Genomic DNA, 57,276 nt, shown 5'->3' with positions numbered 1-57,276 from the left:
GTCGGTTCTAGGGGCTCTGGCTCACAACCTCGACGAAAGCATTGGTGATATTTCCCCCTGCTTAGGTACGAAGTTGTTAAGCCGACGGTAAGGTTGGTGCAGGCAGCACGGCTATACGGTATTTCGGCATTCACAGCCGTTGTTTGTGCCACTCACGTTGGGTAACTTGAAAATCTGGAGAAGCTTACCGTGGCTGCTTATCTTACGCCTAGTAGGGATAGGCTGCCGGTGATGATCAACGAGATGTCATGCACGTAATAAGTCATACTCCAAAGCTTCTTCATATCTCGATGAGTCGTGTACTATGTATGATGCTATGGGGTAGGTAGTCCCCCATCGAGATATCTCATCCATGGTCTTCTATCCATTATAGGGGTAGTGTCGTACATGTACCTATCTAAGTGTATATTTCCAGCCCTGTTACTAAGGCCATCTCCTCATTGTCCTAACTGTCTTAGGAGTATCGGTCCCTGGGTGCCTCTGGATCTAAGCGCCTATCTCCTATCATGTCCCCAGCGATTAAGAACGCAATGGGCTCCGCCTCCCGTCCGAGCTGTTGCTACGGGAGCGGAGCGTAGCTTCATAATCTAACCGGACATGTGGAACCTAGTGTTAAGGGAGCCCTGTGCAAGCTTGGTACATAAGTCGGTGTAGTAGCGCAAGGTCAGTCAGTCTGTAGCTTACCATCGACAGATGGAGCCTGCTTACCACACGGGCATCTGTACCACGTTTACCTTCTAACGGAAAAGGTGGGGAGTTGTCGAGCGGATTATGGACGTGCAGCTTACGAATAAGTACCTCACCTTTTATATCGAATCATGTTAGCCGTGCTTCCTTCGTAAGCCCTTATATTATTAGTCCTGCCTAGAACATTGTTATAAGCCTACTAGCTATATGGACATCGTTTTACCTCACCATCCCTTACTTTCTTCTCCGAAAGTGTCCACCAACATACAGGCTTGATTACGTTAAAAATACAACTCAGCTTGATAAAGGGATGGGATTATGGCGATTCGGCTTGTATATCGGCGGTCGCTGCGGAGTGAGATTGGCGAAGATGATGGCTTACATGCCGGTGCTATATCTGGTCACAGCTACGGAGGGTTTCTATATAAAGGACCTATATAGGTAGGTTATCGACCAGATCTACTATCCCCATGTTTAGATAGCGGCGATTGGGTGGTAGCGGGCTTATTTCCCTGGCAAAGGCGCAATCAGGGGGTATATTTGCGATCTATTATACCGCAGTCACACGCCATATTCGTCGACTTTGCCATATCTGGATGATCATTAAAATCATGTGAGCCAACTCCTATAACTTCACTCCACCCTCGCTTTGATAGTAAGTAGGCACTAGCTGCGGGTTTATACTCTCATGGACCTAGTGTCGAATATAATGGGTGTATATCTCGAATAATATAACCGACCCAAGAATTTAAAATTTTTCGATGATGGGCCAGTGAGTTACAAATGTGAATATTTACGCTAACATGCACCTTTTGGAAAACCCTCTATTGTTGATGTAATGTCTCGCTAGCAGTTGTTGATGCTATGGATATAATGTCTTAAAGAAGGGGCATATATACATATATTAGCATTGATACCTATGACATCGAGCCCTCCATTACCGAAGAGTTAAGAAGTTGCGACCGAATAAAGAATCCTTTCCAAGTACCCTTGGTACGAGTGTGGATCATATATCCATGGGATGGATGCGGTCCCGCAGGAATCTGTATGCCACTACCTGTGATGCTCCAAGGGCCATCACATCTGTCTCGAAGTGCCACCCAACTATAGTAGAGTCTCTTGATAACCCTTGCGCCGCACAGCAACCCCCGCCAAGACAATGATGCGAGCCCATCCAATCATCTTCTTTATCTCTCATCTGTAGAGTGGCTCGTAGAGCTCTTTCGTCCGGGAACGCCTCTAGGCCTTGTCGTTCTCTGCGGTCCGGTCCCGCGCCCTGTTCTAAGCTGGACCCATTTACTAACACCATAATGCGGTAGCCGACCTCAACGTTGTACAGAAAGTACGTTTCCTCTCGTAACAGTAACCCAAACCCGCCCAATCAATCCCATCGGATGGTTGAAATTCGGGGTGGCCATCCGGTTTGTTGATCCCTTCCCACAACTCTATCAAGCTAAAAGGGCCGAGGGAATGAATCTTAGATATCGAAGTGTGACAAGAGAGAAATTTACACATTATGGTGTCCAAGATTGCTGATAGAATATGCACCTGATCTAAATACGGCTATTGGCGACAACTAGCCGGATCCTAACATCGCGATCGTCCAATCGGTGAATGAATATAGCGTTCGAGTCCTTATCCGCATAATGGACATTGGCCGGGTTGGACAATGTAGCGCTCATGCGGGCCTTTCGGGCAGGCATGCTTCCGGCTGCCATCTATGGTCGTGCGGAAAAAGTGTGCGCCTGGGTCAAGACACGATGTGTAGACGTAGTAGTTCTTTGTGAAGTCACACATGATGACGATTAGAGGTGATATATAGTGGGTTTATGAGTATGTATGTCTCTGTGTAATGTCACCTAAATAAGCATCCATCATCAGTAAGAGTTATCTCATAATGAGATTTGATGGGTTGTACACACCTTTCACCGTTGCCTATCTCTTATGGATAGGATAGTAGCTATATAGCGACTTAGGAAGGTTTTTAGATGTGAGAGTAGGTTCTGGTTATAACGTGGTTTAAGCTTTGTGGGTAAGAATTGTAGTGGTAGAGTTCTATGACGGCCTCGGAAAGAGATCGTGACAGCATGTCAAGCTTATATATTTCTATATATGGAGTGTGGAGATATGCGAGGCCGAGTTGCTTTCCAGAAGCAATTAGTCGTACAAGCTACCTTGTAAGATGTGTTTAGACATTAATAAATGACAGTTACTATTATTATTAAGGTGTGGCCAGCCTGGTCCCTGTGTATGCGTAGTACACACGTGCGGGAGTGATATTATATGTACGACGAGTGTAAGAGAGAGTACGAGAGGGTGTGAGTGTAAGTCCGTATACAAATTAGGCATAACTCGAGGCGAACTCAACACCACTCTCAGTGGGACAGGCTGATAGGACGATAATGAACACGGTACCAGCAGTACCAGAGAAAGGAATATAAAATCTGGAGCCCGGGAGAGGGACCCATGAGAGAGAAGATGACATGGGTCAAGAAGAAAAAAAGAGATTATCCATGTCTGAGAGCACTGACAGAGAGGGCACTTGCACAACACGTCTCAAAACCCAGGTCAACTATCGACAGTCACGGCGAGTAGAGTGAAGTATGTGTGACGACGAACGGGGCCTAAGCAAATCTAGCTCCATCAGACGATCGATGAAGCATGGTCGGACTTCGACTAGGGCTAAGGAGAAAAGCTTGGAGAGAGATATCATCCCTGAACGGAGGGAAAAAATAGTGGTCCAGGACCCAGGACTCAGGAGGGGCAGGGAGAGTAGAGCGGGGGGAGCTTCAGGAATATGTACTGTAAGAGGTACATAATGGGTAGGTAGGTCGGTTAATCCCAAGAAGGTTGACCGTGGCACATATTACTTTTTGTATAGGCCTGGTTGTGACGGGATAGGAAAAGATGAAGACAAATAGAGAAGAAGGTTGCAAGGAAAAAGGAAAGAAAATCCTCAAGGTTCTCCGATCAAGAAGATGAGCAAGGGGCTCGTACTAGTGTACGTAGCTACATTGGTACGGTACTCTTGATTTTTCTTTTATTGCTTAATGATGCAGCCCTGCGAGAAGATGGCGTTCGTTCAAAGTGCTAGCAAGGTTCCACTTCATGATGAGGCGGTTGTCTACTAATATGATATGTCGATTGAACAAACGAAAAAAGAATTATGGGGGAAGATAAGATGCCTTAGCAGCTTAGGTACTTGCAGCATTCAAATTTGATAACCGGTTTAAAATATATTGCGCGCATGTACATATGTGGTACATTGACACGTTTCGGCCGTCTTTTAGGTCGGGCTAGTTTAAGTTACGTGTGGTCCGGTACGCCTCTATGTACATAATAGAGCTAGATGCATGCATGTATCCCGTCCATTAGCGTACTTATATGTATGTAGGTGCTTAGTCAACTCGGGTCAATTATAATACTATAACATCGTATTGATGACAATAGTATAAGATACATATCGATCTTATACGTATAATCATGTCATAATAAAAGTCATTTTATTCGGTGTTCGTTGTTAATGAACAATTATAAAAATAAAGTACGTACACGCATCGATGTAAGTAATTAAAAACGTTCAAGTTGCAAAACGCTGGGTTAGCTGCATGGCTTAAAGCCCCGGCGTTGTTGGAATAAATAGACCAATTTAAGGAGCCGATCTAGATTCCACGTGCAGCAGCCGTACCACAAGGCTAGGCTAAGTACTTGTATGTATGTATGAAATAAATCTGGAGATTGGCTGGTAATTTTCAAGTCCGTTTCATTACTTTTCATCATATTTGTATCTCCGAGACATCGTATGAAATAGCGACATGAATTTACCGCTTAGCTTCATAAAATTCGTCACCTAAGAACGTTTTGATCCCATAGGTTTATGGTAGCTGCTAGATCAGGACTGAGGTGATTATTTATAGCATCGTAAAAACTTGAATCATAATGAATTAATGAAGGGAATGAAAAAAGCAAACTTCCATCTATTCCGAGTCCATGTGGCAGCTACGTAAGGCGGGGCCCCTGTCTTTGGGCGGGTTTTGGCCGAGAACTGGGGAATATTTCGTGGCTAAGCTGCCTGAGGCTAGGGAGGTATGTACATTAGCTTTGTGCTACCGGGGCGTTCCAAAGCGTAAGCCGCGGCCCGGTAGGTCGGCGAAGCTCGCATCAATGCCGGAAATTATTTCTCTATTATAGAGGGGCAGTCTTTGCTCCTGTTATTTGACTTGCTCAAGTTGTGCAAACGTAATATTTAATATTCAAACGAAATACTGATTTGAGTTAGGATCACTTTTACAAGGAAGCTAATGTGTGATGCCAATTCGAATAATAAGCATTTTCATACCCTCGTCTTGCACTCACTGAGTCGCTTTGGTAATAACGGTAATGGGTAAATCAATTTGAGTAGGTAGTGTGTAATAATGGTAACGCAATACCTACCTACCTCATATGGTTCAACTCGTGTGATAGCGACCCCCACGAGATAGTTTCTTTACATAGATAGATCCCTGTGAAATCACATTAAGACCAAGGCTGACAGGAAGAACGAAGCATAGCATAATAGGCTCCAACTCCTTATCACCGCGATTGGCCGGAACCGATTGTGACTGCAAGGCTGCGAATACAGACTCTCGGCTTAGAACAGTGAGGCGCCAAAGTTCTTTCGCCCGGCATCCGAACTGATCTACCGAACAGGGTCGGGGCTGCATTTGTGGCCGCCGATCTCTTGCTAGGGGTCGCAGTTGACACCAGGAGTCTGGCGCCTTTGTATCAAGGGCTCGAAACGATCCGGGAGCTCTTATTACCTCCAACATGGCTTTCCTGGTACCTACGAGATCTTAGAAATCTACATAGTATGAGCTGAAGCCTAGCGAGAACATACGTACCTATGTATCTAAGCCGCGCATACCGGAGCTTTGGAAACGCCAAGGCACCCTGTCAGCTCGAATACGTTCAAGATGTAACGCGTGCACGTTTGACTCGCATTAAAAAGCATGTTATCTGGGAAATTGATCGGGTAAGGACATGACGGATACAACTGCTACAGCAAGGACACTGACGAAAGGTAACATTGAGATGTCAAAGGAACCTAGTAAAATGGTAAGTGATGGGTGATTCCGAAGCGGTCCTTGAAGATTTACTTACCATTCTGCAAAGACCCGATCTATGCAAAGTCTAGAGCTCCTCGAAATCGGTTCGCCAAAAGTGTTGTAGGTAATAATATCAATGCTAAGCAGACTGCTCGGCTAAGGAGCCAGAACATATAGGATATACTCGGCTAAGAATATACATAGAAGTCAAAGAGTTCGCATATTATTACCGACCTGTCAGCGTGCATAAGCCGCCGTCGAAGTGGGTTTGTCGAACGGGCGAACTACTGCAACATTGTGGATGTGTGCCCGCCCAGTCGGTGCCGGAGAGTTTCCCGCTTTACATATGTACATCCAATGTATTCCGTACATCCAATGTTAGGTACCTAGGTATCTCCCGACTTACATACGATCGGAACCGCCGTCCCTAGTAAGAAGGCATGAGGACCTAATTAACAAGAAAACTGTTCTTGAGACGATGAACTATGTGGGGAGGAATTCTTCTCGAAGCACTTCGCCAAGGTACCTAATCAAAACAGGCTTCTCTTTTGGAATCGTACCATGAGGCGAACGTACGTTCCTTTCTTTGACAGATGGGCGCCCGTTGGAAACCTTGTTGTACTCGTGTAGCTCCATAAAGTTTGAAACGACCATGCGGGGCAAGAGAGAAACTAATAGTGGATGACTATATATACACTAGGAGGTACTTAAAGTGGTCCCGGAATACACGGGGAAAACACATGGAAAGGGAGGGTACCTCTATATCCGCTGTGAAAACTCATGTATTAAATACTTCTATTACATAAGCATACCACGCAATATGCACCAACCGAGATCTCAAATCCGTAGGTACATCTACTATCTTGTTGGATTCAATGTTCCGACGCGCGCTTAGACATTTTATCGATCTCAAAAAGTGGAACCGCTAAAAAAGGCCGAGGGCAAGGCGTCAAAGCGTAAATTTGAAGTTTCGACCAAAGTCAAAGCGCTCGTCTGATCTCTCTTCATATTATTATTTTTTTAGTATATTCTACATACCTCTTTTAGTATCCTTATCATTAGCCACCCCTAGAGCAAATCGTTACGCACTGTCAAGAAAGCGGTGATGCCTCTCTCTCTTTCTCTCAGTCTCTTTAATAGTACCTAGGTATTTCTTTTTTGCTCGATGCCCGACGTCAGCGTTATTAGGCTATGATATAGCAGCATCCACATTAGCTCCGCAGGGCACACAAGAGGGCGTGTGCGATGCCCTTCAATAAAAAGAGCCTATGTAATAAAAGTCCGACGGATGCTTCAATGCAGTGCAACGCTTGCGGCCTGGTTCCGATTCCCCTATGTAGCTTACGCAATTCTGACAGGTCGCACAGCCAAGCCAGCAGTTCTTCGAGACCCGTTCCGATGAGCATCATATCATCACTTACATATATCACTTATATCATCACTTATATCATCACTTCCCGATCAGTAAACCTTCATGCTCGAGCTTCTCCGCGGCATTGAGTACCTACCTATGTAGGTAGCCTGCATATATCTTTCTAAATAAGATCGCAGCTAGTTCGGAGTTCGGAGAACTAATACTGATTGGCGTTTCCGTCAACACCGCCAGTCAACTCATCTACAATTCTCTGAATATCTGTGTATCCCTATCTAAATAAAGAAAAGTCCGTCGATTCGAGTGAACCTAGGGAGCCATAAGGCTTGGCTGCGGATGGGAAAATTACGCTCTGTCCTCATCTACATGTGGCATACACTATGTGCGCAACATTAGAGATCTAACAAACACTCCCAGATCACTTTATCGAACCATGTCAACGACTAATCCTTATTACACTAGTGCGCAGCAATGGAAGCACGACCGCGTCCGTGACAATTGCTCCTTATGGGGCTAAATGTACTTCTCGGCTCTTGCCGACCCATATAAGGAACTACATACTCTTTATACACATACTATGTAACGGCGGACGGCTAGCAGACCGCCATCTACGCCACACGAAACCTAGGGATGATACTTGAGCTCGTTCATGCGCGTACATTAGCCTGGCAGGGCCGAACCGTTATTTCAGCTCACCGCAACTTATATCTCCACCTCTTCCCCACGATGGGGCTAAACCACCCCCCGATATCACCAAGGACTTCTGCATCAATGTTAAGATCGCCCTTGACACCAACCTTACGGTAACTGCTGTTGGATGTTGCTCGTCAAAGCTGTTTCAGACACTGCGGCTTCGCAACTGGCCGAACCACTCGTGAACGAGCAAGCAGCTCCGGGGCGCAGGCAGCTAAACCCACTTTACCACCAACCGGGTACTGGACTCAGGGTATCCGCCAATACCCTTAAGGAATTTTGATTGCCGATATGTGAGTGTAGAGGCAGAGCCCGGAGACCCTGCGGTAAGTAAGAGGCGAAGCTCTGAATGACAGCGCTGATGTGCTGCATTATGCTCTAATACATACATGCTACACTTCCTAGCATCGAGTCTTGATCCTGCAAAACGAAACCCATACCCCCACCTAAAGGAGGAGTAACTTCAGGAGCATTTATGCCTGCCCCGTCGTTCCCTCGTGGTCTCGGTATACTCTTTATCCCTACGGACTATCTTACCCCTATTTTCCTTAGCCTCGCAAGAGTGCTTATGTACCTAGATTAGTATAACGGTTATCATAGATACCAGTTACGCGTAACTAGTTCCTAGTGACTAGAGCTTCTTGCAAGAGACAGCGGCTATGTCTAGTAAGTAATTTAGCAAATATATAAAAAAAGTACCTAGTTTGACTACCATAGAAATACCAACATCCCGAATCCAGGGATACGATGATAGACAAGAGAAGAATACTGCAAGTCTATCGTAATCGGCGTCCAACTATGAAGAACTAGAGTAAATCATGCCATGCTATAGTTGGGTATTTACGCATACGCCAATCTAAAGCTCTCTTTTAAATGCCGAGTTTACGAGGGGTTATTTCACAGTGGTAGTCTATTTCAGACACGGGAAAATAGGAAATAAAAATAACCCCAGCATCGATAAAATCAATTGACGAAGCCAGCGTGCTAAGGATGTCAAGTCTAATATTGTAAATGCTTCGAAGAGTACCTATCCTAGACAAAAAAAAAAAAAAAAAAAAACAGATAGCCTTTAATCCCTCGCCCGGCAATGCATCTGAGATATCACAACCACCCCGCACGATATTCTGTTAGAAACTTCTGACGAATCCCGCAAGCTCCTAGCGCCGATATTCCCTCGATGATACCTTATGACCGTAAATAATACCTCCCAAGATAACAAATCATAGACTCGGTTCTCTTGCTTCGTTCCAAATTGCTACCGTGCGCTTCGCCATATAACCCAGGTCCTATGATGGAAAGAAAGAACAACGAGGGGGTATCGGGGGCGGGAAAAGAAATCGCATCATCACGTGTCGTCCCCTAGAGAGTAGATTCCTTTCAGAATCTCCCAGCACCATAGAGCGGTAGCGTCCGTATCTTTGAGGTCCCGTATCCAATCGATGCATAGTACGGCCGTCTCGTTAGCGTCTTGGTCGAATTTAGTCCCCATCAGCGATGCCCGTATTCGCATTAGGATGGGCACGTGCTGTGTCAGGTGTAGGATCAGGAGAATGCCGAGGAGATTTTGTGACCAGAAGAAGAGGCATGGGACAAGTCTCTTGTGAAAACAAGTTGGCGACATCGCAATAGGCCACTTTAACATCGCCTTAAGACATTCCACGACACCCTCTGCGTCGTCCCGTGTCACCTGCTCAGGATGATGTAGGGCTTTGAAGATGAATGGCCTGTAGATCAGATACTTAACGTAGTAATATCGTGTCCTAAGGCTGGCGGCCTGTATATCCACCGCGTAAGGATATGTCACAGGAGGGCTATCTAGGTCCGCCGAAAACATAAAATTCGTATGAAGGTCAGGGACGGGGGGCGGGTACATCGATTGATCATCGTACATTTCTTCAGCCGGATTTGAGAATGCCCCTGGATTATCTTCCTCCCAACGCAAATATACTGGCAATAAGCCCCTCCATTGATCCAACTGCTCAGCCATTTGCTTCATCATCACGGCTGCTGGGGATATTGGCGTTTCGGGAGGAAGATTCGTAGGGCCGAAAGCTTTACTAAGTTAGCCCCTATCTCTAAGGTAGGGGAAGCGAACATCGAAAGGTCCCGATATCTATCGTAGATCCCCTAACAATATATTTTAAGGATTGAAACTGCACCCACCATTATTTAGCGTAGTATGAAACTCCACGGATAGCCGCCGAAGTACTATTTGCGAAGCGAAGTGTTCTTGAAAGTGGGAAGCTTGGTTCCCGATATAATCCTCTTCGGAGAATGAACCACTGAAGTCAGGCAGTCCTACTAGTGGCTCTAGCTTATCCAACCCAGTCCGAGGAATATTTAGCTCCATATTCAGACACCTATACTCATTCAGTCCAGAACATCGACGTGAATCAAGGTAGGTCAACAACATACGTCTCCATTATGGAGCAATGCCAAAACGTTCTCCGGACCAAATCCCCTCGGTGAGTAGTTAGTACATCCGGATTACTGAGGATCATGTTAATACAACTCTAATGTGCTCGTTTTCCGACACATACCTCGTCAATAACGCCTGGCACGCTAGCGATGCCGAGGTCGTCATACGCCAAAACTCCTGGGCTAGTTAGTGGGAATAAGGATTTACTTGGTATGGTTCTAGTTACCAGATGATGACAACATGTCCCATAATATATGCTAGACATTGAAAATTGTAAGTACCCAGTCGTATAAATGCCAGCCAGGGGTATACTTACGCTGCCAATGCAAATATCTGCACATTTTCTAGACTGCATTCGGTCAGATTGAAACCCATTCTCTTTCTAGCCTCGTTGAAGAATAGTAGTCCCGGCGGCCTTTCCACAGTTCCCCCCCTAATACCACTAGGACGGCCTTTATGTGTCTGGTCCTCAAATTAGCAATTTGTCGACCCGTATACGGAAAGCGTTTCGCTCTCGGATATATCAGAAATTACAGGGCACCCCCGTGCAATGCAGGTAAATAAACGTGGGGGTGATAAAATTCCCAAAACCGAACTTACCCCAAGCGGAGCACCTTGCACGGCGCTGATGGCTACTTCACCAAGCGCGAATACTAGACATGTTAACGTCGAAGAGCTGCTCTCATCGAAACCTTGGCTTGCCATAGCCGGTAAGACTTCGGACATGAAGATTTGCCGGTCCATGATCGGATATATCAAGTTAAATGTGTCGAAATACGATTTAGTAAGTCTTTGCATTGTTTCCCAGTTTATACTTAGCCCACCCGCCTGTAGCCCTTCAACCTGACTGGGGGAAGGTACTTGTAATGATAGAGATGTTCCATCGGCACCAAGATGGGGTGATCCATAAATGTTGGTTGGCAGAGACGCGATTCGGCCTTGTAAACCTAACAACATAGCAGCTCCGTCCTTCTCTAAGCTCGTTAAGTCGAGGCTCGGAACCTTATTCTCAAGGAACTGCTGTACAAAAGGCCAGGATAACATCCTGTGAGTGGCAGAAACATATTGCACATCTCGGAGCGAGGTCGAGGGGATAGCTGAGGGCTGAAGGTGAACGTTTGTATGAGGCCACTGGCTAGGATGACCAGGATCTAGAGACGCGGGGGGAGGATTGGAATGTATTGGGCCATAAATAGATAGGGGGAGGGTACCTCGAGCATTGAGGCTATCGACCTTCCCATCAAGATTCCTCAACCCTCCCTCGAGGCTCTTTAGTCGCTCTAATATCTCAACGAGGGTCTTGTCTTTTCTATAGCTAGGTAGTTAGTGATATCCGACACGCAACCGCGCAACGCAATGCGGTTCAGGATTCCGTCGAATCCGTCCGACGATGGTATAAGTTACACTCGGATATTACGTACTTGGTCGGTTGAGGCTCTCGGTATTTGCATTCCAGCTGGTGAAGTTAGTAGGAGACAGGCACAAGCGAGACGAACCATCCTTACATTCATTCGCTATTCCACATTTCGGGGTTAGTTGGTAAGTCTACGTCGCGGTTTAAGGAGTCACTAGAAGTGTAATCAAGAAAGAAACAAAAACTGTGCGACCTCGATGTCGCTCTCCTAGGATAGCTCCCCGGACAGGACTAAATAGATAAGGAGGGCTCGGGTTACTAACCTGACAGGTAGCGCATTTCGGTCTCTCTTCACTACATCTTTGTTTACGCTGTCTGCAAGACTCGCAAGCCTAGGTAGGTTGTCAATAACTGACTAAGAAGAGAAAGAAGAGATAGATACCTGAGCAGCTATGGCACCCCGCTCCTTTCGACTGTTGGTGGGCGTCGCTGGACCGGCAGAGCTCGAGTTATTCGAGGTACTCTCGGGATTCATCCTCTACGAACAAATAGCGAGCCGGGGGGGTAGGTAGGTGAAATTCGGATGAATGGCCTCTGGTTCGAGGTTGATCGAGAAAGCTTCCTATCGACCGAGCACATGACAGATAATACGATTTCAGTGCTACGGTTGTGCCTAGACACACGACCATTCCTAGAAAGAAGCGCGAATCCGAAAGGATGACTTGATGCAGATCAGGTGTGGTATACTTGCCGCCTGGGGGAATTGAAGGGGCGGTCGCCGGGCCGGACCGCAACGCGTACTCGGCGGGAGTATGCACTCGGATATCTAGGAGCCCCAGATAGACCAGGAATGTGGCGACAGTCCGGTCTAGGTCATAAATCCTGCCCTACCGAAGAATGTTATGCAATAGAGGATCTTCAGGATGGCACGAGAGCAAAAGCTAATTGAGGTTTGTATTTTTTGGAGACTTTTGGGCTAAGGCAAGCAAAAACAGATTATTTTTGAATGACTGTGGAGGGCAGTTCTCACGGAGGAAATGCCCGACTCCGCTGGCCGGCCTCACCAAAGAAGGGGAATACAGGGCTCTTAGTTTTTTTTTTTTTTTTTTTTCTTTTCAAACGGGCGCTCGTGATTGAAAGGATACCCTCTTCCACTTGTCGGGTATAGTACCAATTGATAGCATGGTTAGCCTGGTGAAGTTTATCTTCCTAGACCGCCACATGCTAGATAGCTTGGGTCTTTGGAGTAGTGTGGTGATTTTTATGGTGGTTGATGCCACGATACAAGCTGGAAACAGGGAAACAATTGAGTGTGGCTGGACTCGCGAAGGGAACCCCATGAACATACCCAAAGTAAAGTGGACAAAACTCTAGGGGCTGAAGAAGGCTACAAGCCAGGTATGGATATCAATGCTTCAACCCGCCCAGCCATTGTGAATATGTAACCTACCTCCCTCACTCGTCAACCTACCACGTGTGCACTCTAATATGGGAATAAACGTAGGAACCGCACTTTGCGCTCGCAACTCGCAACTCGCTAGAATCGCCAGTAGCGGTTCAGCACCGCTCCCATCAAGTTCATGGCATCGTATGAGCCCGGCTTTGGGTATAAAGCCTCTTGTGGTTGCTTCAAATATGACAGCTATAACAGCTAATATTCAAGCTCATAGGCGCCCCAGTCAGAGGCCATCTTGAAAGGACGTCAAAAAGGGTTAAGTGTTGACGGGAGATGCCAGGGCTTGGCTACCCGTAAAAAAGGAGCTAAGCTCGACGTCATGCCGCATCTTGCCGGTGATTTATAAGATATCAGATGGAGACGGCATAAACGGATACCCCCTTGATGCCTGTCAAACCTGCGCTTGAAGAACGGTCAGCCCCAGATAGCTTTAGCTGGCTGGCCGCGTAGAATCTGTGACTGGAAGTCTGATTGGGGCTGCGTATGTAAGGAGATCACAAATGAAAATAAAGATGCGGCACGCAGCGTGCAGTGCGCAGCGCAGCTGTGGGGTGGATACCAAAATGAGGAGGAAATTTAATCAAAAAAATAGATTAACATGAAGGAAAAAAAAGAAGTGAGGAAAAAAAATAATAAGAGATCACGATGGGATTGGAATAGAGAAACCTTATCTGGCGAAACAGAAAAGGGAAAGAGATGATTACCCATAATTCCAGTGGTTCCCCAATTGATGTTGAGAGAGTTTACCAACAAATCAGATGCTGACGTACATTAAAAGCTTGCTAAGTGAAACAAAAATATAGTACCTGAAGTACCTAGAACCGGGCTAGCTAACGGGTAGCTGGGTAGGAGTTAGCGGGATTGAAATGTTGGGGTAGGCGTTCTGCGCTAACGATTCCGAGCACGCGTACCTGGAACTACCTACCTACTGGAATAACGGAATATGTGGGGGTAAGACGGGGTAAAGCAATACTCCACCGAGAAAATGGAAAGCGAGTTCGGTAATCCATCCGATCTCTCCCACCTGAAATATCCGAGTTTTTTTTTTTTGTAGTTAGCCATTATAAAACTTTCACTGATCTTAACTTTCGCTGCGAGTAACCTGAGCGCAACATGGGAGATCTCGGAAGCGATGTATGACATAGAAATTACGTAGTCCTAACGAAAACCACTAGATCAGCCTAGACCCCCTGAATTTATCTATCACTATATTCGAAATGTGCTTTTCCGGCCATGTCCTATGTAACCGAACCCTTAGCTGAAGCACCCCTTGGAGACTGCATTGGAGAATGCGGACCTCGAGTAACATATGACCTATCGATGATCTTACCCCTTTTCAGCAATTCTTGCTTGAGCCGCAGCCGAGTCCCGGCGACGACATCCCGACTACACGCCTATTCCACTCAGGGGTTAGACCGCTTATCCCACGTGTCCTACTTCCCAACTCGAAGCCTATACGTGATCAATTGGATGAGCGGTGTAGCCCCTCTTTGCTTTTAGTTCACGATTGATGGTTTGGAATTTATAGTACTCTTCTTATAGTCTCATGCCCCTTTGTGGCGACTACCGAGTCTCAGTTTTAAGGTGCTTCAATATACTCCTCTTTAGTTACACCCTTAGACACGGAATAATCACTAGCGTAAATGGGTTAATTCAGTATCTAACTACCTTAGGGACCTAGTCTAAAGAGGACTAGTATAACTCAGGCTGATTCAGCCCTGGCTAGACCGACACACGGGAACTAAACTTGCTAACACAGAATGGGAAAAATTCAGTATTTCCGTTATTCTAGGCACTCAAGTCCGAATACGATATATATCGATAGGGGGGGAGGGGGGCGAATAGCAAGCTGGACTTAGGACATACCAAATACTCTAGTACTCCTCAAGGGTTCTGGTTTAAAACTGCGCATAAAATACAGGCCTTGAAGACTTTGCAATATACCTCTACCCTCGGAGACTTAAGCTTTCCGAGATAGAGCAATACAGCTAAATCGTAAATCCGTACCTCCAGCCTGCTGGTCAAGGCGTATAGCTTTTTTAAGCCCTAGATCAAGCGCCTTCGGACTAAGAACATCCTCGTCGTCCGCAAGTGCGCCCCTATCTATCGGACCCTTTCTTGATCCTTCCAGCTCCCAGAGTCTACCACCGGCTTTAACAAACGCCACGAAGTGCTGTCCCAGATGCTCTTCGTTCTGGGCGGCCGTATCTCCCAGCTGGACGCACGATTCGTGAGCTTTTTCGAGAGGCACACTGTTATAAAGCAAGTCGGCCCGTTCCTTCATTCCTAAAGGGATGGCCTGGCGACGGATCTCGTCTAGATCGGAGCCCGGTTGGATGTACTCCGCAGCCGGGCCGTTGATAGCGCAGTGCAGGAACCCGATGGACCCGCAAGCATTACCGATAGTCTGTTTGAACCATATCACAGGCTCCTCAGGCCCGCGTCCTTGATAGTCTTCTTTCCCAGAATCTTCAGCCTCACGCTCTGCCTTCCAGGCAGGGGTAAGGGGCAAGATGACTAGTAAAGCCAGGGCCGGCCGAGGGATATGGGCTAGGAGTTCAGGTTCGTCGAGCGACCAGACATCGTAGAATGATAACTCCTGGGACAAACCTAGATTTGCGGCCAATTGATTCATTACCTCGGGATTATTCTCTGCATGAAACGTTAGTGGCATTATCTTTTCTAAGCAGCAAATGCGACGAAGCGCCAAGTACCCAAAACAACCCAACTCTTTCTCTCCATAATTGCAAGCCGGTTATAGTTGATATAGTGATATAAAAGCCCCTATTTAGAAGCCTGGTATTCAATATCCGGACACTTGCGCTGTTGGGAGTTGGTTTATGGAAGATATCTGAGGAATTCGTGTTTGCGAAATGTGGAAAAGGTTGTGTTTTAGTGTGTTCTATACATGCTAAGCAACAAGGACTACGTCACGGAACTCTGCCTATAAGGACTTGCGTCGTATGTACCTGCCTACAATGCCTATTAGGTTGCTTACCCCACAGTTGGATACGGGTACCTCCTATAGGTAGACTCAACCTACCTAGGTACCTAGGCACGTGAGGGTGTGATTACTACATGTACCTAGGTACCTTACACTTAATTTCTATCAATTTTCACACATGCATTTTCCGTTTCAACAACCAAGAGTCGCAATATAAGTTTCAAGCAGATCAGTTGTACAAATCACTATCAATAACAAGATACATAAGCACTCTGTAGCTATCACAGAGTTTCAAATATATTAATTACTATATTTTCGTGTTATCTACGTATAACGCACCCGGTAACTATCTTCACTAGGAAACTTAAGATCAAAAGGTCAAATATAAGATACTTAATCTTTTAAAAAAGAAAAAAAATTTTGAAGCCTTTAAAAGTGCAGTATGGCTGGAATAGTATTTTCAAACGAGGGATAATCAAGTCTTTATATAGTTTATCAAGGAGGAAGTTCTAAACCTTAGGTAATACGTTACTTTTCTAGAAATTCCCTTCTTATAAACGCTCTCAGCTAAATCGAGAACTAGGTACGAAGTATAATTGGTCAGGATAGCAGACATCTATGTTTCCTATTAGTAAACAATCTAAATCCTTGTCGCGCTTTCCATTCGTATCCTGCTACTCACCGGAGTCGGACTCGTCTGGCTCGTCGGAATCATCTTCCTTAGTGTATTTATACCTAGCTTTAGATACATCAACTTTAGGGCTTGTAACTCCCTCTGCTTCGGGAAAATTCTCTCTGTTGAGCTAGAAGAAAGGCTTGGCTTCCTCCGTTGACTTGTTTAGTGGGTTAGGGGCAGGTGCAGGAGTCTATCTACTCTGTAAGAGGCGTGCAGCACCCTCGTAAGAGGATAGAAGGCCAGGCGTTACTAGTTCGATACTATCTATTACCTGGTCTACCTACCCGAACACTCACTTTGTGCATGACAACCATCAACGGGTATAAATCCTGACACCGTACCTAGGTCGATATAACAGTTAATCTGACGGAACTCGGAGAAAACGGAATTAATAGTCCTTTCCGGATTGTCCACAACCGTATAGCTGGCTCGGGGCGGCTAGTACGCCGTCCTCATGCCATAAATTTAATAACCCTCTACCTCAACGTACCCCTAAAGTATCTGGAGACTAGCTATGATGCATTGAATCTATTTAATACCGCCAATATACCTAGCATTAATCGCGTCGGAGCCTTCTTTGATTAGCCTCGACGAGCACGTCCCGATACATCTGGCCCATACATTGAGACCGAACTCGACGTCCAATTTTGCTATGACATCCTATTGTTCCGATGTGAGTACAAAAGGGTTCATGAATTATGTTAACTCGAGAGTGTCTACCGGCGAATAGCCTAATCCGATTTCGAGCGGAGTTTTAACACTCCACCGCTCGTGTGGGTGTGCTGAGGCGAGGGCAAGGTTAAAAATAATTCACGAGCCTAGGAAACATTTCGTTTGAGGTAAACTTGATCGTCTACAAAGTATAGACGCCGAGGGGAGAACGAGGCCTCTTGCAATGTCCGACCACGATATTAATCCGAAATCTTGCTCGGCAACACTCCTTATGAGCGTTGCAGGCGGGTAATGTTACTTCTAATTGAACGTGGCCACTATTCGCTTCTATAATAAGTACCTACCTTAGGTAGGTAGATCGGTTGGCCTCGCTCATAGAGAGCCGGAATCGGCATTATTACCCGTGAGGGCAACCAGTATCACCGATACGCCTTGATAAATAAATTCATAAGCTGTATCTGCTGTTCTATGCGAATCTTCCTGGATTGATCGATAGAAATGGAGTCGACCCCAAAGATTATATCGCGGGGTCCTTGGTGATACGTATAGTGTCTTCTATAGTCTTGGATGGATTTGAAACTAGAGATTCGATAGTATACCGCCTCTACTCGGTCGGTCCCCGTGCGTGGCTTGGGACGACGTACGCCACTATTTCATCTATAGGTATCGAACGATCTTATGAGTAGGAACATTAGGCAGCCACATTTTGACTCTACTCTTCATACCAGGTAAGTAAGCGAGACCCGGCCTAATACTTCGTACAGCGATAAACCCATATTTGAGCGTAATTTATGTCAATTTTGACAGGATTCAAATGTCTAACGAGCAGGTCCGTATCCGAAATACCAGTGGCCGAACACATCACTGGACTTGTTGAATCCTCCAAGTACTTAGGGACTCCGTACTTATTGAGTCTCCCGAAGGTGGCGACCAAATATCTTCCACTGCATCCTAAACAGGTTTAACGATGTAAAGAAAAATAACCAGGTCCTCAAAATCGGCGCAACGGAGGTTGGCCCCATCCAAACATACGAAAACGATGCAACTGTCAGAGGCTGCCCTTGGTATATCACCACTACGGAGTGACAGGTGACTAGCTGGTGAATAGCTCATATGGTATATATTTCGGAATGCTACCAACGACTGCCCTTTCCTAAATCTAAGAGGGAACCAAGGTCCCCTTATATACAACATAGTGAATGACTAGCTGGTAGATAGCTTCAAGCTAGATCTTAGACCCCTTATCACGTCATATACCTATCGTAATCCTTGTCACCTGACAGCAACACAAAGGCCATCAGCTGCAAAGGACTCTGAGCAGCAAAATAAAATTTGAAGTTGCTTCCGTACTCTATTCTTTGGGCCTTGGAGCAATAAGATCTGGCCATATTGAGCCGTAGCTATCACAGAGGGGAGCGTTGTCTGCCGTGACCGCGAGGATATCTAGAGCTTCCCTAGGATCTGACAATCTTCTAGCCTTTCCTTTTAAAACGACTTTCCTGATCGAGATGGTGTATACTTGCTTGATTATGACTTAGCGGTTATGGAATCGGTAGAGCTAACTGTCAAAATCTACGTATTCCTCTTCATAAAAGAAAGGTGGGCGAAATGAATGAAATTTTATGATTTACATCAATGAAATCCTATATGGATTCGCACAAATAACTTTAGCTTCTAGTACAAAGTTTCTCTTAAAGCGAAGTACCTACATGACGCCGCTAGGAATGAGCCATAGGTACCTGTATAACCGAAGCATCTTGGCCGGTATCAAGTTTAACTTTATGCTAGTAAGTCCCGATGTCAGAGTTGATACCCATGATGGATATCACACATAGAGTAAATGTAAAGATAGATAGTATTGAACCAGTAACGCCTGCCTTTCTACCTTCTTACGAGGCTGCTGCGTGACACTTACATAGTAGATATATCCCTATAACTACCCCTAACCCACTTCACTTATACCCTGGCAGGTAGCGTAAATCAAATAGATAATCTCCTCTACCCACTGAGCTTTACAATTGCCGATCTTTATTACTTAAAACCAGAATCACACTGCTTATTTGAGCGACTCCTTCAGAAGGTTTGTAGCCAGCGCATAAGACCGCTCACGTTGGGTCCATTCTATCGTCCCTCCCTCACAGCCTTTGTCGAGAGCATGAGGCACGCCGTCAAGGATCACATTGATGACCTTCTTCTTGGTACCAGTTATTAGTCGCTCTGCAAGATCGTTCACTTCAGGCCTCAAAGTGTCCCCTTCAGCAGTGATGAGAGCAACAGTAGGTGGGAAATCTTCCAGGTTAGCTAAGGCGGGAGAAATGGTAGGGTCAGACCTCGAGCTCACGTCTGGCGCATAGCTGTCGTTAAATAGGTGCAACATCCAGACCGGGTGCCGGTTGATAGCGTGAGGAACCTTCTTCTCTTCCGGGGGTTTGGCTATATCGACTGGAGGGTAGAAAGATAAAATGATCTGGATGTTCATGTCTTCCAGTTGTTTCCTTAAAGCGGTTGCGGCGACGACAGCGATGTTGCCACCTGAACTAAAGCCTGACACGGCGACACGCGTCCGGTCGAAGCGATGGCCTTGCGTCGAGACCCACTGAAGAACGTCTTCGGCATCGTGTAAGGCGTAGGGGAAGGTGTTTTCCGGACCTTTACGGTAGTCTGTGTCGAGAACAGCAACACCTGTATCGCGGGCTATACGAGCGCAAAACAGCGCGTCGGTTCCAAGCAAGGGGAAGATGAAGCCGCTGCCATGCCAATTGACGAGGACCGGTAAAGGTTTTGACGGCGGCAAAGAGTCAGAATATCCCACAGGAAGATAGAGGTGTGCAGCGATGTATCGCCCACGCTCGCGAGACGGAATCCTAATATTTTCCTTAGGGACCTCTGGTGGAACTATGTCTCTATCGCGCTGCTGCTTTTCCTTTGAACCGAATGCGACCCATGCCCGTAGAAGTGTGACGATGAATTTGAGGCGAAGGTACTGAAAGAAACCGTAACGTTGGGCCATACTTCAATTGGAATGACGAATGCGTTCTGTGTTGTTTAGCTGAATAGGACGCTACTGAATAACTTCTCATACCAAGCCATGCCTCAAGAAGGACTACGATCAGACATATTCCCTGTAAATGCAAACTAGGGCTTGAAACTGTCAGGTCTTTTTGATATGTGCACAAGTTGAGTCGACGTATCACCCGCATGGAGGTATTCATGGAGTAATACGAAAGGATTGGTGCTACCAACAGCCTGCTTCTACTGCTTACGAATTATATTGAGCTACTCATTATATTGAGCTCGTGTAACCACACCTACACCCACACAACACCGTGCCTTTGAATCCGCTATCCGCGGTAATTTGATGTTGAAGACATCCAAAAATACTATTAATCAGAACGCAATATTTATGTATAACTCGAAGTTATAGTACTAACGGAATTCATAATGTCTACCTCCTTAGTAGGTACCTACCTTAGGTACCTAAGGTACTTCATATTGAAGGTAACCTACATGCAGGCAAGACACAAATAAACATTTTACCCCCTCCCGCCCCCATCAAGGTAGCCACTGTAAGAGGCACTTCTCCAAATTAGATGATTTCGCCGCGAGTGCCTTTCACACTACCCCAGAGCTCATCTACTGATAAGAGTATTGTCTCTGGCAATGGCCCCCTACGAATAAGATTGACGGTTTCGATGATTTGTGTGACCTTGCTGGCGCCCAGGACGATCCCATCGTCATCTCCCAAGTCGGAGTGATACATGAGCCAGCGGACTGCTATCTCTGCCGGCGTGAAACCCTGCGCCTTGACCTCGGTATCGAACTTTTTCATTGCGTTCAGGAGATCCTCGCCCCCAAACATCCGACGCGAAATGGCCCCGAGAGGGTGTTCTTCCCCAAATCGAGTCCCAGATTGCTCGTTATTCACCACCTTCCCCGTTAAGAAGCCAGCGGCTAAAGGCCTATCATTCTATTAGTCATTCGAAATAGAGATATCAGAATGAGATCAGAATAAGACATCCATACTGGAAACCATTGAATACGATGCCATGAGCACGTAAGAGCGGCAGTAACTTCGTTTCCATACCACGCGTTACCAGGTTGTAAACTCCCTGATAACAGCTAGGCTTCTGCAAACCATTCTCCTCGCAAATCTGTATCATCCTTTCCAAGTCTTGCGGCGACACGTTAGACACGCCCCACTGCGTTGGAGGGACCCCACAGTTAGTTACTGACTCGAATACCCTGACCAGGAGCTTACCTTTTTGCAATGTCCCTGGGTAATCTGATCATTGAAATTGTGAACTTGCTCTTCAAGCGGAGTGGCGGGGTCAGCCCTATGGATGTGAAGCACATTCACCTGTAAAGGGGTCAGAATATCTGCTTAGCTTCATGTCACCTTCGCTGGGAATATACACTATCAGCTTGTAGACGCTTCAGGCTCCCGTCAACGGACTTCGCCATAGCGCCGACAGTTAGGTCTCCGCTCCCATCTGTTGCAGTGTCGGTGTAAATCTTAGTATCAACAAGGAATTCCCTGCTGAGTTCTTTTGCTTCGCCTATCAACTCTTCCGACCGGCCTGGGTTCAACGGAGGATACCGGGCCCCCGAATCTAGCCGGGTAATGCCAAGTTCCCCGAGTGTTCGGAGCAATCCCTTGACTGTTTCTGAATCTTGGAATTCCGTCATAGGCATCCCGAACGATGCCGTGCCAAATATAAGCTGTGGCCCCATGATGATAGTGTTTAATGTTAATTTAAGAATGAGTCTAGCTTAGAGGCCAATTGGTAATAGCGTGAATGTAGTGACGGGTAGGTAGTGTGTTTTTGGCACTTAGGAGGGCGGGTTTTATAATTATATAAAAAAATAGATCTACCCAGGTACCCAATGTATTCAAGTACACAGAAAGCGGCTTAATACATGGTACTTCACTATATGTAAGTGCCTACCATTTGAAGCACCCCACCCGCCCATAATGCAATTAATAAGATATGTCGTGTAATATAATGGGATGGAGATATTAGGTACGTAGTTGTCCTTGTATGCAGCTCCAATCACAGGGAAAGGGATAGAAGCGCCCAGGATGATCCTTTACAAATGGTCGGATCAAGTCAGGTATTCGATAACCCAGGTGATAGGTATGAAATGCATGTTAGTAAATGTTAGGTACCTAACTTTAAAGCACAAATCACTTCTTCCACCTTTATGACCCCCAGAATCTACATCGTGTTACATTTCGACACATCGGACAGCATTGGGGTACAAGGACATGGACAACTGCAGACACAGCGCCAGCCCCTTGGACAGTATTTGGCCTCCAATAATCCAGACTTGGATAATATGCTTCCCATGTGATCAGGCAAATAAGAAGAGTATGTTTCATGTACTTAGGACAGGTCTTGCAAAGACGATTGAGCAGAAGCCGCACCTCCTAGGAGGAACATTAGATATTAAAGGTGGACGGCTCTACCAAACTGATTGGGGCTTACTGTTTAGTGCTACGGGTAGGCCAGACTTCGTGCGATTCCCCGCAGGTCATCGACCGGGCATGTGTGCGCTACTTCCAAAGAGGAATGAGGAGAGGGTGGAGGTACTTCTTGATATGGAGCAGAATCAGTTTGAAATCCAGCGAGCCCTGTGTAAGCAGGTACTCAAACTTAGTTTTGATTGCTCTGTGGGAGAAATCCTTAGTAAGGGGAATATAAAGATATACAGTATAGAGGCCTCTAGATCTGTTGTAGCATGGTCCAAGCCTTCCCCTAAAGCACAATCTTAACATTATCGTAACCGGAAGCCAATCTTCTGCTTCGGGTCAGGAATAATCCTCTCGTCTATGAAATGACTTTCAGGTCTTGTATTCTGGCCCTTGGGAAACGAGGTATCAAAATGCCAAAGTGTCCACGCCAGTATAAGCTTGACTTCTGCGGAGGCCATAAAACGCCCAGGGCAAGCGTTTCTCCCATACCCCCAATGCAAATCATGAGAGCTTGGGGTACTGGATAGATACGGAACGGAGCTCTTGCCTTGCCGTTCCGCTTCTTCCCTTAAATTCAGCCATCGCCATGGTTCAAAAGACTCTCCATCCGTAGCTATGCCGTCAAGATCCCTAGCCGCCCAATAAGACGGAGTTGAAATAAAAGTCCCGGGCGGGATCGTGACACCGTTCGAAAGGGTAATTTGACGACGCACTTTGCGATTAAACGAGACTATAATCGACTTCTATGAGAAATGAATCTAGGGCTATTTTAGGGGAGCTTACGGAGGATATGCTGGTTAAGCCTCTGGGATTCTTTCATAAAACTATCCAGCTTTTTCATTTCTTCGAGAGCACCAAGGCACCAGCCACCGTGTGTGGCCAGTGCCATTCTGATTTCCTGGCGAAGATCGGCCTGGTATTCTACGTGTGATATGGCGTCAAAAATAGTGTTCACTATTGAACTCGCAGTAGATCGCGTTGCCGCAATGGCCACAAACAGAATTTGGTTAGTTAGGAAAGGGATGTCCAGTTCTTCGCTGTCGGCTGCTTTGTAGCTATCGATTAGCCACTGTAAGATATCCGTATTTTGGTCACCACGTCGCCGTTCGCTGACAACCTTAGCAAGTAGTATCTGTGCGATATTGAAGTTGTGATCCAAAACCTTTCGTGCTTCCAAGAAGGGATATATCAGTGGTCGAAGTACTTCCGGATATCCCCGGAGGTCCTTACATAGCCTCCCAGTATTTGTTGTTGTATCTAGACTTGCTTGTAGCCACTGCTCGTCACGATGAATTCTTTCGCCAACCAGAAGTTTAGCCATACTTCGATTAACGATATTCAAAAATGTCTCAGCGGCATTGAAGAAATGAAATTCTAAGTAATTAGGTCTATAAGTTTGCCTGCTCTGGATTATTTTCATTGGATATGGTTAGGTACATGACAAACCTCTACTTTTAAAACAGGCGCCGAGTTCAAGCTGAAAAACTCTTTCAAGGTCCTTTGCTTGATCATTGATCACTTGAGGAAGATTTTGGATCAGTTGAGTGCGGCAGACATCGACGTGGGTTGTACTCTTCAATATAATATCGACGCGATTGTACCAGCCTAGATTCCTCTCGACAACAGCTGTTCGGCTATCGAGTATCGAGTTAGGAAATCTTCGTAGTTCGTCCAGGAATCGAACAGACAGGACCAGTCGTTCCATATCCCCGGTTTGCACCCGGTACATAGAGTTCTTGTATCGGGCGTAGCCATCTTTGGTTAATTCCTTTCCATGTTTCGAGAATTCGGCACGAGCCCGCCAAAGACCCGAGACCCATGGATTCTTCCCAATCCTTGGTATACTGACTTTGGCCCATTCATGATAGAAAACGACGGTGATGCTGGCAGCAAACCAGACAACAATTATGGTCTCCAATACGAAAAGTAAATCAGAACTGTTCAGGATATTTTCTATCCGTATCAATAACATGTTTATCGACACCAAATTAATATTGCTATTCATAGTATTTTGCTTAGGAACTCGGGGCCGTACCAAGAATATTGAATTGAAACATCTGTTTTTCAGTTAAATTTAGTAATTCAATATCAGGCCCTACTGTGATAATTCTTTAGACGCATACCTTAGTACGAGGTAAGATGTAACCCATGGAGGCTTGAAATGCGTCCGAGTTTTGGAGATACCTATGTGATGGTGTGTTCATTAGCCTATTTCAAGACCCATTACGCCTCTCAGTTGTCGAGGTGGTATGTTATGCACGCAACTGTATCACCGAGGCAAAGCGAAAGTGCATTACAAGTGTTTATGTACGTGCATATATGTTGTAGGTGCAGCAGGCTGTAGCTGAGCCGCCGCCGACTTGGTTGTTTGAGACAAATATTCTTGTTTTTTTCGATTGCTTGCCGATCTACGATATTTAGGATCCTTCGGAGAAGAGCTCCGGAGATCCTCTAAACTTGGGGGCGTACGGGGGTGGTAGCACAACTATAGCTAGCCTTCGAGCTTGGAGCTGATCAACCGTACTTCTAAGTATTGGGGGTTTTTTTTTGGTAGCCAACCTAGATACATGAAGCAGAGATTCACCCAGCCTGTCGGACTATGTCTGCCGTTTGGATACCATCGTCAAATATTCATCATCTTCTCTTCTTACACTTTGAGAAAACTTTGTTTGATTGGATCGTATCGTGCGGTAGTCAGTATGGATAGCCTCCCGCAAGAGGAGATCGACTATCAATTGGCGCATATCAATGATAACCAAAGTGTTGTAATCATTGGTGTCTGCAGCGCCTTCGTCGGTTTAGCTATAGTAGTGTTTTCTACCCGCTTACTGGCTCGAAAAATCAATGGCACTCCCCTTGGTTGGGATGACTATCTCGCAATTGCCTCAATAGTATGTTCTATTTTTATGTTTCTTATACAATGCATACTAGCATTATCTCTCTACCTACTGTACTAACAATAACCCAGTTGCCGTTGATTGAGTTGAATATCTCTACATGCCTTTGTGCGTATAATGGTCGTTATTAGTTAATGGTTTTGGATTAATACTGATAGAAGCCAGCGGCCGCTTTCGGTACCGGAAGACATCAAGTATGGGTCCTGAAATATGGCGACCTCGTGAAACTTGGAAAGGTACGAAAGCACAATTCAGTACGCCTACGAGTTCCCTTACCAAACTGACTCAAACCGAAGGTTGAACTTGGTATCTCAGTCGGTTACATCTTCACAATGGTTTTTGCCAAATTATCTGTACTAGCGCTATATGCCCGTGTTTTCACACTCAGTAAACGATATATGAGATGGGGGATCTATTTCGTCGGCACTATAACGATCCTGTGGTTTATAAGCGTTACGCTTAGCGTCTTCCTCCCTTGCAAACCCCTTAGCAGCATTTGGGGTGTGCCGACCCAGTGCCTCCCGCCAGATTCAATAAGTCTCACTTTTGCCGCCGTGAACCTCTCTACAGACATCATCGTCCTTATCCTCCCACAACCTGCCATTTGGAGCCTGCAACTTTCATCCGTATCAAAGCTCAATATTAGCATTATATTTCTCCTCGGTCTTATGTACGTCCCCTTTTGTGGTAGTTTACTTCAGGATATCTTCGGGGAAAGGGGGAAATGGTGAGAGACACTCAATTACTAACATGTTCTAAAGTGCCACAGCTATCACCTTCGCACGTACGGTACTCCTTGGCCACTCCCCGAATCACAATTCGCCTTATGACTCCACATGTAGGTTGTCTTTCCTGCCATATCCCAATCCACCGAAAAGCAAAGCCTAGCTAATTCTCTCTATTATCCCAGACAATACAACCGTCACTATTATTTTCACCGTTCTCGAGCCGGCTTTTCTGGTGCTATGCGGATCACTACCTATGGTACCCGGTCTATTCAAATTCATGAAGTTTCCAGTGCTCAAGTCCAACAAGCTTGTTTATTTGAAAACCTCTAGCCAGGGCTATCTTCGCTGGAAAACATCTCGCGATGGGGATGAAGGTCCGAACAGGACCGGATCACACGACCAGCAGCCGCCAGGCAGCCGAGACGCCTGGAATAAGACAAACACAGGTGAATTTGAAAGCACTGAGATATTCGATCTAGATGCTCGTGAAAGCAATTATAGGGTGCAAACCCACCCATGGGAGGCTCATACTCCACGAGGTTACCAAGTATGAACTTATCTGGGAGCTCGTCTGTAGTGTATAGGTAGATTGTCCTTTATAGTATTTGAAACCTAGGATTTATGTTCGTATAGACAGAAAATCTATGAGATAGAATTATCCAAACCCGATGCAAAAACTTTTAGCCAGAATGAACCGTAGGTACCCAGTCCTACACGCTCTCCTCTACTTACAAATTCTACCTGTTGCATACAGGAGTATCTAGTTTCCTCCTAGTATCCATAGTAAAAACCCAAAATCGACTATGAAAGAACGGTCTATTACCTGTAATCAACTACCTAATGTTCTTGATATTAAAGTAGGAACGATTACTCGCTGGTTTTACGTACAGCGCTCAGCAACTAGTGAGCCCCTGTCAGGATTCTAGATGAGACATCTAGGACAAAGAACATGTATGCATATACGAGCCATGGGCTCGCCAGATAGGTTAGAGTTCCTCGCGGAACAACGAAGTTGTTTCCATGCTGTTTGGTTCCACCTCGTGACAGCCCCCAAAAGTACGCCGCTATCCGAGTACATACACACCGAGTAAGATGAGATTGAGGCTTTAATAGACCAATTAGAGTTCCTTGATAATATGTGTCTCAATTCTCGGGGGTTATCTGTCACCATACCCGGAGCGATCTTCTAATAGTGTCAAGATGCACCAGTTAATAGTGATCCACGTATCGGCCGCCCGGCTTTCGTTGTAAGCTGACGAACGTATGCGTCTTCGCGGTTTCTTTTGAATCCTACATACCTAGTTATGGGCAGAGGGAGGTAGCGAAAGAGAACGCCTGATATTTATGTTGTGGAACGTGGGTATATGCTATGTTATGGTGGTAGTCGCAATCGAACGGGTCTAGGCATTTTCAAAGAGGTTCAAAATGCCAAGACTCGGCCATCAATTTTCGATTGCGACTGGGTGGTGGCTTTTGAGTGCTTACTCGCCAATTAATAGAACGAAACCTGCGTGCATTTATTTGCTGAAGGATTCTTACGACATTTCAGCCCCATCCAATATTTACGAGGCGGAGTACAGAGTAGTAATGTAGATAAAACCACTTATGGTTACAATCTTTACTTCCGTGGATGCTACTTTACAGGTATGTAGTCGGGCAGTACGGGGCGGACTACCTATTGGGGCAGTATATTCGGTATAATTGCATGAATAGCGGGCTGGCAGGTATCGCACAAGTACTACTTGTATCCCCCATACAATTCACCTGGCCGCGCATGTGCCTTTTATGATAGCACTGCAACCTGCTAATCTGAATAAGAGGCTGTTAGATAAGGTTGAAAGATAAGGATACTGCCAGGCTGCCAAGGGGCGGTATAGGATTTGAGCTAATAGGAGGGCGTGCATCTTGAAATAATTATAACGGTAAAGAATACCGAAGGAAAATAAACTTTCCGGAATCTAGGTACTCTCCTATATTTTATTAGTACCGCCACAATTTTTCTAACCAATCAGATCCTTAGAATCGCCCCGCAATTGGCGACATTTTCCTTTGCCATTTTATCGCACAACGTCTAAAACATATGCAAATAGTATAAAAAGATCACGCAAAACAAGCTCTATCTAACAAGATTAATTATTAAGAATTTTATACAATACTGAAATAATTCAATTGATTCTACAAAAAATTCATCGGACGTGCGCTGAGGTGTGGCTAGCCAATTAGAGGCCAGACTTTAGCTGCGGCGTCAGTTTTGCGCGTGATCCCCCCCCCTTTTCTCCCCCTTTCTCCCGTACGCGCTTGCGCGGACGGGCAACGCCACTAGTTTAAAGGATTTTGAAATGCGTGGCCCCTTTATCATTCAGCTATCCCTTTTTGTGGCATTAATATCAAGCATTGTGCCGTACATATGGGTGTATTGCATCAAGATAGTCGGACAAATATTACGTCTCGACCTTTCGCGCCGGATCTTACTATGCTATTAATCATGGACGATTGGGATCGTTGCCATTGAGTTCATCCTATCCTGCCTAGTCCGCTAGCCTGTGTGGGTGAACACAATACGCGACGCCTAATAATAGGATCTTTACCACGCTTATTAGCTGAATAAGGCTGCTACTCCGTGAAAAATGCACGGAGATTAGGATACCTGCATGGCCATGATGGTAGGGACGCGCCAGTTCCGGTTAACAATGATGGTATTACTAGGCACTGAGACACCCAGGACCAAGGGATTCTAACTATAGCAGCAGCTCGGTCTTGGATAGGACCATGATTCCTCGTATTTCGTCAGATTTATTTTCCTGTTTCCTATTCATAGCTCATTTGCTTCGTTATATAACGAAGTTTTGCTAGCTCATAATCTATTTTCAATTCTATGGCTTATTAGTTTCCCAAGTCACTGGTCTGCTTTGTGTATAGTACTTGCTATATTAGAATGACAATAACGGTGGTCATGTCGAAGACTCGATTAGGAGTGGTAATGCTACCAAGTGCATATATTTTCACCCTTCTATCTATTATTTTCCGAGCTGCTTCTGGAGCACTAGTAGCGTGTGACGAATTACAAGCACGTTTTAGCGAAGAATCGAGCGGAGTAGAAATACCAAAATATATTGCTCCTAACTCAAGTACCTACCTGAATCGCACAATAGTCTCCTGGTATCTTTCAGCCCAGTGTTAATCAGCATTCACTAGTGCTAACATTTCTTAGGTCTTCTAATTGCTGGCAAAATGCATCATGCATTGTATCTCCTGCCAGCCCCAAAGACGTAGCAGAGGTATTATCCATCGTCACGTCTACTGGGGCGTCTTTTTCCATCCGGAGCGGAGGACACGACTTTAATAAAAATCATAGCAGCGTTGAGGGGGGAGTTATCATAGACTTGGTTAATCTCAATGGCATCTCACTTAGCGCGGACGGTACCAATGTAACTATAGGGGTGGGCAGGCGTTGGGGGGAAGTATACAAAGCTTGTGAGTCATTTAGGCCCATCTGCCATAATATCATATATATTGACGTTCGACAGTGAATGGTACTGGAGTCTCCGTTAATGGAGCCAGAGACTCTAGCCCCGGAGTAGGCGGACAGACGCTTGCTGGCGGCCAAGGATGGTTCAGTAGCATTGCGGGTGTCACGGCCGCATCTGTGATCGCAGCGGAAGTTGTTTTGGCGAATTCGTCAATTATACATGCTACCGAGGAATACGCAGCAGACCTGTTGTGGGCTCTCAAAGGGGGAGGCCCAAATTATGGCATCGTTACGTCCTTCACGTTCAAAACACTCCCAGTTAAAAAAGTTTGGTCCTTGTACAGGTCATTCTCATCTGATAAAAACCAGAAGCTCTTGGATGCACTTATAGAGTACGGACATTTAGCTTCACATGATAACAAGGCGAGCCTTGCTTTTGGACTATCACAAGATACCAGCTCCCCGCGCTCATTCGTATGGCTTTTTTATGCAGATACTACGGAGTTTCCAGATGTCTTTAGACCTTTCTACGACATCGAGCCTGCAACTGAAGGAATTAGTTCAACAGTCGGAACCCAGGCAGACTTCGCTCTACCAAGTCCCCAGTTCCCCGACCCGGGAACGGTCCCGCTTAGGTACGTGTAGATTCAAGCCCTCAATACAATTAGGTAATCCATTATATACAGTAGAGAACACCTGATTGGCTAATTTACATTCATTATCGGTGAAATAGGCATTATGTGGTGACGTTACCACATAAACGGGATAACGCGACGTACCGTGACGGCTACGCTGCTTACACCTCTTTTGCCGAGCAAGCGATAGCCTCCGGATGGACTATGAGCTATGGGTCGCAACTTTTTTCTGTGAGCGCCGTAAAAGCCTCGTCCAAAACGCCATTGGGGCTGGAAGTGGTGGATCAGGACTGTAAGTCTTACTCCTTTCATAATTCAAGATGCATCAACTTGCACCCTATAAACTTCGCCTAAGTTGGTAGGTTGAAAGTAGCCACCATACTAATGCAACGGCGCGTCGATTGGGAAATCCACCAGAACAAGATATACCTTTTTACATGTACTAACTTGCCTACCTAACTTATTCATAATAACTAAAATTATTCTTAGGGATTCATTGTACTTTACAATGGGAAAATCCGGAAGACGATACTGTCGCGATGCAACTCATTGTCAACCTAGGGCAGCGTCTTGCTGAAGTTTCGGCGGTTCATAATTCCCAACTTGACTACCGGTTTATGAACGATGCATATGATGGTCAAAATGCTTTATCGAGCTATGGAGCAGAGAATTTTAAGAAATTATTGGATATTAGTAAGATATACGATCCTACTAGAGTCTTCCAGCGTCTGCAGCATGGCGGATGGTTATTGAGTAAAGAGATATAATCAAGTATCATGTCTTTACGATAAGTGGAAGGTAGTTAGGTACCTAGGTAGCCAATCGAAAGATGTATTGCCTTTTGAGGCGGTACCTGAGATTTCCCTGATGCCCCAAAAGAGACCTTGGTTCAGCTAATAACACCCACCCTAATACAGCCAGCATACACATTCACGATATCCCGGAATCAACTAAGCCCTAACCAAGTATTCTTATAATATTTTGAATATCTATGATAGGAGTAAGATATCATAATATGTTATCGCGGAAACTATCTTGGTTAATCGTCTATCCATTCGGACTTTTCATCTCTCCTCATAAATTCAATCTCGGCTTCGGGATTCGGGAACACGTATTCGTGGAGGCACACATTAGGCGGCCGGGTCGTAACACCTTCGGGATATCGTAAGTCGTACCTCAGCAAGATGTTTGAGATTATCATTTTGACCGAATTGCCTGCTAAAAATCGTCCAGGGCAGGAATACTTCCCGTGTCCAAAATGAAGGTTATCATCACTTGTAGTAGCGAATTGATGCTTGTGTGCCTCGCCCGGTTTATCGCGGTTATGGTAGTGTCGTAAGCCATCGAATGTGTAAGGATTTGGTGTCACCTCGGGATCGAGCACAACGGGTGCGATAGGCATCATTAGATGAACACCTTTTGGAAGATAAGTACCATCAGATAGCGTCAGGGGCTTTCGAACAGCGCGTTTGAATCCGACTACATATATAGACTCAATTAGTTTCTTTTTTCTGCTTAAGTTGCACATGCCGAAGTCTAGAGTGACCCTTACGTAAACTGGGGGGATTCAGTCTCTGGGACTCTCGCATGAAACTATCTAGTTTCTTAAAATGCGTTAGAGTCTGTTTCGTATATCCTCCCTCACTTTGCAACACTTCTAAAACTTCTTGTCGCAACGGTTCAATATATTCAGGGTGCGCACATAGATCGAATAGCGTTTGTGTAGCAGCCATGGATGTAGTATGAACAGCGGCAAGCGTCAATATTAACAGACGATGGGCAAGCTTGTCGGGCTGGCCATCAAATTCACCAGCTCCATCCATCATGTACTGTAAGAAGTCTTCAGGTTTCGTGTGGTTAGGATCTTCCCTTTCACGCTTACGTCGCTCTTCGATAAGAGGAATAACGATGCGTTTGGCTTTTCTAAGTGCCCAGCTGACCTGGTACGAAAATGGAAGGAAGACTGCAACGAACAGCTTGGCCCAGTCGGGGAAAATGCGCAGGACGATGATGGTCTTGAAGGCATTTTCAGTATAGGTTAGCGCTACTGAGAGCCATTCCTCATCTTCGCACAGGGGAGAGCCGACAAAGTGGCGAGCTGCGATAAAAGACACTAGACGAAGGATCAAATGGAAACCCTTTATTTTGGAGTAACCATCTACCAAATTTGATCGTCATTAACAGCCATAGACACATTGTATCTTGCAGGGATGATTTTCACTAACATTTGGTCGCAGGAAGCTCTTCGGGAAAGTGTCTATTCAATACCTCTTGCACTACTGGTACGTGGTGACGCAGTCTAGGTGTCAGTCTGCTCTGAATGGTGCGAGTATGCAAGTTCCCTTCAGTGAGGATGGCAGTAGTTGAGTATAGACCTTCAAAGTTCTATATAGTTCATATTAGTAGAATCATACGATTAACTGAGTGCTGGGTTCGTTACATCGATATTGGCCTGGATTGAACTTAGCTCTTCATCGGGCATACTCCTCAGCTCAGTAATGTATTTGCTAGGAAGGACGAGGATATCATGTCCTGATAGTTTGAAGATCTTGCCCTTATACTATTTGCTATAAGTATCTAGGTATATACCCATTCGATTATACGGGCTGAGGACTTTGCCTACCTTCTTATATCCTTCATTCAAGAATGTGGACGCATTTCGAAAGAATTGCCATCTGGCTCTGATCGTGTCTTCGGGGCCTATAATAGGTGCTTTAAACATCTCATTCCCTGTTCTATTGAACATAGTATACCATACAAAGCAGACTACAATGGCTGCGATGACAGTAGAAAAGGAGAAAGGAGCAGGAACAAGATAACGCAATGTTCCTCCACGAGTAGCAATCGTATCATTCGCATCCATGGCGTATTTGGGAGATAAATACGAACTTCGTCTATAAGACACACTGGGAGGTTCTTTCAATGTGCTTATGGGTTTTGTTGCTTCGTAGGTAGACTTCTATATCCTACGCAGTACGTCCCTAATTCCACTCCAAAACTTTGAAATATCAGGTAGGTACCCGGTACGGCTTAGATACGAAATGGCTACTAGTATAGCTCAATGCAATTCAAAACATACGTGGCATAGCATTTACCTTTCTTGGTTGTGGCTGTCTTATGTTGTATGCGTTAATGTACAGCGTCACCTCTAGAAACAAGAACCAACAATTGTCCTACACACCAACACAAGTATGAGCGACCGAACGCCGAAGTATACGGGGTTTCTATTCACATATCCCATGAGTTTATTCTAGTAGCGGGTAGCGCATCCTATCACGCAAAATATGTTTCCATCATAGTCTATACATCACCACGAAATACTCATTTTCTGCAAGAAGTGTTACACAAGTGATCCTACCGGGGTGTAACCTTAGGTGCCTGAGGTGACATCCGCCATGTCAACACATAGCTTCCTACATGAGGCGTATCTTCCTGTCGTAATAAGAAAAGCAAAATTCATGACGCGGCCTGTTTCCGACGGAAACTCTTTCTACTTATAGTTATATGCAGTTAAGCATTTGGTCATTGCCCTTTGCTTCCGATCGATCGATCGATATACATGAGGTACCTAATTCATACATATGGCGAGGTTAGTTCGCTATCCGATCAGTGTTGGGGTATTACCAATAGAGAAGGTTGTCATAGTAATCCCAATACAGGTCTCAGAGAATACCCTTATATATAATCAATCTTAGTCTAGTCTAAAACATTACAATATAGCTAATTAAATGACTCCTCGATTTAGACAGAGTAGAGCTAGCTCAGCAAATATAGCTCGGACTTTGACTTTCAAATTATCATTCTACATTATCGAACCCCTTGAAGCTTTCCTGTTTTAGCACGTTATTACGTCGAGACTTATAAAATGCAACCAGCCATAGCTCATTTAGGGTTAAGGGCCAGGGCAGCCGTTAAGTCTATAGAAGAATCACTTGGATCCCCTTATCACGGATCAAGCTCAATGACAATGTCTATTTATGACACTGCGTGGGTAGCGATGGTGATCAAGACCGAAAATCAGGGGAACGAGACCGTATCTCGCTGGGTATATCCCCAATGCTTTCAGCAGTTGCTGAAGAGCCAGACGTCGGAGGGTAGTTTTGGTAAGAATAGTGTAGAAGTCGATGGTATTCTTAATACCATGGCAGCGGTTCTAGCACTACAGAAACTTGGAGCGAACCCCATGGTCTTAGGCGCTATAACAGTGTCTGACCTGGCAGCTCGAATTTCTCGCGGATGTGCATACTTACAAGAAAAATTACAAACTTGGGATGTTTGTTCTACATGCCACGTGGGATTCGAGATACTGGTTCCGACACTCCTTGATTTGCTTGCTAAGGAGGGTATGGATTTCAAATTTCCCGGGTTTGGGCCTTTGATGGACATGAACGCTCGGAAACTGTCTAAATTCTCGGAGGGGAGTTTATATTCGCCACATCAGACAACACTGCTTCATTCTTTGGAAGGTTTCATCGGCAAGATCAACTTTGATAGGATGTCCCATCACCTTCGCCATGGAGCGATGATGGCTTCCCCATCGTCGACCGCAGCGTATCTCATGAACGCCTCAAAGTGGAGCGAGGACGCGGAGGCTTATTTACGCTTCGTTGTAGATGCAAGTAATGGTGGAGTTCCATCTGCATTTCCCATCACAATATTTGAAATTACTTGGGTAAGGTCAATTAGCCACCAAATTCCAGCTAGCTTCTCACTAAAACTCTTTCAGGTTCTTTCAACACTTCTAGAATCGGATTTCACCGTACAGGATCTCGGACCAGATACTGTTTACTCCATAACGAATTTTCTAGAAACTCAACTACATGATGGATCGGAAACCACTGGATTTGGTACGATACTGTTAATAATGACATAGTAGTTTCAGTATTAAAGACTAATATGCAATACAGCTCCAGGCATTCTACCAGATGCAGATGATACGGCGAGGGCAATATTGACCCTAAGCCTCTTGAAACGACCAGTGTCGTGCGGGGATATGATCAAGACCTTCGAGTCCCAAACACACTTCAAGACGTATAGTTACGAATCCACAGAGTCTTTTAGCGCCAACTGCAATGTCCTTAACGCCATCATTCGATCCACAAACCCGTCTCTCTATATTCCACAGGTTAACAAATCGCTAAACTTTCTCTGCCAAACATGGTACGAGGGGAAAGTGTCTGACAAATGGGTAAGTGGTCTTAGGTACCTGAAGCGCATTTATACACCAATTACTAATGATCGGATAGAATATGGAACCCCAATACTCAATGATGCTCTTAGCTGAGGCGTTGACGCAAGTAGTTGAAGTCTGGGACAAAGGCCACATTGCTGGGCTTTCTACGAATCTAATCTCTCAACGTATCCCACTTATAACCTTGCAAATGCTTATACGTACCGCCGATGGCCAGTCGTCCAATGGGTCTTGGAAAGATTCACCAGAAATCACTGCGTACGCGGTATTGACTTTGAAGAAACTTGCCCCTTTGCCATGGATTGCTGGAATCCTCGATATAAAGACGCGTGAAAGTATTGATCGCGGCGTTAAGTACCTAGAGGCAAACGAAGGGAGATGGGACACGCCTGAACTCATCTGGGTGGAAAAAGTTACTTACGGCTCTAAACTCCTATCAGAGACCTATTGTCTGGCCGCACTTCGGGCTTCTAGTTCTCGTGACTGGAGCGAGAAAGCTACTGGGCTTTTCCTGGCACCAACGAATCAAATTAGTGATTATACACACTTCTTTTCCAAACTACCACTATTTTCCCAAGAGCCGGTTTGGAGACTACAGGCATCCATCATCGAGGGATATATGTTCGCACCTATACTACGCTCTACACAGTCAGAACTCCAAGTATTCCCAAGCAATGGTAATGGGAGTGCTAAGTATTTCGATTATATCCCTATAACATGGACTCTGTGCAATAATGCGACAAATTTCACCCTATCGCCCGAGGCTCTCTACGAAATGATGATCATAGCCATGCTAAATTTCCAAGCTGATAAGTATCTTGAGGATATTTCCGGCAATGACAAAATAATAGGAAAGTTTGAATCTCTCAGGACCGTTGTTTATCAGCTATGCAAAGACGTCCCTGAAGAAACAACAGATAATCAAAATAGCAATCCCAGGAACCATGTGGTCAACGGCAGCAAGACACGTAAACTCGGCGCAAGTGAGAGCGACGAGAAGCCGGAGCCTCAAGACTCGAATAATTTGTACCCTTTCAAGACTCTACAGGACGCAGAACGGGTACTCTCTCGCTTCACCACATACATTCTAAGTCACAGGAAGGTTTCTACTGCTACTAGCGTCCTACAACGCCGGCTTAGGGAGGAATTATTGACCTTCATCCTAGCACATATCACCCATGGCAAGCACAACTCCCAGCTATCAATGTCCCACCCGCAAGACAAGATCCAAATCTTCACTCAAGCTCAAGCATCTTACTATAGTTGGGTACACACTACCTCGGCGGACACCACTAGCTGTCAATACTCATTCGAATTCTTCAGATGCCTCATCGCTCCTCCGGGAACCAATCCGTTCCCTAGCACGCTTGCTGAGTACCTTGCACAAGATGTTTGCCGTCATCTCGCCGTTATGTGTCGCCAATACAACGACTATGGCTCCGTCAAACGGGATCTTGCAGAGAATAACCTTAATAGTATCAATTTTCCTGAATTCCACGACGTCTATTCGATATATGACACCGTAACCCGCGACGAAGAACTAGCTGGGAAGTCCGACAATGGGGTTACTCAATCCCAATCACAACCACAAGAAGCACATATCAAGGAGGCTCTGCAGAAGCTATTCGACATTGCTACCTACGAACGAGAATGTCTTGAACATGCAGTAAACAGGCTTCGGGGGGAGATAAAGCCGCAAACCCTAAAGACACTGGAGCTTTTCATCAAGGTCACTGATCTTCACGGACAGATTTATCTAGTGAGGGATATCAACAACAATACCAAATCCAAATGAATTGCCATACACTGTTGATACATTTAATTATGTTTTCTTATTTACATATTGAGCTTTCATATGACGGGGAATTTGAGAGGTTTGTGCGATAATTCGACGTCCTTTACCGCGATTCAATGGTTGTTAATAGTAACATAGGGACGACATTATTCAAGGGGCTTGTCAAGTGAGTTTAGATTAATTATTAGTTGCTATATATGGTTATAAAGGTTGCTTATGTACTTTGAGGCCTTCGGGATTATTTAGCACACGCGATCTAGGAATGCTGTGAGTAGCTTCAGCCAACCGATGAGGTAAACCTATAACTGGTACAGGCCTAATTGCAAGCCTGGGCTAAGGATATAACTATAGTATGTCCTCAAGTGCGAACTAGGTAGCTACAATATATGTTTCCACTTATATCAACAAATCAAGACTTTAAAAAGCTTTAAAACATACTACTATAAGAATAGTACAAAAAGCCCAACCAATCAAATTTAATAGGTAATGTACTGCAGTTTGTTCGCACTTAAGGACATAGCCTATTTATAGGCTATGCTCGTTTAGTATGTCTTGAGTAGTGTGATGATTTACTTGATAAGGTAGAGTGTATAGGAACCGCATTCTACCGGGTTAAATTGTTTCTCACTCCGTGAAAACGAGTACCCACGATTATTAGATTTTATTGCTTTAGGTATAACCGGAACGCGCTTAACTCGTAATAAAATAATAACGCCTAATAAGGATACATTTTAAATTAGTAAACCTATTTTTCATATGAATTATATTATAGTTAGAACCTATATATATACTAGGGGTTAAATGCACGATTAATACATCCACGCTCCTCTAAGCAAAAAAATGCACACAGCCTACCGCCCCTCAACAGCAACCGGAAAAAAAGGCCAGTTCTTTAGACCTTCTCCTCGATAGTGTCGCCTACTAGAGCGGCGTTGTCCTCCACGTGGTGCATCTCGGCGGCAAACGTGTGGCTTGGCTTCCATTTACCAGAGTGGCGGGGGGGGACTTCCTGCATGCACATATCGGCCTGCTCGAGGGACAGACCCTTCAGCTCGGGGACGAGGAAATATGCGAACGTCAGGGATATGCAGCAGAGCGAGCCCCATAGGAAGAACACCTTGGCCCCGAGGTTGGCCTCGTCTTCGCCGACAAGGTAAGGGGTAATGACGGCGATGATGGTATTCCAGAACCAGTTGGAGGCTGTGGAGATACCAACACCACGGGATCGAATGGGTAGCGGGAAAACCTCACCAACGACGACCCAAGCGGTAGGACCCCATGTGGTGGCGAAAAAGGCAATGTTGATGCAGATGAAGGCAATCATAGCCTGGGCAGCAGCGCTATTGTGAACCTCTTCTCTTCCTGCGGTGACGCCAATAGCACCGACAATGAACTGGGAGATGATCATACCGGAAGCACCAGTGATTAGTAGAGCACGACGACCAAACTTCTCGATCGTATAGAACGAGATAGGTGTCGATAAGACGTTGACAAGGGTCGTGACCAAGGAGATGAGGAAAGGGTTCGAAATAGTCCCGAGTTGCTTGAAAAATACCTATTTGTTTTGCATTAGCAAAGATGTTCAGAAAGATAGGAGAATAGTAATGAATATTAAAATTTTGGAAATGTTTCCACGATTTTCCCTTGACAGGAAATAAAAGCAGAAAACCCAAATTAAGATATTTTTCTATTCAATACTTACATTTCCGAAATAGAAAACTGATGCGTGAGAACATTCTGTGTCAGCTTTACAATTCTAAAATATTCATCGTTCCTTTTTTGAGTGATGGCACTTACTACTGAACGTTAGCAACCGTACACTTTACGAAAGAATAAAGGTTTGACAGTAATAACACGGGGACGTTTTTGTACATACCTGAAGTTAATTCCGGTGAGCTGTTGCATCATCTGCAAACCAGAACCGAGGAGTGTTCGTCTGATACTGCTGTTACCCTGTAATAATGACCCCTTAAAGCAAGCAGTCCAGGAACCAATATAAGAAGTCTGAGGAAGATTCTGCATCTCGAACTCATTGTTGGCCACAATCTCGGCCAGCTCATCCTTAACGAAATCCGAGTCCAATGGTTGACCGCGGACGTAAGCAAGGGCCTTAGCAGCTTCCTCAATCTTGCCTTTCTTGACAAAATAGCGAGGAGACTCAGGGAGGATGAAAAGACCGGCGCCTAGAATGATAGACCATAGAAACTGAATGCCGATAGGGATTCTGTACGAGCCTGAGTCGGGGCGGGATTGGGTGGCGTAAACCACACAATTGGCCAGAAGGATACCGATGGTAATGCAGAACTGGTATCCGGAGACCATAGCACCACGAACCTTCTTGGGCGCAATCTCAGACATGTACAGGATGACAACGGCGGAGATAAAACCGACACCGCCACCCGCAATTAGACGACCGAATACGAATAGAACCTCCTGGTCGGTGCTCGAGATCTGCAAAATACAGCCAACCATGAAAATGAAGCATCCTGTAATGATGGTAGGACGTCGGCCAACGAAGTCGGCGATATCACCACCTACAAGGGCGCCGAAGAAGGTACCGCATGACAGGATCGATGTGAAGAGAGACTGCGTTGCTGACGGTAGGGTGAAGGCGTCCTTGTCAACGCCGATAGGAGCACCGATCGTGCCGTCGGCGTTGACGACGTTATAATCGTAGGGGATTCCGGTGTATAGACTGATGAAATACGGCATGGCCAACACACCACTCATCCAACCTAGATGTATACATGATTAGTAACCGGAAAGGCTTACCACAGTCTCGAGACTTGGAGCTTACCGGTGTCATAGCCAAAGAAGATACCACCGAAGGCGGCAAAGGCGCAAATAAGGTATGCCTTGAATGTAACGGGGGCCTCGACGCGGCCCACGTCGGCGGTGCCTGTGACAACAACACCGCCGGCCATCTTTTCGTTATCCTGTCTTTCCCGCTGTGTAGTAAGAGTCAAGCTGTCACGATTCAAGGCTTGCGTCGCCGTATGAAGTAGTAGCGGGGGACGGCGCGTCTGTGACGGGGTAGCAAAGGGAAGGGAGCACAGAGACGGTAGGATTGGGGGGTATTTGCCAGATGTTATATATATGTACGGATCCGTACCGACTGGTAGGATTTTGGCGGAAAACAACCTACAAACGGTATGCTACGAGATAAAGACACCGCCCCTTGCTGATTCTACCATGTTTGTGGTGGAACCATCATCCTAGTCCGGGGGAAACGTGGTACCTAAGCGAAGAGGTATCCAACAAGCTTTGTCGAGGCGTAAAGGATGTTGTTGTTTGGCGTAGTAAACTGTTACACGCCACCACCTGGTCTCCTTTCAGCGTTACTATGTTTTGGGGTGGAATATTTTCGAGTACTATGTAGACACGGGGTCTCCTGTCGGGTCTAGACTGAAAGGGGCCCGCTGCTCGAATCAGTTGCTGTTGATGGGCCGGCGCTGATTGGGTTGCTGCAGTACTGCGGCCAGGGTATAGGATTATAGACAAGGGTGTAAAAGACCGTCTAGAGCTTGGAGGGCAGTTAACTACTGCTTGATTTCGCCGACATGCAGCAGGATCTGACCCACAAAGCGACAAAGATCCCTCGCCCTGGTAGAATCCCCAAACTGGAGATTTGGGGAAGATGGGGAGTATGGAGAAAGGCGTGTTGGTGCCAAACCCTTCGCGGGTCTAGTTAACAGCAAACCAACAATGAAATATAAAAAAAACAACTGGGGTACTGCTCCTAGTCTCTTAATAAGTTGGTATCAATATTGCCAGACACTCTAGGCTGGCATGGTATTATACCCAATACGAGAAAGTGGTTGTATGATTCTCAAGTACCTTAATGTACGGAAATAGGTACTCATCTATCACTTGATAGAGTATCGCATTCCGTGATCTGCAGTAGATCTTTTATATTATTGGGATACATTCTGGACGGATATGCATATATATAGGTATATAATATCCTTTTGATCCCGATAACCAGTATAGATGACTGGATCGTCACTACGACTAAATTTCTTCGTAGGGTAAGGTATAAATCAGTGCTGGAGATTTCTTTATGCAAGTCGCAGATATCATCAATCTCTGATATTAGTGTAATTAGGGAGAATGTGCAAGCGCAGGGGTCGAATAGCCAATTACTGAATTGGTACTTTGCGTACTTCCTGAGCTGGCTGGCTCGGTTGGATGCTCAAACGCGTTGAATAGCAAAAAGCGCCGGCGGCTGAGCGCGAAAGGTGTGGGACGGATGAAACAGATTAGAGGGCAAAGGATTAGATTATTTTCCTTTGTTGTTCATTTTGAGAAGCCCCTAGTCCATAATCTGTCTGCTCGCGTGGTGACCTTGAGAGACGGGTGAGATTCTCGTAACCGGCTAGTCTCGTATCTCAAATTTCTTTGGCGTCCCCGGATTCTAGTTAGCGACTTAAAATGGGGGATTAAAGAAGCCTCGTTCTCGGCGGTGGTTGATCCATGGACGCGACGTTACATGCCCTCGATTACCTAGAATACGTACATACCTCTAAGCCGCTACCCATTTGTAGCTAGAGATCTCATTCTACCTATTCCTAGAATCAGCCCACCAAGGAAGAACGAGGATAGCATAATATTCCTCCAATACTAGGATCTAGGTATTACTCCCCTTAATATTAAATAACGTGTGCTATGTTAATACAAGTTTGTAATTAGTGTGTTAAGTACCTACGTGAGCTAAAGGGCGAGATTAATTGACCGGTTTGGGCTAAAGTCGGTGTTGTGTGACGGACGTGATAGACGCCATTTCAGCGCAAAGTATTCCGTACTGGAAGTGAAGCTAACAAACAATGGCTTCTCAATGTTGGTATGATGTTATTGTCATCGTGACTTTTTAGCTCGCGTTTTCAGACTAGTAAGCAGGAAGATGTAACGATTATCCCAGTTACTTGATCTACCATTGGATCAACCATTGGCACGAGGGGTGTGATTAACCGGACGATATAGCCTCGCCTATCTTGCCTTAACAGATCTTTACTGAAAATCATAGGAGATCAGTATGTAGATCGGAAGAAAAGAGGGACGATTCACTGGGTCACTTCGTAAGGGTGAGATGGAAAAAGGAATAATTCTAGAATGAGATGACATGGTAAAAAAGACCAAAGCAGGAGAAGCCGCCGAGAAAATCTTATTCATACGGTAAGGCTTAGGTAGGTAAGTAACTAGGTACATACCTGTTAACTAAGTGCAATATAGAAGCTTGTGTTTGCTCGTAGCGGGGCCCCATTCTGAAAAAAAGTGGAGGAAGATCTAAGAACTAGAAAAAAGGGACCTGGAGAATTTTGGAGTCCCCGCGCTCCTAGATTCTCTACCAGGTATGTTAGGTAAATTCCCCATGGTCACTAAAGAAAGCTAAAGAGTCTTAACTCTAGTCGGCCCGAATACATGGCGCATAATCTTAACCTACACTACTTCGTAATCGCAACTAATTCAACTACATACTAATCAATTCAACCTAATCTCATCCGACAACCACCACACCAAAAGTATATAGCCGCATCCCGTGAACCTTTGAACTAATAGTCTTTCAAAGACTAAACTAAACTCCTATGCTCGGCCTAACTGTGGGCACCTTTGGCCGGCATGGGGAATCACGTTGAGGTCAAACCCATACGGATTGCTTCTCGTGGCAGCTTATCCGCCAACAATAGTCCGTACTGCGTGCCACCAGCTCCTTCACAATCTTGGCGCATAACGTATTGGACGATAAACCTCGCGGCGTCCTTCCCCGGACCCCAGTTAATAAAGGGGTGTTAGCGCCCAGTCAGTTTTCAATCGAGTCACATGTCTAGACGCAAGGCCAATTCCAAATTCCTGGCTCTCCAGAGCCCAGACTTTCGTCTGTCCCGAATGTGAGCCTAGCTTACATCTACCACGAGGTGATCGACCTTCGAGCGTCCCTGCGATACCTACCGCTACCGAAACTCTGGAACAACCCACGCGGCCCCACCGGATGCATCAATAATGACCCAGACACAAGCTCATTCACTTCCTATGTAGGGGTGGTTATGTTTGTTAATAGCTTCGTAACCATTTTAACACCGAAGTTATAATATGATTTGCTATTCTCTTCGTCTCCTATTTGTGGCATTTTCTCTGCCGAGCTCTGATGAGAGCTACCCCAAGCTTTACAATTAGCCCTCCTGCTTATGCCAAGCTAAACCTCTTGTCACCAACAAGATTGCTCTTTAGCCTTGTTGATAGAGGATGAGATCCGGTGGTGAGCAGTCCGGGGAATAAGGCTTTGTTGCTTTCCCAGGACCATGGCATTGCCTACCGTCATTAGGTAGACGAGGCTGGTCTTGGCCAGAAGCAAATGGCACGTACTAAGCAGTTGGCAGGACTCGCCTTGTAAATTAATACGGGGGCTCGTTACGCGTCCTCTACTAAGAAAAATAAGCCTCAAAAAGGTGAAGATTCTCGCATGATCTCATACATTAAGACATGCAGAATATATCAAACGGAAAAGATACAGCCGTGCTCGGGGTTTCCGCAGACGTATGATTCTTCCAATACTTCTCATCTAATCGTACATAATCTACCTACCACGACCGGTAATTCCACTAACTAGACCGTTCCAGAGATTCGTCTCGTCTAGACTCTTCTCAGCATGGACCTTCGGAGTTCACTGTGGCGCTGAAACCTACCTACTACCTACACTTTTCAGGCCGTCACCGCTCGTAGGTGGCGTTTACGGATAAGTCGGTGTAGTAGCAGAGGCCTGACGGGCGGACAGGACTACACTCGCCGTACCATAAGTAATTTGACGCCAGTTTCACTCACATGACACTAATACAGACACGCGGCACCCAGCCAGTAAGATTGGCGTTGTGATTGGAAGCAACTTCCGCTGGATTGGCAGGACGACCCCGTATCCGACGGAATCTTAGAAGCTGAAGAATAGTTGGTGCCGATGATATCCTACGAAAAGAATTTCACGCAGACTTTTGTTTCGCCTTAACTGGTTATTCGTCTACGTCGGTTACAGTGTGGCGTATTCACCTCGCTCCTTATTCGGCTCACCTTTTGACCAGTCTTGGCAAGGTCAGTTCATATTACTACATCGGAAGATCTACCTATGCAAGTCATATGAAAGACGGAGAGCGCGAATACAGCTTCCTCTGACAGAGCTATGTGGCAGAAAGGCTCACCGGTCTGGGAAAATATCATTTAATATAAAGTATAATAATGTACGTTGTCCGATATAATTCTCAGCTAGCTAGCTTCGCCGCAAACTCCCCTATTTTGCCACATTAGGGACAAACCAAATATTCCGACCCAAAATCCTCGCTAGTACGGTAGACCGCCTGGATTGAATCTATGGATAGAAGTTTAACGGGCAATAATCATGCGGCTCCATCGCATGACCTGTCGTCGCATAGTAACTTAGCTATGTCGCCAAGCACGGAAGGGGAACTTCACCGCATCACGGCCCATTTAAGCCCAACGTATGTATAGATCCGTACTCACCTTTAAGTTGATGAAGCAATATGTAAGATAACACCGCCAGACCTTCAAACTTTCAGTCCCTCCCCATGGCCCGTTGCCCCGTAAAATAGCTCTGTGTAATTTCTACGATCCGATAGGTCAACTTGGCATCTGACTGACTTACCCCTTACGTCTAATCACAAAGTTTTACGAGGTCTAGATGAGCCTTAAACAATATACGGTAAATATGTTACTATAATTAAAACAACAAAACAAACCTTGATTATTATGATGGGATAAAGCTTTAATAACTAAAAGACCCTTCATCCTAAAATAAGCCGGGTTCCCAAATCTTATGGTGACCCGAATGCGCCCTTACTTCCTTATTGTACCAACCATCATGGCGATCCTATATTGTCAGGTATTGTCAGATATTACTATCTGTCCGATACAAATACAAAACATGATAAAATCTATTAACTACCAAATAACCCTTTAATGGTATAGCGGTTTGTTCGACAGGTATCTATCTATCTATCCAACCGTCTTCGTGGCATATATATCACGAAACAGAAACAATGCAGACACTCTCAGCCGCAACGCCGGAAAAAAATCAGCAAGCATCCAGACCTAATTTCGACGTCAAACTAAAGACAAAGCCACTTATACTAAACCATGACGACAGCAGAATTACATAGGTACTTCGCAAGCTGACCTAGATACCTAGACAAGTAGCTTGCTATATTATATAAACGTTACATAAAATTCCAGAGGCTATTATTGGTCAGGAATGAAGGCCTCGCGGAATACGGGGTGGTTTGGAGTGCTGGCTACACTCCTCACAACTAGTTGTATCCCCGTGTCACCAAAACAAACAGAACAGAGATTCTAGGCATATCAGCTGTTCAGTCTTACTTATCTACCTAGGCACCTGCCTTTGGTGCATGCCAAGTTTATAGTCCCTCGCGCTCCAGCATATTTAAAAATTTATACTTCACTTCCAACTTATATCCCCAGTCACTCCCCAACCTCAAATAGTAAATAGGCACCCCAGTTAGCCCTCACAAAGTCAAGTTATCATCTTTCAATTGCTATCTAGCTCCATCTCTCATCTGTCTTCCCTATGTACGTTCACGTACTTATAACACTCAACGCGCCTCGATAAGGTAACATCTAGATAGGTTCAGTATCTAGCTACTTAGCTAGCTACGACCGCGTAACTCCCCGCCTGTCCGTTCCAATGTATGCATGTAGACATGACATGTGTAATTGCGTAACGACCAAAAAAGACAAAAAGACACATGGCATCGTGGCTGGTCCTGTTCTCGTAACCCGTCGCAAGCGGTTTCGTCAAACCGAGCCGTTCCCCCCCCTTCCCGTCCCCCTACGAGCCCTGTCCTCCGCAGGCACAATCCCCGCCCCCGATTCAGTGAATACATCCAAAGAGAAGACGGGATCGTATACGCCCGCGTGGGGAATCGAAAATTCCATCCGCAGGGTCTAGCCTCTGAGGGCTGTGATGATGAACAAGGCCACATATCGGTAAGATAAAGGAAACGGGACTAGAAAAAACACGGGCTGGCGTGGGGGGTATAATCCTTCTATCTGTATGGTCGAATGAAACCGAGCTCCTCGCATGTCCTTGCGCATTATCGAAAACATTGAACAATCTAGTTTCGTATGCATGCCTCGTGGCCATCGTTCTTATCCGTAGTCTTTATCACCTACTTCTGGAAAAACCAGCTGCTTCTCTTATTGGCACTGCCTTCGTTTTGCAGGTTGGCGATAGTCGGGACCTGGGCTGGACCGTCACCGGCGGTGCCACCACCGCGGAGGGGCTTCGCGATACGGCTGCCTGCATTGGCAAAGCTGAAGCCACCGCCGGATGGCGAGTTGAGGCCGCGGGTCGAACCGGCCTTGGCTGCCTCGAGACGCTCCTTGACAGCCGTGAGTTGAGACTCGAATCTGTTATTGGTGTCAGTAGATGATGGTAAGTTGGGGTAAACAATGACAGACCTGTGGTTCGCAGCGGTCAGCTTTTCTTGGCTGTCCTGCAACAAGCTCTCCAAACTAGAAATACGCTCGTTCCTCGCGATAAGCTTCCTCTCGGCGATAGCTACCTCCTTCTTCAAGCTGCTATTTTGCTCAACAAGTTGTCGTTGGACTTGAGTCAGCTGTTCCAAGTTGCGTTCGAGGAACGCCATCTTCTTCTGCTGGGCGCGGTTGTTAGATGACCGCAACACGTTATTATATTGCTCTCGAGTCTCATCAAGCGAAATCTCAAGCTCGACTACCCTCTCACACCTGTTCTGTAGGTCTCTCATCAAACTCTTCTTCATGACGTCGAATTCGGCGATTTGTTGCTGCATCGTCTTGCCATTGGCCATACCTGGTACACCGGTATGCAAGGACAGTTCTGCTTGTCGGACGATGCCCTGGGTTTCCACCAGCTTAGCCTTTAATTCTTGTAGATCATCTGGTGGGATCGGGTCTCCTGATGAGCTTAACTCATATAACGCCTCGACTTGCTGAATGGCATTGGCGATGGACTGCTCGTTGGCACTGAACACGTCTCCACCCAGATCGAACCCTGCCATCATCTGAGCCATCTTCTCGGCCTTCTTCTTCTCCTTATCATCTAGAACAGCACTCGTCTCCTTCGCGCTCATTTTGATATCTAGGAGTTGCTGTTTGACTTCGTCAAGCTCTGTTGTAAGCTCCGCATTCGCCTCCTTTAACGCATCCATTGTGATCTGAGCTTCCTTGCTTTCGAAGGTTAGCCGCTCGAGTTGCATCTTAGCCTCGTTAACCTCAGTCGTTAATCTCTCATTCTCTTTTCCTAGCTTGCTATCGTGTTCCTTCAAGAAAGATAACTCTTCCTTGGACTCTAGGAGGGACTTCTCGGCCGTCGCAACAGCTGACTCCTTCTCTGCTAATTGGTCTTGGAGCTCATTTTCTCTTCGGAGGAACTCCTCTCTCTCATCCTTATCCAGAGGGAGACTTGGTGTTCCCGAGCGATCTGCTAGCCCCGGTGTGTCGGCACGGCTCTCTGGTATTAGGCGGGACGGGGTTGAAGGCCGATGAGTCCTCGAGTCCGCCCTTGTACTAAGGACGCCGTCTGCCGATATTGCCGGCACCCATCGATCCTTTGGCACAGTTTCGCCGCCACGCCATAGCTGAAGTTCCACCTCCAAGTTTGAAATATACGTCTCGAAAGTTGTGATATTAGTTTTAGCCTTAGCAAGCATAGCCTTGAGCTCGGCGGGACTGAGTTCGGCGTTGACCTTCGCTTTGTTCTTGATTGATTTCGCTCTCATACCGAAACGCAATGTGCTCAGAGTTTCGGCATCGTTGTAACTACTGGGAGAACAATTTATTATGAGCGTCGTCCTGCTGTTTCCACCAAGAGACTCTTGTAAAATTCGTGTTAATTTCGAGTCACGGTATGGGACGTGTGAGGATTTGCCGTCGGTGAGAGCGTTGATGACCATACCGAGAGCACTTAAACTCTTGTTGATCTTTTTCGCTTCCTCCAAGGTTTGACCGCTGGCGCCGGTCTTGCCGACCTTTTCACTACCAGCCAAATCAACTAGGAACAGTTGACCGCTCTTCATGGAACCGGTTTCGAGGTTTTTCTGAGAGATGGTGATGACGAAGATAGAATGCGAACGTGAGGATTCCTGGTTCATGTTGGTGGCAGCAACAGCTCTTGCATTTCCACCCCTCTTCATAACTTCAAAAACTTCTTCTACGCTTGAGACATAGATCTCCAGAAGACCCTTGACATATACGCCCCTATTCTTCTCCTCGTGGACTGGTAGATTGTCGTTCTGCGGTGCTAGCAGGTCACGGATACGCTCCATGTAGATTTCCATATAGCTGACTCGGACCGTATATTCGATGGTGGGCGGACTGGACATGATACTACTGAAAATTTGCTCTACGATACGAGGCGTAATACCCTTTCCTTCTTCGTCTTCTATACTTGTTCCCATCATGGTATAGGACTTTCCGGCACCTGTTTGACCGTATGCAAATACTGTTCCATTGTAACCGTTGAGAATATCATCGACGGTGGGCTTGATTGAGTAATCGAAGATGTCGACTTGTCTGCCTTGCATATTAAACACACGATCGAAGGTGAAAGAACCTGCAGCCTCAGCTGACTATATTCCGGTTAGCAACATTAGCATAAACGACAACGGACAACGGAGCGGGAGATAGTGCAGATCTCGGCGGGGAAAACGTACATTGAGGGTACAGGTATCGGGGCCATCGAAGGTAACAATAGGCTCTCCGCCCGATGCCAACTCGACCTTATTCTGCGGCCGGAAACGGGCAACGACTTTGATACTATTTGCGCTCGCCATGATGAAGTTTGTCGTTTGTTGGACGGCTACGCGCAGAGGGGATATGTATGAAGGGAAAGGCCTATTTCATATTAAGGAAGTAAGTCTTGTATGTACAGACCCAGCTCGGCCGAAAAGACGGCGAACAGGTCAAAGAATGTGGAATGGGTGACAATAAAGCCTGCTTATAATGTCGTGCTGGTGTTTAATATGGTTATTGAAACCAGCTTGGTGGTGGAGAGTTGTCGCGTAATTTTTGGGGTCGACGTTTGTATTGGGAGAAAATGGAATAGGCCTCTAAACGATTTCAGTGGGTTTCGGCGTGTCGGCGTGTCGGCGTGCCTGAAGTTCGAAGTGAACCTAATCCAGGGGAACTGCCACTATAACCTATAGGTAACCTGCAAGGAAGCGACACGCCACAATTTGGCGGTATGGGTTAGGCTTGTACTGTTCTTGTACCTTTGCACGGTGCTATATTATTGAAAGTTTATTTCATGTTGCTAAAACATACTATATATATATAGGCAATTATCTTAGTGTTTAAGACTAGAATTTTGGGAAACGGGCTATGCCTGTTATTACTTCCCCCCCTTTTTATATTAAACGCCATAATCGTTATAAAACCTTTAATTCGTATATTTATATTTATAAGTTAAAAAGGAGACATTTCTTAAATTTTAATTTTAAGCCTTTATAAAAGTTTAAAAATAATTAACATATATTTTAAGATTTTAATTACTATTAATATTATTATTATAATATAATATTTTTTTATAATTACGTTTTAAATATTTATAATAATATTATTTAAAGTTATAAAAATTATTATTAAAATTTTATATTTATATTATATATTAATATATTTTTATATTATTATATTATATACTTTTATATTTATAATATATTATATTAATAAATGGTATTATTACCTTTTAATTTAACTTTTTTTTAATTATTTACTATTTTTATACTTAAAAATCTTTTTAAGTTAATTATTAAGTTTTAAAATCTTAATAAATTAATTAATTAAGTTATATTTAAAATTTTAACCTTTAATTATATTAAATACTTTTTCCGATATATATAATTAAAAACCCGTAATAAATATAATAATTAATTAAAATATAATTTTATAAAAGTTATAATTATTATTATTTTAAACTATAATTATATTAAAATATTATTAAAGTTTTAACTTAAAATTAATTAAATATAAATAATTTAACATATTATATTCTTTTATAATAATATAATATTAATTACGTAAATTAAATATAAAAAGATTATTATTTTTTAAATCGTATTTATTATTTTATAAAAGAAAATAATTATTTAATTATACCCGTTAAAACAATTAAATTAAAAATAAATTAACGTTTTCGTATAAATATTTAAAGTTTAATTATTTTTAATAATTAATAAAACTAAAAAAATTAATATATTTTAATAATTTTTAAATTAAAACTTATTATTTAATAAAATAAACTTATATAAAAATATTTAATTAAAAGAAGATTTACTTACGTTATTTTTAACTTTAAATAAATTATATAATAAAAGTTTATTAAATTATTTAAAGATATAAAATTTAATTAATAATTAACATTTATAATTATTAATAAACTTTATATAATATATTAATAATAAACTTTTTAAAAATTATATCTTAAAATATATTAGTTAAAAGTTATGTTATTAATAAATATATTATAATTTAAATATATTATTATTTTAAATAAAAAGGTAAAAAATTTTATATTATATTAAATTAATTTTTAATAAAAAAATAATTATTAAAAAAACTTATCTTTTATTTAAACAATTATTAATTAACTTAATATAATTATTGTTATATATTTATTAAAAAAAAAAATTATTCGTAATAATTATAAGTAATTATAATTTTTATTTAATAATATAAGATAAAATACCACTTAAATTATTAAAAAAACAATTATTTTTATAAATAATAAAAAAAAGTTAATCGTAATTTACCATTATTTAATATTATAAATTATTAATTTAAAATTAACCCTTTTTAAAATTAAATATATTATTTAATAATATAATATAAATATTTAACTTAATAATTAAAATTAATTATATAAAAATTTTATTAAAAACGATTTTTTTTATTAAATTATATTAATAATTATCACGTTAAAAATAAAGATGGATATTTATAACATTAAATATATAATATAATATAAGATTATTATATTTAACGATTTAATAAATTTAATATAAAGATTTAATTAAATGGTTTAAAATAATGTAATGTAAAATATAATATATTTTTTTACACTTTATTAATATTTTAATAAATTAAAAGTAATAAAATTTATAAAATTTAAGATAATATTTAAAATAATTATAATTAAAGGATTATTAAAAGTAATAAAAGTAAAAGGAAAATAAAAGAGGTAATTTAAAGTTAACCTTTTATAAAATAATTTATAATAAATTAAAAATATATATTTATTAAATAATAATATCTTTTTTAATATTTTTAATAACGATATTAATATTAATAACGGCGTTAATATTAATAATAATATTAATATTAACGTATATTTATATATTAATTTAATATTTAAATTAATAATGTTTATAAATGTTATATTAATTATTATATTAATCATTATATTAATTATTATATTAATTGTTATATTAATTATTAAAAGTAATAACTTAGTTTTTATAACCGATTTTATTTTTAAGTAATTTAAGATAATTAATTTAAAATATTAATTAAAAAACATTATAAGATTTAAGGATAAATTAAAGAAAAAGTAATTTAATATATATAAGTTTATTAATGTTATATATTTTAAGAAATATGTGTTAAAATTTCTATAATAATTAATGGGAAATAATGTAAAAAATGTAAAAATAATTATTAAAAAATTATATTATAATATATGTAATTATAAATTAAATTAATTCCTTTTTTTTCCCTTTAAACTAATTTTTAAAAAGGCGTTAAAAAAAAGAATTATATTATAATTTTTATAATAAAAGATTAACACATTTTATAAACGGTAAATTTAAAAATTATTTGTTTATTTAAGTTATAAAATAAAAATATTAAAAACAATTATTATATTTAATAAAATTTAATAAAAAATAATTAACATTATTAATTTAATAATAAGTGTAAGTAATATTAATTAAATGGTTAATAACACTTTAAATTTATTTAATAAAAAAGATTATATTAAAATTAAAGTAATATTATATATTATAAATTATAAAATATATATTAATATTAAAATAAAGTATTAAAAATATTTTACTTATTAAGTTAAAAAGAAATAAGAAAAAACGTAAGTATTAATAAATTAAACATTAAAAGATTAAATATTAAAAAATTAAACGTTAAAAGATTTAACATTAAAAAAATAAGTTTTAAAAAAATAAGTTTTAAAGAAATAAATATTAAAAAGAAAAGTATTAAAAATAATAATAAAAAACATAATAATATTATTATAATATTAAATACTTAAATTATAAAATAATTAATAATAAACTTTTATATTTTTTATATTTAATAAACTTTTAAATTATATAAAACTATTAATTAATAACTTTTTATTAATATTATTAATTTTAAATATATTAATATTAATAATATTATTTTTTATTTTTAACTTTTATAATGTTAAATTATTATTAATCTTTTTTATAACAATTAAATTTAAGTTATTTAAACATAATTAAGTATTGTTTAAAATAAATAATTTATTATAAAAATTATTATTAAAAAAGATTTAAAATATTTAAATTAATTATTTTATATATTATTAAAATAAGTAATATAAGTTAATATATATTATTAATTAAAAATTATTATTAATAAATAAAATTTATTATTTATTATTATTATATATATTTTATTAATTAGTTGGTATTTTATTAATTAATATTATTAATATAATATTAATATTAAATTTAAAAAAAAACGCGTTTAAAAATAAAATTAATATAATATAATAACTTTATTACGTTATAACATTAAATATAACTTATATATTAAATTAAATGTTTTATTAAGTTTATTTTTAAAATAAATGAATATTTAAAAAAGTTTTAATAATTTTTAACTTTAATAACTTTTATTATTATTTATATAATTAAATAAATGGTTAATAAAGAAAAAGTAAAGTTTTAATTAAAAATTTAAACTTTTTTTATATTATATTATTTATTTTAAAAGGTTAAAAAAAGGTTTATTATAATAAATACCTTATTAATAAAAGTAAATAATAATAAAAATAAATAAAAATAAAGTTAAAATTAAAGTTAAGGTTTAAAAAATAAAAAACTATAACATTATTAATAATATTATAAGTAAATACGTTTAATTACGTTGTTAACGTCGAGAAAATAAACTTACGTAACGTTACGTAATCGGTTACGTAGTTAAATTTACGTAATTAAAATCATACATATAAAGTCGCTTTTTTTTCGGTTCCTTTTTTTTATAAACTTTTTTTCCTACTTTTTATTTTTAAAATACCTCGTACTTCGTACTTCGCACCGTTAAAAAAAAATTTATAATATTTAACTTACATTAATTAAATAACTTTATTTATTATATTACTTATTATAATAAATGTTATAACATTATTATAACATTGTTATATTATTTATTATATTACCGTTTTTACCATTAATTATATTATTTTACATTATTAATTATATTATTTTATACCATTAATTATATTATTTTATATTATTAATTATATTGTTTTATATTATTAATTATATCGTTTTATATTATTAATTATATTACTTTATATTATTAATTATATTGTCTTATATTATTATTTTATTTATTATATTATTACTTATATTATTTATTATATTATTTAACGCGGTTTAAAAAAATAACGGAAATAATAGTTTTAAAAAATTTTATTAAATTAACGAAATTAATAAAATTAATTGTTATTATTATTATTATTATTTTAATTGTTGTTATTATTTTAATCGAATTTATTGTTTTAATTGTTTTAATTATTTTAATTACTTTAATTATAATGGTTAATATAATTGTTAAAACGGTTATTACTTTATTTACCGTTTTAATTAATTTTATTATATATATTATTAACGTTACTTTAAACGCTTTAATAAAGTTATTTAATTTAATTAAAAAAATAACTTAAAAAGGAAGATATTAAGTTTAATAAAAAGGATAAGTTTAAAGTTATTTATAATATTAAATGTAATTTTTTTATTAAATTAATTATAATTTTAAAATAATTATTATAAGCGTTTTTAAGGATTACCATAATAATTATCCATAATAATCTTTAAAAAAAAATATTGTTTTTAATAATCTTACATTACATTTATACATTATCATTATATATTTTTTAATTTTAAAAAATTTTTAAATTTTAAAATTTCTTTAATTACTATTACGTAATAAAATATATCCTTTATTATTTAATATTTTATTTTTAAAGTTTTTATATAATTATATACTTTTACATAATATACCTTTACGTAATAATAATAATATTATATAATTAAATTTTATTTAAATTTATTTTAAAATTAATTAATTTTTTTAATTTAATAAAGTGGTTAAAATTTTAAGAAATAATTTATTTTAAAGTTATTTATATTATTATATTATTTAAGTTTAACGTAATTTAAGTTTTTATAATTAAAAACGGTATAATTAATAAACTTTACTTTTATAAACACGATTTTTTAATAAAAACTTTTATTATTAAATTATTTTAAAACGTGTATTAAAAGGAAATTTATTTTAAAAAGTTTATAATATACGTATTATGTTAAAATGTTATAAGATGTTATTATTATTAATAAAAATATATTATTTAATTAATTAAAAACGTTATTATTTATAATAAAAATATTAATAAAATAATATTTATTATTTTACAAAATTTTATACTTTATTAAAGCTTTATTTTTATTATAAAAGATATTTATATTAAATTAATTATAAAATGTTTATTTAAACGTTAAAATAATTTTAAAATTTTAATTTATTTTATTTATATATGTAAGTTACGGTAAAACTTTTAAATATAATTAATTACGTTAAAAAAAAGGTTAAATATAAGCTTTAATTATAAATTTTAAAGTAAAGTGTAAAAAATGATAAGTTTTTTTTAAAATATGTTTTATTATTATTTATTTAATAAGATAATTAACGATTTTAATAATATTATTAAACGTTATAATTTATTATAAATAAATATAATAAAAGTATTAATTAATTTTACCTTTAAAATCGGAAATTAATATGTAAGGTTTTTAATTTATATAAACTTTAAAATTAAACTTTTACTTTTTTCCGGTTTAATTAATTATAATTATATTAAATATATATATAATAAAATTAATATTAATAATTAAGTTATTAATTATATTATTTATATATTTAACGATTATATAAAAAGTAATAATTTTTATTTAACTTAATATAACATATTATTGTTTTTAATTAATAATATAACATAATTATAAAAGTTAATTAATTATTATAATATTACATTATTTAAAATAATGAATATTAAAAAAAATAATTTTATAAACTACTTTTAATAATAATTAAACAATTAATATAATATAAGTTTTTTATTTAAAATATTAAAAACTTTATTATTTATTTATTTTAATATATTATGGTTTTTAAAAGTGTTTTAAATTTTTTTATTAAATAAATTAAAGTTATAAATTAATTTAAAAACGGTAAAAATTTATTAAATTAATTTAAAAACAATAAAAGTTTATTAAATTAAATTAAAGGTAATTAAAGCTTATTTATTTATTAAAGAGTTAATTATTAAGGAATTAAAAGCGTATTAATTATAAAATTTTTAAAGTCATTTTAAATAATTGTTTAAAAAAAATAAAAGTAAAAAAATCAAAAATAAAAAATTTAAAAAATCTTAATAATTAAAAAATGGTTATTATTTATAACTTTAAAAACTAATATCATATATTAAATTAAGATAAATTAATATAAGTTATTTTTTTTTATTATATTATATTTTAAATTTATATTATTTTTTTAATTTTAAATTATTAATTATAAAATATTAATTATATTATTAAATATTAATTATATTATATATACATATAAGTAAAAAAATAAGAAAATGTGAAAAAAAATGTAATATAATTTTTAATTTAATTTATTTTAAATTAAATTCTTTTATATTATTAATTAAATAAATGATATAATAATTATTTACCCTTTTTTTATTAATTAAATAATTAACGTAAAAGTTAAATATTTTAAAAATAATAAGGTAAAAAGTAAATTATTTTTATAAAATATTTTTATTAAAATTTATTATAAAAAGATTGTTTTTTAAGTTATGGCTTTATTTAATAATTATATTTTTAATAATATTATTTATAATTTTATAATATAATTTATTATAAAAAACTATATAATTTATAATAAAACTTATAAATAAATAATAAAAATGATATATTTATATAAACGTTTATTTATATTTTAAACGACGTTTTTTTTTCTTATTTTATTTTAAATTTTAATATTAAATATTAATATTATTAATATTATTATTATTTTTATTTTATTTAATTATTACATTTTATTAATAAATTTATATATATAATATTAACTTTATTTTTAACTTTTACCTTTTTTTTTTTTTAATTTTATAAAAATTATATTTAAGTTATAACCGATTTAAGAATTAAGTTATAAACTTTAAAAGTAATAATAAAGGTTAAGTTATAAAATATTAAAAGTAATGTAAATATTAAAATATAAACTTTAAAAAAAGAAATTATTGTTTTTTAATAATAAAAACGGGCAATCTTAAATAATATAAAAAGGATTACGTAAGTTTTTATATATTATTTTCTTTTTTAATTATTATTATCTTATTTTATAATATAC

The 57,276-nt window shown here is 41.0% G+C and overlaps 11 protein-coding genes across 11 annotated transcripts; 3 read left to right on the top strand and 8 right to left on the bottom strand.

Annotated features, from left to right (window-relative positions):
* Positions 1–8,875: 8,875 nt before the first annotated feature.
* Positions 8,876–12,434, bottom strand: F5Y00DRAFT_31069 (uncharacterized protein). The gene is made up of 11 exons (XM_048013462.1): positions 12,052–12,434; positions 11,933–12,001; positions 11,761–11,769; positions 11,677–11,711; positions 10,856–11,564; positions 10,572–10,717; positions 10,482–10,512; positions 10,377–10,432; positions 10,252–10,326; positions 10,000–10,196; positions 8,876–9,888 (listed from the first exon to the last, which is right to left on the bottom strand). Exons 1-11 carry the CDS (start codon positions 12,142–12,144, stop codon positions 9,182–9,184), a joined length of 2,127 nt encoding a protein of 708 aa, XP_047866402.1. The 5' UTR covers positions 12,145–12,434; the 3' UTR covers positions 8,876–9,181.
* A 2,465-nt stretch (positions 12,435–14,899) lies between these two features.
* Positions 14,900–16,017, bottom strand: F5Y00DRAFT_31065 (putative ubiquitin carboxyl-terminal hydrolase). Its single transcript, XM_048013461.1, has 2 exons — positions 15,780–16,017; positions 14,900–15,717 (listed from the first exon to the last, which is right to left on the bottom strand). The coding sequence occupies exons 1-2, from the start codon at positions 15,805–15,807 to the stop codon at positions 15,026–15,028; spliced, it is 720 nt and encodes a 239-aa protein (XP_047866401.1). The 5' UTR covers positions 15,808–16,017; the 3' UTR covers positions 14,900–15,025.
* Positions 16,018–19,413: 3,396 nt separating this feature from the next.
* On the bottom strand, positions 19,414–20,497 carry F5Y00DRAFT_268248 (Alpha/Beta hydrolase protein; the record flags this gene model as incomplete). The annotated part of the gene is made up of 1 exon (XM_048012223.1): positions 19,414–20,497. Exon 1 carries the CDS (start codon positions 20,365–20,367, stop codon positions 19,414–19,416), a length of 954 nt encoding a protein of 317 aa, XP_047866400.1. The 5' UTR covers positions 20,368–20,497.
* A 288-nt stretch (positions 20,498–20,785) lies between these two features.
* On the bottom strand, positions 20,786–22,145 carry F5Y00DRAFT_232320 (putative oxidoreductase). The gene is made up of 4 exons (XM_048007152.1): positions 21,771–22,145; positions 21,616–21,714; positions 21,381–21,556; positions 20,786–21,316 (listed from the first exon to the last, which is right to left on the bottom strand). Exons 1-4 carry the CDS (start codon positions 22,086–22,088, stop codon positions 20,944–20,946), a joined length of 966 nt encoding a protein of 321 aa, XP_047866399.1. The 5' UTR covers positions 22,089–22,145; the 3' UTR covers positions 20,786–20,943.
* Positions 22,146–23,132: 987 nt separating this feature from the next.
* On the bottom strand, positions 23,133–24,802 carry F5Y00DRAFT_260340 (cytochrome P450; the record flags this gene model as incomplete). The annotated part of the gene is made up of 3 exons (XM_048011003.1): positions 23,133–23,560; positions 23,614–24,204; positions 24,277–24,802. 3 exons carry the CDS (start codon positions 24,800–24,802, stop codon positions 23,133–23,135), a joined length of 1,545 nt encoding a protein of 514 aa, XP_047866398.1.
* A 727-nt stretch (positions 24,803–25,529) lies between these two features.
* Positions 25,530–27,122, top strand: F5Y00DRAFT_268246 (uncharacterized protein; the record flags this gene model as incomplete). The annotated part of the gene is made up of 6 exons (XM_048012222.1): positions 25,530–25,721; positions 25,799–25,835; positions 25,893–25,963; positions 26,024–26,397; positions 26,489–26,565; positions 26,638–27,122. The coding sequence occupies 6 exons, from the start codon at positions 25,530–25,532 to the stop codon at positions 27,006–27,008; spliced, it is 1,122 nt and encodes a 373-aa protein (XP_047866397.1). The 3' UTR covers positions 27,009–27,122.
* Positions 27,123–29,408: 2,286 nt separating this feature from the next.
* On the top strand, positions 29,409–31,326 carry F5Y00DRAFT_268245 (FAD-binding domain-containing protein; the record flags this gene model as incomplete). The annotated part of the gene is made up of 5 exons (XM_048012221.1): positions 29,409–29,614; positions 29,667–29,929; positions 29,983–30,559; positions 30,658–30,851; positions 31,049–31,326. The coding sequence occupies 5 exons, from the start codon at positions 29,409–29,411 to the stop codon at positions 31,324–31,326; spliced, it is 1,518 nt and encodes a 505-aa protein (XP_047866396.1).
* A 272-nt stretch (positions 31,327–31,598) lies between these two features.
* On the bottom strand, positions 31,599–33,422 carry F5Y00DRAFT_260337 (putative cytochrome P450 monooxygenase; the record flags this gene model as incomplete). The annotated part of the gene is made up of 5 exons (XM_048011002.1): positions 31,599–32,038; positions 32,112–32,717; positions 32,785–32,944; positions 33,000–33,119; positions 33,183–33,422. 5 exons carry the CDS (start codon positions 33,420–33,422, stop codon positions 31,599–31,601), a joined length of 1,566 nt encoding a protein of 521 aa, XP_047866395.1.
* Positions 33,423–34,424: 1,002 nt separating this feature from the next.
* On the top strand, positions 34,425–37,545 carry F5Y00DRAFT_252180 (Ent-kaurene synthase; the record flags this gene model as incomplete). The annotated part of the gene is made up of 4 exons (XM_048009912.1): positions 34,425–35,231; positions 35,286–35,406; positions 35,467–35,747; positions 35,806–37,545. 4 exons carry the CDS (start codon positions 34,425–34,427, stop codon positions 37,543–37,545), a joined length of 2,949 nt encoding a protein of 982 aa, XP_047866394.1.
* Positions 37,546–38,341: 796 nt separating this feature from the next.
* On the bottom strand, positions 38,342–40,590 carry F5Y00DRAFT_232319 (general substrate transporter). The gene is made up of 4 exons (XM_048007151.1): positions 40,343–40,590; positions 39,423–40,280; positions 39,248–39,264; positions 38,342–39,100 (listed from the first exon to the last, which is right to left on the bottom strand). Exons 1-4 carry the CDS (start codon positions 40,467–40,469, stop codon positions 38,438–38,440), a joined length of 1,665 nt encoding a protein of 554 aa, XP_047866393.1. The 5' UTR covers positions 40,470–40,590; the 3' UTR covers positions 38,342–38,437.
* Positions 40,591–46,376: 5,786 nt separating this feature from the next.
* On the bottom strand, positions 46,377–49,827 carry F5Y00DRAFT_232315 (kinesin-domain-containing protein). The gene is made up of 3 exons (XM_048007150.1): positions 49,257–49,827; positions 47,023–49,172; positions 46,377–46,971 (listed from the first exon to the last, which is right to left on the bottom strand). The coding sequence occupies exons 1-3, from the start codon at positions 49,374–49,376 to the stop codon at positions 46,731–46,733; spliced, it is 2,511 nt and encodes an 836-aa protein (XP_047866392.1). The 5' UTR covers positions 49,377–49,827; the 3' UTR covers positions 46,377–46,730.
* Positions 49,828–57,276: the final 7,449 nt, after the last annotated feature.

The sequence above is a fragment of the Daldinia vernicosa genome, assembly GCF_022497035.1.
Source record: "Daldinia vernicosa strain CBS 139.73 unplaced genomic scaffold F5Y00scaffold_14, whole genome shotgun sequence".
NCBI lineage: Eukaryota > Fungi > Ascomycota > Sordariomycetes > Xylariales > Hypoxylaceae > Daldinia > Daldinia vernicosa.
The sequence above is the reverse complement of the archived record's forward strand: the minus strand, read 5'-3'. Positions and strand labels throughout refer to the sequence as shown.

Bases quoted from the DNA above. Each gene is read 5' to 3' on its own strand.
- F5Y00DRAFT_31069 (XM_048013462.1), bottom strand. From the start codon at position 12,144: ATGAATCCCGAGAGTACCTCGAATAACTCGAGCTCTGCCGGTCCAGCG. The intron at 12,002-12,051 runs GTATCTATCTCT...CAACCTACCTAG, and splicing joins GGGGTGCCATAGCTGCTCAG to GCTTGCGAGTCTTGCAGACA. The intron at 10,513-10,571 runs GTAAGTATACCC...TTCAATGTCTAG, and splicing joins CAGATATTTGCATTGGCAGC to CATATATTATGGGACATGTT.
- F5Y00DRAFT_31065 (XM_048013461.1), bottom strand. From the start codon at position 15,807: ATGGAGAGAAAGAGTTGGGTTGTTTTGG. The intron at 15,718-15,779 runs GTACTTGGCGCT...CGTTTCATGCAG, and splicing joins AAAGAGTTGGGTTGTTTTGG to AGAATAATCCCGAGGTAATG.
- F5Y00DRAFT_232320 (XM_048007152.1), bottom strand. From the start codon at position 22,088: ATGGGGCCACAGCTTATATTTGGCACGGCATCGTTCGGGATGCCTATG. The intron at 21,557-21,615 runs GTAAGCTCCTGG...CCTCCAACGCAG, and splicing joins CCCAGGGACATTGCAAAAAG to TGGGGCGTGTCTAACGTGTC. The intron at 21,317-21,380 runs GTATGGATGTCT...ATAGAATGATAG, and splicing joins ATCGTATTCAATGGTTTCCA to GCCTTTAGCCGCTGGCTTCT.
- F5Y00DRAFT_232319 (XM_048007151.1), bottom strand. From the start codon at position 40,469: ATGGCCGGCGGTGTTGTTGTCACAGGCACCGCCGACGTGGGCCGCGTC. The intron at 40,281-40,342 runs GTAAGCTCCAAG...GTATACATCTAG, and splicing joins CTTCTTTGGCTATGACACCG to GTTGGATGAGTGGTGTGTTG.
- F5Y00DRAFT_232315 (XM_048007150.1), bottom strand. From the start codon at position 49,376: ATGGCGAGCGCAAATAGTATCAAAGTCGTTGCCCGTTTCCGGCCGCAG. The intron at 49,173-49,256 runs GTACGTTTTCCC...ACCGGAATATAG, and splicing joins CCGATACCTGTACCCTCAAT to TCAGCTGAGGCTGCAGGTTC. The intron at 46,972-47,022 runs GTCTGTCATTGT...CACCAATAACAG, and splicing joins CTGACCGCTGCGAACCACAG to ATTCGAGTCTCAACTCACGG.